General features: G+C 45.1%; 4 protein-coding genes across 4 annotated transcripts in view; 2 read left to right on the plus strand and 2 right to left on the minus strand.

The window, feature by feature from the left end:
- Positions 1-9,675: 9,675 nt before the first annotated feature.
- Positions 9,676-29,885, plus strand: slc4a3 (solute carrier family 4 member 3). The gene is made up of 22 exons (XM_076160533.1): positions 9,676-9,729; positions 13,331-13,517; positions 13,964-14,214; positions 14,721-14,911; positions 15,772-15,998; positions 20,325-20,467; positions 20,560-20,740; positions 20,899-21,034; positions 22,791-22,968; positions 23,969-24,074; positions 24,876-25,060; positions 25,163-25,382; positions 25,501-25,716; positions 25,834-25,982; positions 26,077-26,271; positions 26,360-26,542; positions 27,401-27,490; positions 27,589-27,755; positions 27,851-28,104; positions 28,438-28,607; positions 28,872-29,045; positions 29,632-29,885. The coding sequence occupies exons 1-22, from the start codon at positions 9,676-9,678 to the stop codon at positions 29,707-29,709; spliced, it is 3,735 nt and encodes a 1,244-aa protein (XP_076016648.1). The 3' UTR covers positions 29,710-29,885.
- A 3,266-nt stretch (positions 29,886-33,151) lies between these two features.
- LOC143008674 (receptor activity-modifying protein 1-like) lies at positions 33,152-37,865 on the minus strand. Its single transcript, XM_076160534.1, has 4 exons — positions 37,621-37,865; positions 36,869-36,934; positions 35,993-36,134; positions 33,152-34,788 (listed from the first exon to the last, which is right to left on the minus strand). The coding sequence occupies exons 2-4, from the start codon at positions 36,924-36,926 to the stop codon at positions 34,530-34,532; spliced, it is 459 nt and encodes a 152-aa protein (XP_076016649.1). The 5' UTR covers positions 36,927-36,934; positions 37,621-37,865; the 3' UTR covers positions 33,152-34,529.
- A 3,919-nt stretch (positions 37,866-41,784) lies between these two features.
- igfbp2b (insulin-like growth factor binding protein 2b) lies at positions 41,785-57,920 on the plus strand. The gene is made up of 4 exons (XM_076160526.1): positions 41,785-42,260; positions 48,721-48,869; positions 51,756-51,896; positions 53,575-57,920. The coding sequence occupies exons 1-4, from the start codon at positions 41,900-41,902 to the stop codon at positions 53,731-53,733; spliced, it is 810 nt and encodes a 269-aa protein (XP_076016641.1). The 5' UTR covers positions 41,785-41,899; the 3' UTR covers positions 53,734-57,920.
- A 1,873-nt stretch (positions 57,921-59,793) lies between these two features.
- igfbp5b (insulin-like growth factor binding protein 5b) overlaps positions 59,794-71,270 on the minus strand; it is a 14,726-nt gene continuing 3,249 nt past the window's right edge. The window contains exons 2-4 of the mRNA XM_076160528.1: positions 63,502-63,716; positions 62,912-63,031; positions 59,794-62,824 (exon numbers count right to left, since the gene is read on the minus strand). Of these exons, the coding sequence (XP_076016643.1) occupies positions 62,690-62,824; positions 62,912-63,031; positions 63,502-63,716 (470 nt within the window). The 3' untranslated portion in view covers positions 59,794-62,689. The remainder of the gene's footprint in view (positions 62,825-62,911; positions 63,032-63,501; positions 63,717-71,270) is intronic.

Raw genomic sequence — 71,270 nt, forward strand, 5'->3', positions numbered from 1 at the left:
TGAGCCCCTTTTTCCACTGTGGAGTCTCCACACACACCATATTCCAGTTGGACCCCCACTCTGCTCTGTCTGGAGAGTGGGGGTCTCCACTAACCCATGGTGGAATGTAGCTGTATGATTTATCACTCTGAGGTCTGTGACTCAAAAGGAAAGGAGACGTTTGGTTTCCTTTGGAAAAAGGGCCTCGCTTTTCAGACGTGAGGCATTCGGCAATAAAAGTTACAAAGGAATCTTTCTGTCAACAATTCCATCAAATGAACGAGGCAGAATAGTCAATTAGTTTGTTGTTATTCTATTATTAATCTTTCTAAATCCTGTGTTTGAGGTGGAACACAAGCTGTTCTTCATCCTGCTCTGCTCTAAAGTCATCACCTCAACCTCCCTTGAGTCCAACGACATCATTATCTATTTTGTCTCTGCAACATGCCTGCTGCGTGCCTGCACAGGGAGCCATTAATGTATACAGAAGCCTCGGAGCGGAATGAATTGCCTTCGCTCTGGAGCTGAGTGATGAAGAGGGAAAGCTCACCTGGGGCAGGCGGCCGCTCAGATAGCTGATAGGTGAGTAATGACAACGCTTCACACAGCTATTTATACAACCTGGCCGGGGCCGCGGCTGCTACAGGTGAGAGCGGCCCGTCGCTCTGTTCCATCCTGCCTGCAGTCATCTGTGTGTCTCTCGTCTTGTTTTTATTTAATCGTGCAGTATCGAGGATGCGCTTGGTTCGCTATCCAATTCTTCACCCAGCGCTCCGTCCTCATCGTGTACCGACTCGTACGACGCAGACGAGAGAGAGAGACGCTGAGCGAGCTGCTTTATTATGTATGCAGACAAATGCAGCTCTGCCTGGAGTTTTGCTTTCATGTCAGGGGTTAATGGTGTTAACCTTTCATCAAGCGTCTTCCATTACTTATGTAAGCTCACTGAGGAATCCAGGCTGGATGGGTTTGGATCAGATGTTTCCCTGCACACTTTGTCCTTTAGTTTCTCCTTAGTTGGGATTAACACAGCGAGCAATCCCGCACTTTCACATGAGACCACACAGGGACATTAGGTCCATCCTTTTGGGGGGCGGACAGCAGAGAATATACAGCAGGTAGGAAGCAGTAAATTAAAGTAATAAACTCAGATTTGACCCTCAATCCAAAATATCCCATGCTGAGACTTTTTTCCTCTGTGAAAGAGACAAACTGTTTCACTGTGTATCACCTCAGTTTGCTCTCCAGTGCTTCAGTGAGTCATGTTGTGTTGTCCTCCGTATCCTGCCAGGAATAATATCATATTTTTATATTCATGAGGTTCATTCTGTTGCTCGACACCGTTTGGCTTTCAGTGCTCTTTCATCAGAAAAGTTTCATCCAAACAAGGACAGTTTTAGTACTTTCATGTATTCCTTCTATTGTGTAAAATGCTGACGTCGGGTCTCTCTGCCCCACGGCCTTATGGGAAGGGAGTCTATTTGCTGGGAGATTGATTGACAGGGTTATTTGGGTTTCTCTTACGGGACAAGGCCCCTCCCACCTCTGCCCCCTATGCCCCCCCGCCCCCACCACACACACACACACATTGCCAGGGGCCAGAGGTTTAACCAGATCACTAACCAGAGAGAGAGAGAGAGAGAGAGAGAGAGAGAGAGAGAGAGAGAGAGAGAGAGAGAGAGTCTGATTGTGAGTAAATGAATGAAGTGCTGATGCAATCTAGTACGTCTTATTTACTTCCATACTTCTTTTCAAAGTTTTCACAGTGAAAACTTCTGGAAAGTAAGAGAGGTCACGCATGCATTAGAGGAGGATCTATGGAGAGTGAAGAAGGAAGCTCCCCCTGCTCGCCGATGACCTCAGCGCTCTGATCTGTTCCCCACATCAGCTTGGAAAAGGCTGAGCTAATTACCCCTGTTTCCTGTGGAGGGGGGTAGAGAGGGGGTCTACGCCGCGCTAGTCTGCGCCAACTACTTTGCGGTGAAGCATGAGCCAGTCTGCACCCCCGCCGAGCCGCATTTAACTGCTGAGTCACGTTCCCTGGAGAGGCTGCTGGAATGAGAGAACACAGGGTTAAACACGTAGCAGGACCCTCAGTGCTGCTGGATCGCCTGGGAGTGTTTCTGTGGACGAGGTTTCATGCGTGGGACCCTGGGAAGTCCAGTCCAGAGGGTCCAGAGAGTCCAGAGACACTGTACACTCCCACTCCAGCCAAACACCACCTCCTCCTGTCCAAAACATGTATCAGATAAAGGCGTAACACTAAAACACGTCCCCTCCTCTTCTCTGACTCGACTTCCTCAGATAACAGCAATTACAAACAATTCAAATCCAAAAGTTTGCGGACGCTGTGAAGAGAAGCTCCTAGTTGTGTGTGTGGGTGTTCAGACGGATCAGATAGGAGTGTGTGGTAGGCTGTGGTCTGCGTGGGGGCACTCTGACACTGTTTACTCAGGTCCTCTCCGGCTGCAGGCCACGTTTCCCTCTGTGTGTGTGGACTCGTCTGGGTTTGTGTTTACGCAGGAGTCGAGCCCTTTCACGCTGCCAACCCTATAAAGTCTGACAACATGCCGAGGACGCCTTGATGTACGGTCACATGTGGCAGGAGGTTACACTTTAAAGCAGCAACCAGTGTTTTCACATCAGGGTCCTTTACAATTTTGGGTTCACTCATTAAATGCGATGAGGTCAACAAATTTACATGTAGAATATGTTCCTGTATGTTTTTATTGAGGCCGTGTTTTGACTGGACAAAGTAGAACAGGCCTCATAGCGACTACAGCTCAAATCGACTCATTTTCACTCAGTGTGCACAGTGATGCTGCAGCCAGGGAATGCAGAAGCGGATCGGTGTGTTTCTCGCACTTTAAAACAATGCAAATGTTCATGAAAGAAAGCAGGAACATGTAACTCTGTGTAATCCGTCTCCCTTAAGGACGTTCCTCCTCAGATCTCAGTGTAAACGCACTCTGAGTAACTTACTTACACGAGACATTAGCAGTCAAACTGTTCCCTTTTAGATATAAGCTCTGTTTAAGCAGCGTCCCACGGGGGCACGAGCTTCATCATCTGCACATTTGCAATCCCTCTCTCTGCCAACTTTCCTTCAAAATGTCTGCTTTGGCTTCGCCGTACGCCATTTTCTAACACAGGCATGTACTGGCACTGCTCTCTGCAGCGCAACATCGGGCTCAACGCGCTGCACTGTTCCACTTGCATTATTAAATGGTGGGGCAAATGTGTTGATCTTGACCCTGCTTGCTTTCTTTCCTTCCTTCTCTCCTTCTCTCTTTCCTTCTTTGCCCCATAAGGAACAATTCAAGTTTGATTCAATTGCTGACATGCTGTTAAATGCCAAAATAGACATAAGAACACGGAGAGATGACAGAGAGGCACAATATGGCAGCCGGGAGGGAGGGAAGTAGTGACTCTGCTATCAGGCACGACATCTGCAGGCAGGATAAGTCCACATCCTCTATCAAATACCAGCGGAGAGAGGCGGATTAGCCTTTTCTTCAAGATTAAACTCTAAACTGACATGCACGGCATTTAGATTCTCCCTGCCAGCTCCAGGTTTGACTGTGACTCTCATAACTCTGCCTCGTTAGCAGAGCAGGATCCTCAGAAGCCCTCAGCAGCTGTTCATTTCATAGCTCATTGTTTTGCTCTCCTCGTATCCTGTTACGCTTTGGATAAACAAAGATGGCCGATTCCTGGAGCGAATAGCAATAATTAAAAAACTCAATCACAGGAGAAGACGAGGCATTTTCATAAAGTAAGCATGAATCTGCCACTGTGTTTGTTTGTGCCGCGACAATTACAGGCATGGATTCTCACATTTACTCTGCATTTGTTTCAGGAAAACAAGCGGAGGTGAATGAACGGCTGCTATCCTTGGAAGTGTTGCTTCCCCGGTGAGAGACCTGTAATCACTGTACACACACACACACACACACACACAGCCGTGCCCCTGGGCCTCTAGACCCCAGCCTGCAGGTACAGCCCAGGCCAAATGAAACATCCTGGAAGTGAAGGTAAGGGCACCTGAGGAAACATGTCTGAGGTCACATCGGGAGACGGCTCGAGTAAAGAGATTTGATCCGTTTGAATGCAGAAACTCCATCGTTCTGTGGAATGAATCAGTGTTGTTCTGTATGTGGGACTGAGCTGAAGCGTTTGCAGAGCAGAGCAGAGTCTGACCCTGTTCTCTCTCGCTCTGGCTCGAAGCTCCGCCCACGTCTGTCTTGTTTGACACTGGTAATAATATTCTGATGGTGTTGTAAAACTGATGGCGTGGCACAAAGAGAAGATAAGATCTGAAGAAAAAATTTGAAATCTGCCTCACCAGCGAGAGGAATGAGGTCAGAGCAGTGAAGCTGAACACAGAGGAGCAGAGGGTGAGGGAGTTTACCACATTTTCTCTGTTATAATAAGTATTCCTCTCAGTGTAAACAGTTTCTCCTGCCTGGTCCTGCTACATTAAAATGTGTGTAACCCCAACACACACCTCAAAACCCACTCCTCATCATTTTGCTTTCATATCACCATTTAAAGTCGACTAGTTTATCCTAAATATTCATGTTATTTGTACATCACCATTGGCTTTACATGACTTTTCACAGCTCACTGCACATCAAGGACATAAATCTGAAGGATGGCACGCTTCTGTTGTATACTTGGAGTCATGGCGCCATCTAGTGTCCACAAAGCCTAACAGCATTCACATCTGTGTGTCTGCAAATCCACGTACAGCTCCTCCTCCTCATGTTTTATTGCGTTCATTCTGTTTTCTATTCAGCTCGGTCTTGGACGTGGCTGTGAAATGTAATAAACCCAAATGTCAAAAGTCACTGCTCGACATTTTACACACAAGAAAAGCTGCAACCAATAAACTCCTCCACTCGTCTGGTGGCCTTTCCTCCTTTCATTTCCCTTTCAGACGATGTCCTGCTGTTGTTTTTCTGATTTTTATCTGCTCCAGCTTCATTTTCTTGCTAATCCATCTTCTTTCAACACAAATTGTCTCGTTTCCTTTGATTGTTTGAAGTTCTTCATTTGTTATTTTGGTGAACCATCCTATTCTTGAAATGGATCCTGCAGCTTTGTAGGAGGAGACTTGGCGACCTTTGCAATCATGACAAAGCTGCATCATCACTGCACAGAGAATCTGGAGCTTTTAGTTTGCTTTGTTCGGTTTTGTCAGTGTTTCTTGTCTTGTTTGCTAGTGGGGCTTAGGCCTAAAAAACAAAAACATCCCGGTGCTGCTTTCATCATGTTGTACACGTTTCACCACAGTTCTGTGTTGGCAACGCTTTGGAACTTGTTTGGATCTCTGCTGGAATGTAAAACAAGGATCTGTGGGTTTTAACAGTGCTCCGCTGCACCACACCAGTTTATGAGGATGAAGCTGTAGGAGTGTGACGGCTTTAAGAGTGAAACTGAAAACCCCAGATCCATACAAACTAACCAAAGGGACAAACAAAAACACAGCAGGGTAAGTTTCACAGATGTAATGTAATAGACACATTAATCTGATAGTGACCCCACACTTGACCACTTAAATAAAGAAATACTATCAACAAAGTGAAGGAACAAAACTGGGGTAATGACGTAATCTCTCTTGAAGTTCTCTCAGGGTCTCAAGCTCAGTGTGCAGTGCAGTGCTACATCTCTGTTAGTTTGACGCTACAGTGATGTTTACAATGCACTGCCCCACAAACCAGTAAATGCAATAACCCTTTAGTCCAGTAGAGGGCGGAAATGCGTTTTGACCTGGATTTTGAGGTAATCAACCCAAGTAGGGATCAGTTTTATTTTGTGTTTTCAATAGTGTTGTATTTAGTACTAGTTTAACTTTATTAATGCAGCTTTAAATCGTGACTTGTAAATAAAAAGTACTACTGGCATTGGTTACCGAGTAATTAGTTCAACTATTGTCGTATTGTTATTATTATTACTGTTGTTGTAAATGTTAACCATATTAGTTATATTGTGTTGTTGTTGTCGTTGTTGTTGCTGCTGCTGCTGTTGTTGTTGTCGTCCATCCATCAGCGGCTCCAGATGGGCAGGTTGTCCTCCACAGTCACGTGGTCAGCGCGAGCATCCTTTGCAGAATCTCCTTGCCTCGCGCGTCTTCACTTGGTTAACGGCGTGGACCCGCGCGCGGCTGCCGCCTCGTGTAACGCAGCGTCGCCTCGAGCTTCTTCCCCCCTGCTGCGCTGCTCTCTGAAATCACAGGTAAGCACGCGAATACGGGTGGAAATGACTCGAATACGGGACGCAGAAGTGTGTGTGTGTGCGGAGGGGGGGTGGGGGCGATGTGCGCACTGGCTTCAGATGTTGTGTGTGTGTTTGTATGTGTGTGTGTGTGTATGCCATGCAACAATGACGCGCGCCCATGCAAAGTGTCCATGCATGGCGATCTTGTTAGACCAACATAACAACGCGTTCATTTCCGCGGGCGTCCTTGCAGGTGCGGTCCTCGCCTCGTTGTGTGCAGGTGGAGGAGGCGCTGGCTCCGCTGCTCGCAGTGCGTGATGCGCGTGTGTTGCAGTGTTTCAGAGTAGATTACCTCTGCACCCAAAGCGAGCAAGACCCCCAAAGCGAGTAAAGACCCCCAAAGCTCCCCAGCTTGTCCTCAGTGTACCCGCTGCAAGTCCCACAGACACCAGCTGGAGGTGGATGATGTGGATGCTGCGGCTGATGCGTTCAGGTTCTGTAGTAGTGACACAGCAACTCATGGCGATTTTTTTAGTGGATCTCCCAAAAGCCTGAGCTGCACCCCGACAGAGGGGCGCGTCCCCGGGCTGCTGACAGTGGGGAGCAGACAGCCGCGGTAATGTGACACCGCTCAGCCTCAGTGTGTTATAAAGAAGAGATCACACAGTGGAGAGCAGAGTATTGATTATTGGGTTGCTGTCACATTAGGCCGTGAAGCTGCAAGCCCGGTAACACAGATGTCAATGTCTCACTGGGCTGCGACCCTCTGGAGTCACTACAGCGTCACTGCAGGACAGGAACACACATCTGAATTAACATCTAAATGTGTTCATGGAAAAGGATTGATTGATGAAAGAAATTCTAGAACTTTATCTAAAGGAATATTGAGATACTGAACTCCCAGATTCTTTCAATTTACAAAAAAAAAATCCTGGAAAAAGTCCAAAATATCCCAGAATTTCAGCAAAAATGTAAAAAAAAAAAATACCTGCCTAAAATAATCTAATAAGATAATTTCTTAAAATAGGGAATCATCAATCAACATCATCTTAAAACTCATAATGTAGCAGATCATAAACTAAAAGGAGTTTATGTTTATTAGACTTAATGCAGAAATGTAGGACCTTAAGCCCAGATATTGATCCAAATATTGATCCAGATCTGGCCTATCATAACAAATCAGCTAATATGTAAATGGTAGTTGTGAAGTAACACTGAGTTCTTGTACATTTGCCGTCTAAATGGACGTTCTGCTGATCTGTTACGAGTCATCATTACATTCTTGCGCCTCAGCTTTGACCCTCGCCCTTCTCTCTGTTGAAGCTCATTATTCAGTTTCATGTGCAGCTCTTCAGCGTCACACTGAGAGGTTTGTCCAACTCTGAGCCGCCACTTCTGTGAGTTTACTGCCCACTTGTGTCTAAATATAGATCTATAGATCAGCACGTAGCTCACAGCCGCCGCCGCTCCACACAGAAGCAGAGCGACCGAGCTAATGCAAGTCAACCACGTCTCTGCAGGTGGTCTCAGCCTCTCTGACCGACGGGGGGACAGAGGATGATGAGCACAGATCACACACACATCTCTGTGTTAGAGCTGTGAACACGCTGCATACTGAAGCTTAGCATTGTCACACACACACACACACACACACACAGACACACACAGAGAGGGATTGTGTCTCGGTCTTAAAGTCGTGTCCGTGTTCCTCAGTATGAACTGTGAAACTCTGCAAGATGTCTCAGAGGGATGCCAGGACTCAGTTCTTCAGTTCTTCTGAGTCACGATCCCCTGATTTATGAGTTATTAATCGTGACATAACAAACAATACATCTACAATATTCATTTCTCCACATCTGAGCCAGCATCTGATCCACTGAAGGCCTGATGATCCTGTTTGGGCTCTGGCAGGGTCAGGATGGCACACGTTCTGTCTTCAGGTGTCCATGGAGATGCCGGAGACGCCAGGACACGTTTTTGTTTCCTGCAGATGCTCTGGTTCCTCCCAAAGAGCGACCGCATCCAAGTCACGTGACCTGGACAGTGTAAATCGCCTGAAAGTGAGCGCGAATGAGGCATGAGCTCCTCGCCCGCACGCGGACCTATCGATGTCCGTCGCTCACTCGCACATGTCGGCGTTCAAAGGGCGAGCTCTCTGGTTACACAGCCACTGGGTAGGAAGTAGGCGGGGACATTTGATATCAGCTGGCGAGCGTAGCGGCGATGGAGGAGCCGCCGTGTTTACAGAGGTCAAGTCTGGCCAAGGTCGCTGCTCTCCTCTGGCCATCAATCAGGACGAGACGCTCAGACAGCAGAGGAGAGCGAGGGGGATTCAGAGGTTTCTTATGGTGGAGAGACTGACCAAACACAACAACGCTTATTCCAAACTACAACGCCATACTAGAGAAATATTAAAGTCAAAGCCATTTTCAAAAGCAGACTGAAGAATGATAAACACAACTTCTTTATATGACAAGTTCCCCGGCTTTACTTCAGTGAATTGCACAAACCTCCCTCTCTCTCTCTCTCTCTCTCTCTCTCTCTCTCTCTCTCTCTCTCTCTCTCTCTCTCTCTCTCTCTCTCTCTCCCTCTCTTCCTCTCTCTCTCTCCCCTCTCTCCCTCTCTCTCTCTGCACCACTCTGGTGTCGTGTGCGGCCCCTGCCTGTACTGTAATTCCTCGCTCTTCCTCGCACCCGCAAACAACGGCGGCCTTGTGTCGTTCCCTTGTCTCGGTCTTGGTCGGCCCTCGTGCACAGTCGGGGCTGCGAGCCAACTGTAAGCGCCTGCGATGGAGCGAGTGAGTCAGCTGAGACAGATGTAGGAATGTTTGCCGTGACGGAGGGAACACGGCGGCTCCAGATTGATCAGTGAGATAGTGAGTACGGACCAATATACAGATACTTCACAGATGCATCAGTAGGAGTCGTTTAAAATCCTCCGATAGTTACGCCTTTAACAACATCCTGGTGATAAACAGAGAAGTGATGGATGACGAGGAGCTGCTAGTGATGGAACCGTGTCCTCTTTCTAGAAACTCTCACAGCTTAGCGTGTTTGTTCTGATCTCTCTCTCTCTCTCCCTCTCTCTCCCTCCCTCTCTCTCTCTCTCTCTCTCTCTCTCTCTCTCTCTCTCTCTCCCTCTCTCTCTCTCCCTCTCTCTCTCTCTCTCTCCCTCTCTCTCTCTCTCTCTCTCTCAGGTTATGCCACCCCAAAGGCTTCCTGGATCCCCGGCCGTGAAAGAGAAGGGCTGATCCCCGTCCCCCCCCACCCGAGGGTCCTGCTGCTTTGCCCCCCCGCCCGCCGTCCCTCTCATCCCATCCGCCCCTCCCCCCCTCCCCCTCTCTCCTCATCCTCCAACCTCTGTGGACATTCTCTCCTTCCATACCTACAGTACACACGTCTCCTAGCCCTCTTTGTCTCCAGTCCCCTGCCCCCCCCCACCCTTCCCCGCCCCCCCTCTGGCTGCATCCCTGGCCCCATGGCTACAGGAGGTCATGCCCCTGAGACAGACGTGTTGATCAACCTGCAACAGGTAAGAAAGTCTGTTGTGTTACAGTGCAGAGTTTAAATAGAACAGAGAGGAAGACTTCTCACAGCGTCACATGTTAAAGATGAAGGGCGATGCGTGAAGCACGGTTATGAAACAGGCCGGGAGCTTGTGGGCACAAACTGCGTCCGCATGATGCAGCTGAACGCAGGAGCGCAGCAGAATCAGGTTTGCGGTGCATGTTGGAGTCCTGAGCTGCATCCTGGCAACATCCCGCATTACTCAGCTCCACATCTTCACACCAGGCAGCTGCCAGAGCGCCGCTGCCAGAGCGCCGCGCCAGAGCGCCGCGCCAGGGGCGACGGTGAGCCCGTTGCTATGCCGAAAAACAAATGAACGTCTCTCTTAAATGTGCCGTCTGCTCGTCCAAATTCTGCCTTTCCTCCAGCTGGATCCTGTCGTTCAGGAAGCGAGCATGTGGTCGCCGCCGCCGCCGCCCCGAACAGCTTGAGTATCACCGACGTCAACATCACAGTGACGTTTGCTGACAATAAGCAACCTGATTCCTGCCTGATTTAATGAAACAATTTGCCGCGGGGGGTTAATATGCAGTTTGATCCTCCTCATATGGAAAGAGAGGAGCTCTGAATTGTTTCCCCTCAGTGGGATGAGTCACACACATGGCTGATTGCGTTGTAGCTGTTATTCATGTGAAACAGATGAGTGTGTGTGTGTGGCTCTGGCGGGGAATTAGTCCTGCCAATTAAGGAGGTGATGTGTGTGTGCTGAGTGCAGACATCTCCACAGTGGACACACACGTACACACACACACTTACATTAATGCCATTTCTGACCCATAATTAGTCGTTCAGTATTTGCTGCACTTTGTCCTTTAAGATTCAGAGGGAAAGAGAGAGTGTGTGTGTGCGTGTGTGTGTTCTGAGGTCTGAGTGTGTAATTAAACCCAAACCCCTCTGGCCAGCTTCACCACAGTAACATCAGCCTGCAGCCTGCTTACATCAGCTACAACCATCCAGATACTACAGTGTGTGTGTTTGTTTGTGTGTAGCACATTAAACGTTCTGTACAGTACGAAAGCCGTAACATGCATCAACCATGAATGTGCAGCTGAGATGATGCAGATTCAGTTGCATGCAAATACTTCACATCATCCCTGGAAGTAGCTTCATTGAAGTTAGCTATTAACTATTTTTCGGGGAGGCAGTAGCTCAGTGGGTAGAGCTTCCGCCTGGGAACTGGAGGGTCGCCGGTTCGAGTCCCTGCCAAGGTGCCCCTGAGCAAGGCACTGAACCCTCAATTGCTCCCCCCTCTGCGTAGGGTAGTAATGTAATGTAAGTCGCTTTGGATAAAAGCGTCTGCCAAATGCTCGTAATGTAATTTTATTTAGAGAGCAGCTTAGCTACAGCTTAACTACTTTAAACCATGAGTAGCTTGTAGCTTGAGTAGCTACCATTACACACAGTAGCTTGACTGTAAATTTGCTGTGTCTCTGCATTTGTTGTGAGTTTATGGTTCTGAATGTCATGCAACCACAACATTTACTGCAGGAAGTCAAGCTGCAGGCTGAACGTGTGTGCAGTCACATATTGCACCATGCTTTAGTGTAAATGTGGCGATGACGGTTTGTCTTTCTGAGCTCTTCTGGTCTGCTGCTGAGTGTAATTAGTGCATTAGTGAAGAGGTTTGCTGGGATAGCTGCGTGGATTCAATTTCAGCCCACATTTATTAAAAAGCCGTTTACAGTTTGTTGCGGGTCTTTAAGAGTCAAAGGTCGAACGTGTTTCAGTCTCAGTTTCACTGTGAAGGAATCACTGCATCCCTGCTGCTCCTAATTGAGTTTGTAGGGATCTGTTTATGGTCTGGGAGATGTAGCAGCTTCCTGTAGATAAAGTGAGAGCGATCAGGAAACATCAAGCAACACCATCAGTCTGCCTGGATGAAAACAACGACTGCATAGTTCTTTCTGCCTGAATATTCATGAGAATTTGTCTCGGATCTGAAAATTTTCTGATGCTTCTTCTTCTCCTCTGGTGCTGTTTTTGAATGTGGAGGAGCCTGAAGTCCTCAGCAGTGGACGCTTCACACACACGCTGTCACTCATTCTGGCAGCGGCGCATTCAGCTGTTCTGATAGACGCCCACACACACTGTAAACATGTCCCCTGTCACACAAGCTGCCTCCCTGTCCTGCTCACACATTCGCTCTGATTTATGAATTAATTAATTGTTAAATGTGTTTTGGACTCTCAGCATCGATCGCTGTCACCGCTTGATGCTTTTCCAGCACAAAGCTTCACATTGAGCTCTAAAAATAAATCTCTTTACTCGACAGGACGGCAAACTTAAACTGAGGATAACACTCCAAAATCTGAAGTTTAAAAATAAGAGTGAATATATCTCTGGAATGAATTTTGCAGAATCAAAACAAGCTGATTGAGTGATTAATTACTTAACCAGATGACTAAAGATAAAGTGTGAGTTGGTCTAAACCTGATAGTCCCCCTCTAAACTAACAGATATACAGCAACAAAACACACACACACACACACACACACGCGCACACGCACACATGCACGCGCACTCCCCCGTATTATTCAGCAGCTGATGAATATTTTAATACTCTGCTCCCTGGCTCAGCATTCCACTGAATATGAAATATTGATGCTGCAGTGAAAGTTGTGCGTTTTACGAGAAGAGATGAGGTGGGATTGTTTTACACTAAAGACCCCGGAACAAAAGACACGACCGGGGCCTGTTTCTAATCAACCTACAAACTAGTTTTAGATAAAGCCATTATCACTCTTATTGATGTTCATATTGGTAAGAGGAAGCAGAGGCCAAGGATTCTTATCCAATAGAATGAAGGTTCTGTGGAAATATGAAGCTTTGTTTGGTATTTGAGTGAAGTGAAGGTGGAAAGGTTGAGTTTGTTGTTTACAGATTGTGAACAGTGTGATTACGGTTTCTTTCCAGTGTAAACGATGCTTTTGCGGTTGAATAAAAACTCCACCTTGTGCGTTGTTTGGTCTGCCTCAGGTACTGCAGCTCGGATCATTAAACGCATCCCGTCCCTTTATCCCACTAGTAATTAGGATGTAATGGAGTCGTGGAAAAGAGAAAAGCCAGACCGCAGACCAGCAGCCGGAGTGCTCGCCGTGCCAGCACTGGTCTGAGGTGAAGGAAGCCGCCTGTCCCAGGGATCGAACCAATCAGAGGCAGCGATTGGCCCTGGCAGGTCACTCTCATAGGGCCTTGGCGTCTCCAGGGGGGTTGTGTAGTGCATTAGCGCGGTGTAGCTTAGCACTCTGTTGTATTGATTTCCTGTACACGACTGTGGTGCTTTATGACAGCCTGTCCTACTTAAAGAGCAGGATGTATAGACACTCTCCTTACTGTCATGATGCAGAATTATGATCACATTACAGAATGTGACAAAGGAGTCACATGAAACAGAACTAAGAACAAGTATTTTTAAAGGTAGTAATAGAAGGGAAACCATATTATGAAAAGCAGGAAAAGGAAGGCATTGTCTGTTGCACCAGCAGTGACTCCTACTGGTGAGTCACTACTGGTCAGTCTGCAGCATCTGGCAGGATCACGTTAGACTCATTTCAGTCTTTCTCCAGGTGAAGGTGGAGGTGGAAGATGAGGAGGCACCAGTGGAGGAACAGGACGTAGAGGAGGAGGAGCAGGAGGCGGAGGAGAGCTGGGAGAAAGCTCTGTCTGTGGAGCGCTTCAGGGACATCATCAGCGAGTCGGCCTCCAGTGGCGGGGACAGGATGGGCAGACACTACACGGAGAAAGACTTTGAGTGTAAGACTGCAGAGATGATCAGATTACATCGTCAAGAGAAAACAAACTGCTGGATAGATTTTAATTACCTATCATAGTTTGTATTATTTATTCTAGAACAGACAACTGCTGTTGTCCTTTTCTTTCCTGTATACATATGAGGAGAAGGTCAACTCAGATTACAGCTGGGAGCTTTTGATGTGCTTCTCAATTCTTTCTTCTTAATGTAAAATTTGAAGCTATGAGAATCCTGTGCGTTCTTTTGATGTAAACATCCATGAATTCATCGTTTGTAGAGGAAACCAAGTAAATGTTTTGTTGATTTAGACTGAAACTCTTTGCAGCCCATCATCATCATCATCATCATCAGTAGAGAAGCTCATGACTCAGCATGTGTAACAGCTGTTTAGTTTTATATCCGAGCCGCTGAAGCAATGAGTGACCTTCTCTCTCCTGGTGTCACACAGATCACAGACATACATTCCATCACACACACCACCCGCTGTCCACTCACCTGCCCGCGCCGCAGCGCCTACGCAAGAGGGGGCATAGCGCCGAACGACGCCGCAAAAAGAAGCGGAAGAAAAAAAAGACGTCCCTGCCACCCTCCCAGGTCACGCCCACCATCGAGGAGGTCGACGAGGAAGGGGCGGAGTCCGAGACAGACCGGCAGGGTGCGGCTGCCACGCCCACAGAGTGTCCTGATATCCAGCCAGAGGTAACATAAGACAGAGAGGCTATAGGCCCACACACACACATTCACACACACGAGCTGGTAAGTTTAGAGCAACACAGCGAATAGCAGCGTTTGGCGGCAATAGATGGCAAATTAATACGATTTCCACTAGATGGCAGCAGGGAACACTTATGGTGAGCGGTATGGTGTAATGGACCCTAATTAAACTAAATTCACATTTAGTTTGCAGCACAGGTTTCACCCACACACTGCTATTTGTTGACTCTAGGCTGTATTAAAGGAACTGAACAGTAATTTGTTTATTTCCACTGGGATTCTGGGGCAATCAAATAATCCTCTTTGCTGTTTCACACTCTGGTGTTAAGGTGCCCTTGATGAAGACACCAACTCCACATTAACAACTAATATATAGAGAGAGTAACTGTGTCAGTGAGTGGAGGAGTGAAGCCGCACACGGAGGAAGTGATGGAGTCTGTGAGGACTTTGTGTTTCTCCTGCACTCTTACTGATCTTCCTCTTTCTCTCAGTTTAGTTTGGGGAGCCAAGAGGACTTGGAGGAAGCCCTTCCTCTTCCGTCCTTCCACATGGTAAACGAAGAACAACCGCCGTCAGGGATAGCCACGCCCACTCTGACAAAGAAGGTGGTTCATAACGGGGAAAATGGCGGCGTCACACCCTGCAAGGAGGAAGAGCATGGAGAGGAAGAGGCATGCAAGAGGTAGCAAAATAATAATTAAAAATTATAATTCACACAAAAAACTGGAACATACACATGAAATGACAGTGTTATATGTATTAAGTTAGAATTAAAGAGATGAGAAATTGAGTTCACCACCAAAAACAGGATGAGAGATGATATCCATGCATGATCTAAAGTTCATTGTCCTTTAATGACCTGAGATGAATCCTAGATGTTTAATGATCCATCTGACTAAACATGCAGAACATTGGAATATCAATTATTTGGTAACCTTATGAATAATGTATGCAGTTTGCAGCTGGGAGGTCAGGGACTAGACGGTGATTCAGGGATATTCGTGTCTCTCTCTTTCTGCTCTGTGGGCATCGGCACTGGGTTTCCAATTTTGGGATCTGCCGAGTTTGAAAAACATCCTGCAGTCGTGCAACGTTTCTGCTCCGTTTGAGTGGAGTGATGAGTCAGAGGGCTCAGTGAGGGGAGGCCAGGGCGCCGCAGTGCTATGGGGCCCTCTGTTGGCAGAGAGACAGCAATGCAACCAAAAGGCACAACACACAGAAGGTTTAAAGCAGCAGCAACATGGGGGGAAATCTAAGGTTCAATCAGGCATTTGCTTAATGGTGTTGATAATGTGTAGGCAAACTTTTGTGTTTCTGCACCTCAAAACACAATCTGCTACTGACATGATTCCACTGTTTAGTTATACATTTGTCACTTAGCACAAATATTGCATTAAAAAGAAGTCGTCAACTGACCAAAGCCAGGATTGACCCTCAAACACTGGACGAACGACCCCACATATGCAGGGAGAAACCATTACAAAGCCAGAGGGTAAGGAAGAGCTTTCATCATGTTGAACACCATGATCTGATGTTCCTCAGGTCAGTCGGCGTTCCTCACGGATCCGACCCGTCGGGCGCCGGCGGCTGGTTTCGCAGGAAGCCGGTCCACCATCGCATGGCGGCCGCCCAGCGGAGCAACTACGACCTACGGGAGCGAATCTGCATCGGCAGCATGACCGCCCTGGAGACCGCCATCTATCAGCAGGTGCCCACAGACGAGGCCGAGGCCCAGATGTTGGCCAGCGCTGATCTGGATGACATGAAAAGTAAGAGAAGGGGATCACATGTGCAGAGCAGCAAGTTCTGATTTGCATTTCAAACACTATCTAATTTTGTACCAGAATAATAAAAAGCACACACACACACACACACACACACACACACACACACACACACACACACACACACTCACACACACGTACACACACACACACACACACACACACACACACACACACACACACACACACACACACACACTCACACAGCACAGTACAGCACAGCACAAAACGACAATTCCCCCTAAGTGAAGGTCTGTGATGGTGCCATTTATCCAGCAGCTTTCACAGACAAAGATGACTAAATGCTTCCAAGTCCAATAAATAACAGCACTTAGTGTCTGAGGCGGCATGGCGGCTAAAAATAGCTGCAGATGATCAGGAGTGACTCATTCTGACGCTGCTGCTGCTGTGAAAACACGACCCATGTTGTGTGTCTGTTTTATTTTGGGGGGATAGTCACGTCAGCACTGGGGGAGGTCAGCGGTGAAGTACGGAGGAAGAGGAAGTTGATTGGCTAAATGAGTGAGAGAGAGAGTGATCAAAACAGGGTGAGAGAAGAAGAGTGATCAGTCTTCATCAACACTGTGAGCTGAGCTGAGATGAAATCACTCAAACTGGTACTTAATAATAGATCAGTCAAAGCGTTGCCAGTGTGGGAATTCACCCTACACACCCTCGTGAACTGCTGCATGTATGTTTGTAGATGAGTGTGTGTGTCGCCACAGATCAGGCTCGCTGTCGTGGTAACCGACATGTCACAGATGCAAACGTTTACTGTCTGCTCGTCTGCTAAATGCTCGAGCCTGATTAAGCAATTTGTCCCTTTAGAATGAGAGAGTGTGCTACAGTATCTCTGCCAGGGCGGCTGCAGGGTGATTATGTCATCACGCCGCTCTGATCTCCACCTCTTCTTCACACCGGGGAACTCTGTGGTTATTTGTTAGGTATTATCTGATTACAGGGGCGAGGTCATGACAAGAATACAGAAGAGAGAAGAAGGAAGAGAGCAAGAGCGAAAGAGAGACAGAGGAGAGAGGATAAGAGAGAGCAAGAGAGAGAGAGAGAGAGAGAGAGAGAGAGAGAGAGAGAGAGAGGGATGACGACGAGGCACAGGGTCAGAAACTCTACGCCAGCATCCGGGGGCATTAATTAACGCAGGCTGCAGTCGATTCCCCTTCATCAGTGACCCTGCCTCTGGCTTTTCCTGCTTTTACAGAGCAGAGTAATCATCGACTGTTTAGGAGCCATCTGGAAAACAGGACACACACACACACACACAGGAGTCGCCAACACAAATCGGATTGGCGGCCAGCAGATAGACGACATCGAAGCGTTTCCAATTATGTAATGAAACAATGCCCCTGCATGTTTAAGGGAGGGTCCAGTTAAGATCAGATTAGACTCTAGACCAGTATCGCCGCAACGCTGCAGGACAAGCCTGGTTTCCATGGTGATGGGAAGGGGAAGATTGTTGCTCCCTCCAATGTTTGGCACCATCATGTCTCACAGAACAGAGAGTTGGAGCTTTTCCATCGCACTTATCGCTCTGGCAGCTCTTGACTCGTGTCTCAGTCTCGTATATTTGAAGCGTTTTTAGTTAAAAGCAAGTGAGTTGAAGCGTCGACCTTTGGAGATTGACCTTTATACTTATGCCATACCTCACTTGGGTGGGACAGCGATGGCGGCGATGTGGAAACCAAAGTCATCCAGTTTCCTAAATCGTCGTTTTCCGACAGCAGCAAAGATCAATAAGCTGCGGGCGTCACGTAGGAGGGCTGCACCAACGTTCAGCCAACAAGCGGCTCTCAAAAAGTGGCCCAACCCCTGTCAATACTTCAGTCCAGAGCGGCAGGGACTCATCAGAGGGAGAAGGTCCGACTCTGTCTTTTGTTTGGACTTGAAGGGATTCGATTGTTATAGTTTAGTTTATTGGACTCCTACAAGTTTTTTGCAACATCTAGAAGCTTTGTTTCTAAAGACAGTTCAGTTCTTTGGCGCAACCAGAACCTTACAATCCTCAAAAGCTCTGTGAAGACCGAAGACCTCGGCCTGAAGAGCGATCCCTGGGGAGAGCGACGGCGCTCAAGAGTCGGGATTAGGAACCCTGGATGAGCGGTGTGTCGGCATGGACAGAGGAGGACAGGAGGAGGCACCCACTGTGGAGATGACAGACGTAGAGGGACAGGAGGGACAGGAGGGACATGGGAACTCTAGTACTGAGGACCAATGCGCTGACCACCATGGACCGGAGCATCAGTCCAGCGTCCCCAAAGGTTTGGATACCCCGAAGCAGCAGGAGAATGAGTCTGGGCTCCACGGCACGATGCCCGGCGCCAGCGCTTTGGAAGAGTTTGAAGAATTTGTTTTGGACTTTGATGATTATGACTTGCTGGAGTCGATCCACACGCAAATGGAGACACCAGAGGAAGAGAGCTGTAAGTAAAAGGAGTCCACCAAGAATCCTGGGTCCTAGAAGTCTGAGGGGTAACATCTCATAGTTATTTGGGTTATCTCTCACTTCAGTCAAAAGCTTAAACTGTAGCTGAACAAGCGGCGATCAGCTTCTATCGTTTCCATTGATCGCATGCGTCGCTGCCAGCTTAATTAAGGACAATCTGGCGCTGCGTCGTGGCCTCGTGCAGGGCAGAGCTGGGCTCCGTATCGAGCTTATTGACCGAACGCTCACCCATCCCTGCTGCCGGCTTCCCTATTGATCCGTCCGCCCCCCCCCCCTGTTTGGCTTTGGGTCCGGCCACAGCTCTTCAGTGGAAAAATATCTCAATGACAAACATCTATGGCTGAGATTTATTTATTTTAAAACTCTAACCAGATTTGAGAAACATGTTTGTTTGTGTGTTTATTGGCTCACAGAGAGGAAATGAGACTGATCAGCATCGATACAAAAATGCTGGAGTTGATGCAGGATTCACTCGTACACGGAACAGAATAGAAACTTCCACTTTTCCATCTGCCGCACGTGAATCTAACAGGATGTAGTATCACACAATGTCCTGGCTAAATGGCTCTTAAGTAACCAAAACATGAGGATTTGTCCTAAGAGTTAAACACACAGGTCTGTCCTCAGCTGAAATCGTGGAGACTCATTATGATACCATGTAGTTAATGTTTATTGTAGTTTATGGCAACAGTGGAAGTACATTTGGGACATTTGTGTTCCAGTCGACTCAGGAGTCTGTGCAGGATTGTAACGTGGCATTTAAATGTCACCAGGAGACGCAGATTAAAGGCAGATTAAAGGCTTTGCTGCACAAAGTGACATCAATCTGTTTTTGAGGTATTATACAGATCTAAATCTCTATCATACCTGACAGATCAAATCAATACTACATGGCACAGTTCACTCCCAGTGCGGTTGACCTTTTTTCCGCTTCAAGTCTCAGTTTCTATTTTGTTGTTAACCCAAACCAGTGAGGCCGGATTCATTGCGGTGTCTTTTTGCAGTTTAAAAAGGTTAAATCCTGTTGTTATGTGGAGAGGAATTAATCTGGGATTTCAAAGATGCTCTTATAATTTCATTGTAAATCAGATTCATCCTGCTCAGTCCAGACACAGACAGTCAGACGTCAGTGGATACAGCAGGAGTATTACAGCAGGTATCACAATGACAGGCCAGAGCTCGCCACATCATCATTATTAGTATTAGTATCTGTTATTCTCTGAGTTAATCTAATCCAGGCCACATGTGTTTGATCAACGACCCTGCAGAATAATCAAGAGCACTCACTCAGGCAGGTCCTGTTGCTTTTGCCGAGCCAAGAGCTTCCTCCTCCTCCTCCAACCGACGGAGAGAGGAACACGACAACAAATGCACGTGTGAATCCTCCATTCACACCACATCCCCCCGTTTCCCAGCATGTAAAACATTCATGCATCTCGCTTCCCGTCCCTCCGAGCAGCTCTGCGTACGATTAGTTCCTTTATTTTATCCACAACAGCTGCTGACTGGCTGCTCCTGAGTGTGACACATAGCAGGCAGCCGCTTATCGTCTGTTCACATGCGTATCAGATCACATTCTGCTCGTTGGATTTGTCTCCGATTACCATGATGGAGCTGTTGTGCGGGTGAGCTGCGTTTTCAGTTCAACAAGTGTTAATATCAGTTAGAATCTGGAACAAACAGAGAGCAAATAGTCCAGAAAAGATACAATGTAACAAAAGGTCAAAAAGTCTGAAAGTGACACACACACACACACACACACACAAACACATACACACACACAAACATAAACACAGCTGATTCACAATCTGTATGTTGCATGAATCGACCATTAAAACATGTTTTGTGTTCAGGCCACAGATTCGAAGACAACCCCGGGGTGAGACGCCACCTGGTGAAGAAGTCGTCTCGATGCCAGCTGAGCCGGACGAGCAGCGCCACGCCACTGTCCAGCCTGAAGAAGAAGAAGAGGGCCGCAGATAAGAAGACGCACGAGGTTTGGAGCTTTGCATTTCTGAGACACACGTCCTCAGTGCGTCTAAGTTGGTTTCTATTGCAATTAAAGTGTCCTTGTCATGTCGTCTTCAGTTGTTTGTGGAGCTGAACGAGCTGATTGTGGACAAAGACCATGAGATGCGTTGGAAAGAGCGCGCTCGCTGGATCAAGTTTGAGGAGGATGTGGAGGAGGACACAGAGCGCTGGGGCAAACCTCACGTGGCCTCGCTGTCTTTCCGCAGTTTGCTGGAGCTTCGTCGTACCATCACACACGGTAAACAGGCCACAGCCAGCTCAACGGGGTCAAAGGTTAACTTTTATACGGAGGGAATATAATAATAATTTTCCCCTGATTTATAATCAAGAAGTGCATGCTTATATCTGTGTCGTGTTTGTTTTGGCCCTTCATCTCACGCTCCTCTTCCTCTCCAGGTGCCGTCCTCCTGGACCTGGAGCAGACCACTCTGCCTGGCATTGCCCATCTGGTGGTGGAGACCATGATCATCTCAGATCAGATCAGAGCTGAGGACAGAGCCAGCGTCCTCCGGGCTCTGCTCCTCAAACACAGGTAACCAGGCAACTACATGTTTAAAGAGACGACGTTAGATCGATCAAAGCTGTACATCAATAGATGGGTGTCACTCCTGGCGCCCCTCATTAGCCATCACCCTGCAGTGTTAACAGGAAGCTGAGCAGTAGGGAGAAGAACACGTGACCTTTACGCTCGGCGCCTCATTTGGAGTTTTCCCGTGTTGGTCGACCTCTAAATGTCACTAAAGCACAGATTGTCATATAAAAACTCTGATGCTGGCCTGTCTAATGAGCCAAACCCGTGCCTCTGACCTCTGACCTCTAAATCAAGCCAGAAACCTTTTTTTACCACGGTCAGTACAGGTTTGGTTTGCGTTAACACCAAAGGCCGTATGTGGCAGCGTTCATGTTCCTGTGGTGGAGTGACAGGTTTCTCTTTAACCTCTCACTGAATAACTTATGTAACGTAATGATGATGATGATGATGTTACATAAGAACCTGCACGCTGGCAAATATACACACACTCATCAGTCAGTGCATACGTTACAGTCACACACACTGTAAATGTTTGATTACACTGCAATCAAGGCAGGAAAGTCATTCTGCTCGCTAACAGACCTCAGCTATGTGGATTGTGAATCAGTGTATCCCAGCATGTAAACATCTTAATCGGGGTGTGTCGCCTCCGCGTGCACGTTTCCTCGATGGATGGCAGAGCTCGCCTCCTGCTGTGATTACGCAACGCCTCACGTACACTCAGAGCTGAACAGCTGAATCCACACACACACACAGTGGGATCAGATGCAGGAGAGTTGAGGGTTGGTTTCACAAATAAACGAGCAACTGAGCAGGCAGATCACTGCACGTGTGTGGATGTGATCACAGTCAGAGTGTGCATGCTTATTGATTGGCACATGCCAGCTTAACCGACCTGATACATGTGGCTCAAGGGCACGCTATGGATTTTTACAGTTATATAATGAGAAACTGGGCAGATTGAACCCAATTGAATTTGGTGGAGATGATTTGTAACATTATCCATAGATGGGCACACACACATACACACACACACACACACACACAGAAAGTAGGACGGCCAGCCGACATTCTCCGCATTAAGCCGTCATGCATTCATTTCATCTCTCGCAGCTTTTCCACATCCATTCCCAGCGTGTCCCTGGCTGCCTCCATGGGAAATAAAATCTCATTAGCATCATCACCAGTCTGAGATACCAGATTTACGATCGAGGAGAAGAAGAAATGCACGCAGACACCCTCAGAGATCTGCCCGCCGCCTCCTCATTCTCACATTAACGATGCTCTGGATGCATCAGGGCTTGGAGCGTCACGTCTCCTTCCTTTGTCTCAAGCGCGTCCAGAGCTCGGGACGTGACGCGGCCACATTGGACCGCTCGGGCCTCGTGAATGAGATGATGTCACCATTTGGACCGAGCGGTGATGCGATGAAGCTGTGCTGAAGAATGTGGCTGGCAGTTTAGTGAATAGTTTTGTGTAAGACGGAGAGGAAAACACGTGCGTGTGCATCTCCACTCCCATGAAACACACACACGATCCAAAACCACATGATTGTGTTCGATGGTGAACTACGTCAACGCAAGATGTTCTTGCTTTTGATCAGCTCGGTCTAAATTGCAATGATGTTAAACTTATTGAATGTGGACAAACAGTAGATCTTGTCTCAGGTGGACATGTCTCTGGTGGACATGTCTCTGGTGGACATGTCTCTCCAGCCCTCTGACCTTTTCCCTTCTCGTTCTTTGACGTCTCACAGCCACCCCAGTGACCTGAAGAATCGTTTCCACCGCCACCAATCCTCCAGCAGCCTTCACGGCAGCTTCAACCACAACCACGTCCAGGACACCGCGCTGCCCCCGGTTGCCGAAGAGCCGGAGGAGCAGCCGGACAAAGGGGTGTACGACCCCAAACAAGACGTCTTTGTGAGCTTGTTTGTAAGTTTGCTTTCTTCTTTCAATTCAGACACATGAAGCAGGAAACTAAACAGTGTGTGGCTGTTTCACCTGCATTCTGATTGTGCTTTAAGTGCCGTAGATTATAGAATTATAGAAATAGATAAGTCTAGATAAGGTCTTGCATGGCAGTTGTCCACCTGCTTGGACTTTGAAGCTCGATCTGTCTTCACAAGTTACTGATACCGGCGAGCGTCGACCCCGTAGCTTTGCTAAATTGCTTGCTGAGTTCTTTGAGTTCCTTGCAAAACAGCCCTGCTCAAAGGCACTTTGATCGCCATGGCAACACAGATCTAAGAGAGATAGATGTGGCCGGCGATGGCACGGGGATGCGGTTGAAACAGTTCAGGGCAGCGCAGTAAATACGATTTCGCCGAAGCCAAAATAGCTGATTAAACACATTTGACAGGAGTCCCATAGGATAATTGAACTCAGCTATGTAAATGGCCGCAGATAAAAGCAAAGTCGAGCTGTCTTGTCGGAGATGTGGTTTGCATTAAGTTCTGAGAATCGCCAGTAAGCTTAGATTTAACCGTGATTAGAGCAAATTCCCAACGTGAGGCCCGTGGCTCTCGCATTGTTCTTTGAAACTCTTCGGCATGAGGTCAGAAGTCGCGTAGGTGGCGCTTGAAGTCGGAGAACGCCAGTCGCCTCGTGCCACATGTGTCGAATTATGTTCTTAGTCAGCTTACAGGTGCTCCTAGTTAAAGCTTCTTGATGCATTAACTGTGAAAACTTAATGTTCCCCCTGGCTTAAAATGTTGGCAAATTTAAAACAGCCCATTAAGCAAAATCTCACGTAAAGAGCGAGACGTCCACTTTTGCAATTTAAAACGAATTGCGGGGCGATAGAAGTGAATACTCCAAATCCTAACTCCATTAGCGTTTCCACTATAACTCCTGTGTTTGTGTTGCCGCGGCGTTGTTTCATGTGGAGCAGAACCGTGTTTATGGCTAATGGTTGTGTTGTTTCTGTCCCAAGTATTCTCTTCACCCGCTGCCTCCCGAGACCCATCCGGCCGCCGCCAGGTCCATGAAACTCCTCGCCAAGATCCCCAAAGATGCCGAAGCTGTCATTGTTTTAGTGGGTAAGAGGATTTACAGGAATAGAGAGTAAATGTTATTTCATTTAATGATGAAAGGGAAGAGTTGCTTACTGTCAAGTGCATTTCCACGGCCCTTAATTAGAATAAACTAACTCCACAGTCATGTTGCACCTCCCACCCTGCTGCTGTTAGTGTGGCGGCCTAACACTGAGGGGTTAATGAGGTGCTATCTGCTGCTGCCAACCTCATTCTGATCAGCTTCCTCTTCTCTCTGGAGCGTTTTCATAAAGCTGCTGTTAACGCGCTAATCTTAAAGCAACACTTTGCCGCACCCGCTTCAGTCAGGGCCCACGCGAAGCTCCCGGGCTCTTTGCTATGAAGCCGCAGGGAGCCTGGAGTATTTTTGCATTAACGCTTAACACACAACATATGGAAGTGTTGTTGGTGCAACACACCCACTAAGTTAGGAGCCAGCGAGGGTTTGGCCAGCGCCACGTCGCAACAGGCCAGACGCAACAGGCCGAACACAACTCTGTGCAAGTGTCCCCTTTAATGAAGGTGTAACTATCAGATGAGACATGAACACACCAGGAGCCAACATGATGTCATAGAGTATCTAACTAAACTTAATGTAAAGGGGCTTTTGGTGGCTTTAACATCTCTTTCATGGAGTGTGTCTACTACAGATCTGGGAAGTGAACATCAAATATCAGCAGTGACCTAGTTCAGACTTATTTTTCCTGAAAATCAAAGTAAAACAGGCGCTGTATCACTTTAAGGATGTCTCCTTTACTTCTGTCAAATCTCACACTGTTAAACGCGGCGTGCTTGGTTGTCTGTCAGGCTGCGTGGAGTTCCTGGAGCAGCCAGCCATGGCCTTCGTCAGGCTGAGCGAGGCGGTCCTTCTGGAGTCGGTGCTGGAGGTCCCCGTCCCAGTTCGCTTTATTTTCGTCCTGCTGGGTCCAAGTCAGTCCAATGTGGACTACCACGAGATCGGACGCTCCTTCTCCACTCTCATGTCCGACAAGGTACACTTGTTGCCCATTCGTTCACTATTTAGATCTGATAAGAAGTAATGGAATACCAGCTGCTGTAAAGACGATTGTCTCCTGTGTGATGTTTGACCCTAGAACTTCCACGAGGTGGCCTATTTCGCCGACGACAGACAGGACCTCCTAAACGGAATCAATGAGTTCTTAGACTGCAGCATTGTCATCCCACCGTCGGACGTTGAAGGAAAGGACCTGCTGAAGACGGTGGCCGACTTCCAGAAGCAGATGCTGCGCAAGAGGAAGGAGAGAGAGTTCAAGAGGCATCACTCCATCGCTGGAGTGGAGCAGGATAACAAAGGTAGGAAGGCCACAAAGTCCCTTTGAACTTCCTGTTTATGGCCTAAACCTTTAGTCCTCTTTGATTGTCTTTGATCTGGAGTCCTAGTTTAGTTTTATTTCCTGTAACAACCCTCTAGTGGTGAATCTGGAGGAGGAAGGGGAGGGAGACCAGGAGGTGGACCCTCTAAAGCGCTCAGGGATCCCATTCGGGGGTCTGATCCACGACATCCGACGCCGCTACCCGCATTACGTCAGCGACTTAAAGGACGCCGTGGACATGCAGTGCGTGGCGGCGGTCATCTTCATTTACTTTGCCGCGCTCTCTCCCACTATAACCTTCGGAGGCCTGCTGGGTATGAAGAAATCTTAGCGCCTGGAAAAAATCTCTGATTGTATCATCCGGGGCGACTGTATCATCCGGGGCTGTTCTAACACTGCTGTGGTTTGTCTTTGTTATCGTTTACACACAGGGGAGAAAACAGAAGGCATGATGGGAGTGAGTGAGCTCATCGTCTCGACCGCCACCCTGGGCATCATATTCTCGCTGTTAGCTGGTCAGCCTCTTCTGATCATCGGCTTCTCCGGACCCCTGCTGGTGTTTGAGGAAGCCTACTACAAGGTGCCTCGCCTCACACACAACCTTCACAAGCAGAATGTCAGAAGTCTGGTTTCATCGATTCTCATTTCATTTCTCTCTGTTCTTCTGAACCCAGTTCTGTCAGGCTCAGGGTTTCGAGTACCTCACTGGCCGAGTGTGGATCGGTTTCTGGCTCATCTTCATCGTCCTGATCATCGTGGCGGCGGAGGGAAGCTTCTTGGTCCGCTACATCTCACCTTTTACCCAGGAGATATTCGCCTTCCTCATCTCCTTGATCTTCATTTACGAGACGTTCTCTAAGCTCTTCAAGGTGCCGTAGTTCAACATTGAACATTTATCTGCCTCCTGTATTCACTACATGACAAACGCCATGACAGCCAGTCTCTCTTTGTGTGTAGGTCTTTAGGGAGCACCCACTGATGGCAGTTTACCCCACTGTCCTCGGCGACCTCGACGGCGACAGCGGCCCCGTGCTCAACCAGCCCAACACGGCTCTCCTGTCTCTGGTCCTCATGTTGGGGACGTTCTTTGTCGCTTTCTTCCTCAGGAAGTTCAGAAACAGCCGATTTTTAGGCGGCAAGGTACTTTACTGCATCTACGTCTCGTACAATGTACTTCACCTTTGGTTGTGCACTTTTCTGACTTAGATATTTGTAATGGAGCTAGACAGAAAAACAACATGGCCAGTAAACATGGTGTTTTGGTGTTAAGACACGTCGGGCATCTGTCTATCCTCACATCTACTTATCGGCCTCTAATGAAAGACAGCTGAGAGACGTATGACTTGAATTGAGGGGCAGAAGCAATAATTTCACGCTACCTCTCTTGCGGCTGTCAGAAACCATTCAGGGACAAAGACCAAGTAACTACTTGAAGCAGAAGAATGTGAGGCAGCTTGAGGAAAAGTGGCTACAACAATAATGTCATTTCAAAGATCCTCACAAAGGAACACCTGGAATATGTTGCGCAGCATTGAACCTGATTATAATAACGCATCCAAAGGTGGATTTCCCCTCCAGATGAAATTACAGGATGTCTTTGCTTGCTCGACTTTCAAACGCTCGCCCGATTTGACGTGAAGATGAGAGGGTACACGAGCACAAATGCTTTGCTTTAAGGTTCATCTCTGGCTTTTATAAGGTAAAGTAAAGGTGAGCTAAAGCCTTGTGCCAATCATGTAAATACTAAGTCATAAATATGTTGTCATAACCTCTGCCAGGAACGATTTGTGTTCGCCCGTGTTGGTTTCACTGTTCGTGGTAATCGGCACGGTTACTCGAAAAGTTGAGAACAGATTTTCATGAAAGTTGGTGGGCGGTTTGGACACGATCCAGGGAAGAACCTGTGAAATCATTGCACCAGCTGGCCTGATGGAAGTGACACCTTAAAAGCTTTCTGGTCATTTTAAAAACTTTGATTTCTCTCTTGATCTCTGACAGGCCAGAAGAATCATTGGTGACTTCGGCATCCCCATCTCAATTTTATTTTCCGTACTGGTGGATTACTCCATCCCTGACACTTACACACAGGTAAATAACAAGCAAAAACACCTCCCAACCTTGAATAATGTTATTCACAGCTTTTCGCGGATGTCTGTCCCGTCTTATTCTGTCTTATTCCCTTTCAGAAACTCAATGTGCCGTCGGGCTTTTCGGTCACATCCCCTGAGAAGAGAGGCTGGTTCATCAATCCCTTTGGTGATAAGCAGCCTTTTCCCACCTGGATGATGGGAGCCTCTATCGTACCTGCACTTCTTGTCTTTATCCTCATTTTCATGGAAACTCAGATCACCTCGTATGTACAGCATGATGCCATTAAACACCAAAAAGTTCAGATTTATGATGTATCTACTCTAGATTCATGTGCTTGTTCATCCTCCATCCTCTCAGACTGATCGTCAGCAAGAAGGAGCGTCGGCTGGTCAAAGGCTCGGGCTTCCACTTGGATCTGCTGCTCATCGTCACCCTGGGTGCCATCTGTCCCCTCTTTGGGCTCCCGTGGCTGACCGCGGCCACCGTGCGCTCGGTCACTCATGTCAATGCTCTCACTGTCATGAGCAAGGCCACAGCTCCTGGCGAAAAGCCCATGATCCAGGAGGTGAAGGAGCAGAGGGTCACTGGGCTACTTGTGGCTGTGCTTGTTGGTAAGATAAAATGGGAATATTGTAAATAAATCTGAATTTAAGGTCCTCATGAGGCTTTAACGTCCATACTAGTGTTCATATACTTTCATTGCTATTTTGAAATCTTTCAAACAAATTGCTCCACTTTCACTCTCCCCACACTGCGTAAAAACAGACAGTGTTAGGTGGTTGTGTCTACTTAAGTGTCAGATCCAAAATGTAACTTTCAGGGCCCATAGATTTGTCTTACTGGATGAATTTATTCTGACATCAACCAAAATATTGCTATGTTACTCTATAATGTAAGAGAAAATAACAAAAGCATAGAGTTTCATTATCACAACATTGTTACAGGGATGTCCATCGTGATGACTGACGTGCTCCGCCTCATCCCCCTGGCTGTGCTCTTTGGCATCTTCCTCTACATGGGCATCACTTCTCTGACGGGCATCCAGCTATACGAGCGCATCACGCTCATGGTCACGCCTGCCAAACACCACCCTGACCACATCTACGTCACCAAGGTAACAACATCAACTGGGTAGAAAGATGAAATGTCCCTAAACTGTCCACCTTTAGAAAGTGTAATGTGTTTAAGTAATGGGCTGAAGTGGGAAGAAATGATTAGATACATGTCGATCCACTAGATGGAGCCCAAAACATACACAAGATTCTTCATGCATAGGATCTCCAGCATCTTAACATACTTTGAATGCCTTTGAAGTACCTTTGTCTGCCATGTTGTCTCTGGTCTCTGCTCCCTAACCTTCACCTGTGTGCCACTGCAGGTGAAGACATGGCGCATGAACATGTTCACCATCGTCCAGCTGGGGTGCATCGTGGCTCTGTGGGTGGTAAAGTCCACCGTGGCCTCCCTGGCTTTCCCCTTCGTCCTCATCATGACGGTGCCGCTGCGCCGCCTCATCCTCGCTAGGATTTTCGAGGAACGCGAGCTCCAAGCGGTAGGTTTGGGTTTAGCCGAGACATTCCAGAAATGCCGCAATCATCTGATCCCACATGGCCTCGGGATACATATTTTACAGCAAATTAAACCTTGGTGTATGTTTAGTTTTGCGAATTGCTTACTCGCCTGAAAAACTCCATATAAATTTCACGTTTGAAGTTTCCGATCGTTTCCTGCTCTGTGATCATGGACAGCTGTTTCATTCCAGTCATTATCAAATTACCTGCAAATATTTGGTTTTGTTATGTGTTCTAACCAGAGAAGACAAACAGCTCATCTCAGTGTTTCCTTGGTCAGACACCCTACATTTAAATCACCGCTCTGCCTGAGGCCCAGCACATCTGACATGTCTTACTTTTTTTTGTGAACCAGCTTTGTTCCTAATTTGACCAACATTTATTGTGAGTTTATCTTATGGTTTCAGAAAGTCCTGCCATTCCTAGATGCTAACTGTCTGTAAACATGAAGCTGTGGAAATTAAAACATGAACCAAAACTGAACCTGGCAGAGATTCTCTCCCGACCTTGAATCTGCCTGAACCTGTGAATTAAAAAATGATTTCAGATGATTTTGTCTTTCCACAGCTGGATTGTGACGAGGACTCGCCCAACTTTGATGAGGACGGTCGAGATGAGTACAACGAGATTCATATGCTTGTTTAACAAATTGGACCTGGAAAGACTTGCTCCATCCCTCAGCACTCACCGATTAGAGCAAACCTCCTGTGAAACCTCAGCGTCTGTGGGTAGTGACGACAAACAACTGACACGGTTGTTGTTTTATGTCAGATATATAGCGACATATATAGTTCTAGCTGGGCGATGAGTTCTCAGCTGTATTTACTCTCATTTTCTAAAGAGGTGATCTTTGATGTTCTGTTTTGGTGGCGGTCTTGTGCGGTCAGTAATTAGCCCTGAGCACACCAGCTGAAGTGTGTGACAAGGATGATGAAGATCTGACCTTCTGTTCACACTTTATCCAACCTTTTGTCCTCTTTCCCTTTAATTATTCTACAGGGCTTGGGAATAGTGATGTCACACAGTGAGTGTAGCCATAAAACAACATCTGACATTGAAATTTTGAGCAATGACGTGGTGGTAAAGAGATTCTGCCTGATCAACTGTCACTGCCACTGAGTACAGGAGGAAGTGATGTTCTACAGCTTTCCTACTTGGAAGTAAAGTTGCCAAGGTAACAGACGCACAAGCTGACTTTGGTCTCTGCAGTTTGAAGAAGGAACAAGACATTGACCTAAGTGGAATATATAACAATTATACATGCTCACAATAATTATAAAGATAACAAAAGCTGGAGAAAAGCTTAGTAAGGCTGTGAAGTTAGCTAGCAAGCATGAGATAGCTAATAGATAGCTAATTTCCTTTCTCTCAGTTTTCACAACAACCATTACATTTCAAAATTACTGGAAATAATATGCAGGATGATGTAATGTTGTGGAATACTTAATCAATTCTACTGAGTGGATTCCCAAGCCCTGTAGCTTCTGGGCGTAAGTGCAATGATGACCTCCAGGGCGTTTGAGTTCGGACTGATTTCTGGGCTAAAAGTTGTAAAAAGGGTCAATTTGTCTTCATTTCAGTTAACGCAGAGAAAAAGAGGAAGTCTTTGCTTCTTAAACCTTCATTGATTGATTTAAATCTCCAAACTATAGATTTGGTTTCAGTGTTTTATAGGCTCGAGTGAATTGATCCTGATCCTGAACCTGATGGTAAACAAAGCTAACCCAAATGAAATTCACTGCCGATGTATCTTAGCGGCCTTTTTCCTTTATACTACTGCCTACATTGCCTATGTGTCACCATGATGTGCAAACAAGGAGTTAAGTTGTCCCGATTCCTTCAGTCCTCCTCTTCGTAATGAGCACTTTGACTGAGCTGCTATGCTAGCTCCTGACCTAACATAACTCTAAATGTCTCCCCGTAAAGCCAAAATCCCTCCAGAGACTCTGCAAGCGTCCTCAAGGGACACGACTATACAGTATGTTATGTGCCCAAAATACCACTGATCCCATTTGTGTGACCTTGGATGTATAAACAAACAGCTAAAATGGTCTCAACTTTATTTTTCTACTTCATTTTGTCGATTTATGTTGGGACCTCTGGACTGAGTCGTTAACGTGTCGTCCTCAGTGGTTCAGACACCAAATAGAACTGATAAAAAAACACCGTCCAGGTTGACACATCTACTTTAGAAAGTCCATTTTCTTTTGCCCTTCACAGTGTGGTGTGTTTCTCATTTTCATAGACATCATGAATAATATTTGTTACGCACGTTCGTCTAAAAGCATTGAAACAAAACAAACAATCAAACACTGAGTGACTTATTTTTCACCTGTGTTCAGAGTCACTTTGACATACTGCGGGTGTCAGTTTTCTATTTTTCAAACACACTGTAAAGCCATTTTTACTGCCTTTCAGCCATTAAATGTTAACTTTTTCTGCCACGCAGACCCATCAGTTGTAACTGTACTTTACAATTTAACAAAAACATGATGCCAAAATTTCAGATGGATCTAGACTGTGTGAGACTCTGATCTAGCTGCGATACAATCCTGTATGTACTACACTTCAGTACACATTGAGTAATCTCCTTTTCGCTATGAAATATTTAGCGTATAACATTAGCTTTAAGTCTTTAACAATGCACTAATAAGTCAGTAGTTTACAACAACTGATTAATCAAAACGGAGAACATCCACCTCTGTCCGTAATGCATGAAGGGAGAAAACACAGTGTGGCAGCTGAATTGGTCTCTACAGAGGAAATGTAAGAACTCAGTCATCATGTCTTCTTCTTCACCAGTTCGTTCTGATCCTGCACACAGTCAGTTGGAATATAACAGAACCACAGTTTCTAAAAGTACATACACCTCCCTTACTTACATGTTAAGGGTAAGCAGGCCTAGTTTACCGTCTGGTATTGTCTCTAATAACCATGTCCTACATTATGAGCCATGCAAGAACTCTGTCTCAGGGGAAACTGACCTTTGATCTGTAAATATTGCTTCCCAACCTTAGTTTGTTGCCTCTTTTGTGTACATAAAGTGGTCATGGCAATTCTGTGCTTGTTTTCACTGAATGCAAGGTAAAAGTTTGGCCTGCAGCCCGTCCAAGGGAGAGAAGGAGGTCAAGTGATTAAAATAATTTAATTAATGTACTTAAAGAAAAGAAATTTGTCCTCTTAGCTCTCTAAATGAAATCCAGAGAAAAGACATTTAATATTTACTGCTGATTTTCCCATTGTGTTTTTATGACTACACTTGAAAATACACTTTGATATGAGTTATGTAACTGCTGTAGCCTAAACATGCGCTTTAATTTGGTACTAAATGGCAGTTTTGTGCGTGCGTGCGTGTGTGCGTGTGTGTGTGTGTGTACTTTGTGTTAGAGTGCTGAGGCCTAACAGATCCACGTGTGCTTGTTATGACAAGAATTAGTGTGTATGAGTATGTGAGAAGCTGTGTAGCCAAGAGAGAACAGGCAAGCGAACACAACCTTTCAGTACTTAAATTAGAAAAAACAACAGGAAATGAAGTTATTATTTTAGATAATAAAAGCTACGCTGCTGCCTCTTGGTCCAGTCTGGGCGTTGGGCATTGGAACACGCAAGATGAAAAGAAAAATAATTTGCTGAGCCTCAAAAGCCACATTTTGGACTTCACCACATTTCGGCACCTAATGCCACCGTGGTTGCAGGACAGACCACCCACCCAAATTTAGTACTTGGCTCTGTTATTTTTTAACGCTTTTTTTCAAGTTTCTTTACTTAAGTCAAGGTATGCAAGAATCTGGAAGTTCAGGCACATGAATAGTGTATTATGCTGAAACATAGAGCCACTTATGAACCATACATCAGATATGTGTACAGTATGAGTAAATCACTTCTATGCTTTTCTTTAATCCATAAGAGAAAACATTCAGATTCTTGAAGAGCAAAAGCAGCAGAATGCTAGTGAAAAGCATTTCTTTGATTCCAGGTGAATGCCATTTATTTACTGTTTACCAAATGATCCTGCTGGTAATCTCCAGTGTTGTAAAAGAGGTACTATCCTTTATAACTCTTGTTCTGCACTGTCTGGAACCACCTCTATTGTTGATTTGTCATTTAATGTCAAAGTCTCTCAAAACACAAACAGCTTTTGTGAGGTAGATGATGTATGGTATCACCTTGCATTTCAAATTCTCAAGTCATCCTTTCAACACATTTACTGCATTGTTAAAACTGTATTTGACATTTTTTACCCAGTAGAGGGCAGACAGTTACTCCAAGCCATGATTTATCAACTTATCAAGGTCTACAGACTACTGTGTTTGAAATCGGTTGCCAACTTACACAGAGCAACATGAGCATCCCATAGGTGTGTATTCAACTGCATTGTATCTTGGCTTGGTTCATCAACTCGTGAGAAAATATCTGGCTCTGGTTTGTTGCTAGATGTTCGATTGTCTTTACTTGGCTCTTCACCATCTCATGCTGGGTGGATTCAATCAGTTAAAGAGGGTTGGTGAGAGCTGAAGAGACTAGCAGATAGACTGTCAAACTGAAGCAGGAAGCAGTAAAAGCTAAATAGAACTACAGACTCCCTTGTTGATTCTCAGTGGGATTGAAAGGACAAGGCAACCCTTTGATGGTCGTCAGTCAGAGTAGTTTGATTCGATGTTGATATTAAATATTTCACGTAATGGAGCTTTAAGTTGTGTTACTGATACACAGCAGGTCTGCACAGGTCCTTATATGTGTACCAATGTAATACTGATCCTGAGGTTCTGTGGATACTTGGATAGAAGCTCCGTCTTACTCTTGCTGTAAAAATGTTTTCACACAACTGTAAAACATTATTTTTTTGGTCTGAAATAAATATTTATTATGTGTTTGAAATATATTCAGAATCATTCTTCTTTGTCGCATACAACAATGACAGTACAATGTAGAATTTTCAAGTGTCGTATAAATGCTTGGAATGAAATCAGTGTGAGTCACTTACTGTATATACAATAGGTCATCTGTATGGTTTTGTTTTTGTCTACTTGCTGTAGGTGCCGGATGGGTGAGGTTTGATATATATGACAAAATAATGAGTTCCAGAACATTCGGACCTTCACAGCAAAGCATTCACACAGTCAATTACAATTTTCTGTGTCTACATCATGTATGTGATATGTGTAATGCATGTTGACGTACCAAACCCAACTTTCATACACAGGCATTATGAGACGCACATGCAGGGAGGAAACCATGGCTGGCGCAGTGTTTGCCCTCTAAGAAAGACTGCATATCAATCAGTCATGTGGTGCAGTGGTTCCTCCATGGCCAGAGGATTGTAAAAGTACTTCCTTAAATATGTGTGGTTCATTCCTAGACAAAACACGTACCGTATACTATATGACTTTTTTACTGGCCTTAACATTGGAGTTGTATGTGGGGGTGTGTGTGTGTACATTACATTACAAAATCAACTTAACTCTTTAAAGTCCCAAAGAGCTGGGCATCTCTGTATTCCAGGTGGTGAGATAAACACACAGAGCCGGCAGGAGCAGTGTGAAGATGATGCAGGGTGATATTATGGCGATGAGAGTGATCAGCGGGGGGTCTGTGATCAGTCCACACAGAGAAAAGTACGTCTCGTGAACCTGGAGGAAGATTTCGTCCAACTGAAACCCTGTACCCTTACAGAACGACGCCATGGCCCAGTCGTCCACACAGTGCTTCAGCTTGTCGTAGAAACTGCAGAGGAAGAGCGCGAGGCAAAGCAAAGTTAGGTGGATCCAAAAGGGTCCAACACCCCTGAGAGATCACTTAGTGAAAGAGTACAAATGTAAGGGCTGATATATTCAGACAGGGTTACAATAATTTAATTTAATTGGATTTAGAGATTGAATTTGTATTGTGGTGGTGGCGCTGTATCTGTCTGGGGAGTGGGCAGCAGTGGCTGGCATTGTGTTTCAGCCACATCTGCGTCTTATTGTCAACTAAACATGAACATATTTGTTTCTTGCAGTGAAGCTGGAGGCCTGTGGCTCCCAGAACATCTAAATCCTGTTACAGTGGTTGCACATATGGAGGCTACAGGTGTTGTATAGACCCATTAACTGAAGAAATGTTGTAATGTGATTAACAAAACCCTCTGTTTCTGTAGTCTGAGAATTGCCCAGTGGGATGCATTCAGGGGTGAAGTGAAGCGAAACCGGAACAAAGAAGGAAATGAACCCTCATCCAACTAAACCACCCTTAGAACCAGACTGTGTTGATGTTGGAAGATGATGCAGTGCAGACTTCATTCAATCAACACTGACAGAACAATCATTATGACGATCAAGTGAGTAAGACACAAGTAAGTTCAAACTCAATGAGTGAAGAAGGCAGTGAACCAGAGCTAAGTGACGCCATCTCTCACTTGCGTAATATGGATTATTTCAGCCATGATTAAATAGATGCTTATTCTAAAGTACAGCAAGAGGTAAAGTCTGCACAAACAACTGGTGTCTGGAAATAGGAGCACAGCAGCAACAACAGTCCAGTAGGTTTTCATTAAAATATGACTAATTAGCTGAAACCTTGACCAGCACTAATGCAGCCAGTAGACAGTAAAGTATGTGACTTTCCCATGACTAAAGGTCATATATCTTTGCTGAAAAGGGCATAAAATGTGTGTAATGTGCCACATTATCCAGCTTTCCCTTGTGTTTTCACTCACTGCTCTCCACGATGTCATGGTGAGCTCAGGGACAACTTTCCGACACACACGTGAGCCAAGGCTCAAAGAGCGGCCGTTAACACACGCTTGTGGGTGCAGTGGAACATACACAGGTTAGGGAGGCAGTGTTTAGCATTACCTAGGCAGATTACATCGTCCTGTTGTAAAAATCTGAGATCCATGTGGCGTCATACAAAGGTTTTCACAATCATACATATATTACAAAGGTATCACCATTTCACAGTGGGCCAGGGGCATCTGTCCAGGTAGCCGTTTGCCTCCATGCTCTTGTTGAAGTCTGGTAGGCAGAGGTTGTGAACGTGGCTATCGAACATGTGCTGGTCACATGATGGAACAGGATTTCTGTGAGCCAACCCTGCAGTAAACACATGTAAACAGTCCATTTTTCTCCTTGGATCCTTGAAGGAATTACAAAGCATTAAGTCTAGTTCATGTTCATTAAGTTGCTAATACAGCGTGTTCCCATTCTAACGTCATAGAAAAAGCATAATTTTGTCCCATGCAAGTCTGTAATTTAGATGAGGATGACTGAACTCTCCGAGGGCCTTTCCAGCTGCAACCCTGGTCCAGATAGCTTCATTTAGTACATTAGTGCTCATGTATTAATGCTAGAACTGGAAACATGTGCCAGTTGAATTCATCCTTCTCATATCAGTCAGTTTCACTTAAATGTGTAACATGCAGCACTGCCTTAAACCTACAGACCAGGGCTTTGTTGGAGGGAATCTTAAAGAGACAGTACCTAAAATGATCTGTGTTTGGTCAGTGTGCACAGTGCTGCTGTAGAAAGCGATAGCAGAAGTGGAGCAATGTATTTAAGCATATTAAAGCTTTGCAGAGGCATCGGGAGGCAGTGGCTCAGTGGGTACAGCTTCCACTTGGGAACCAGAGGGTTGCCGGTTCGAGCCCCTGCCGAGGCGCCCCTGAGCAAGGCACCGAACCCTCAATTGCTCCCCCCTCTGCGAAGGGTGGTAATGTAATGTAAGTCGCTTTGGATAAAAGCGTCTGCCAAATGATCGTAATGTAATGCATCAACAAATGAAAAGAAGAAAGCACGACAACAACAATACAGAAATCATTTTTCCTTACCTGTGCACAAACAGGTAAGTCCCAGCAGGTATGCAACCCATGTGACTTGCTTCTCCATCTGTTAAACTAAAGAATAAGTACACAAGTTATGATTTCAGCTCCACTATGTCAGGCCTGTGTACAGACATTGAAGCGATGGAGAAAATGCTGTCGTCCAAATGGAACTCCTCAAACTCTGACAGTCCTTTCAGCCCATTTGATCTCATTCACAGTCCAAATAAGGTTTGGTCTAATTCCCAAAGGTCCCCAAAACAACATTGATTCTAAATATTAATGCTGCATTATTCAAAATGTCAGTTCGCATTAAGCAGCAAGATGTCCGGCTTGAATCTAACCACATATTTTGACCGGCGCACTAAAAATAATAAGCTCTGCATGAGAGACTTCACGGCCATCTGCTTCCTGGAAGTTCCCTCAAATTAATGAATTTATCTCATGGGAGCCAGGCGCTGAAAAACAGATGTTAGTATGGTGTGTAGTGAGAGGAGGCAGAGTGTGCTCTTCTTTTATAATTGCGTGCATGTAATCTGTGTATGAAACATAAACAGTATGGGATGCTAATTAGACAAGTTTGTTATTGTACATGTCCGTGTGAAGAATTCAAAATGAAATCAAAATGAATGAATCAAACAGATGGACTTTTTTTCATTCTGTTCGCTGAGGGAAAAGGAGGCATTGTTGTTATTGTGCAGAAAACATACTTAAAAAACATATAAAACATTCAAACTCCACAAAGATAAAAACACACATACCGTATCTTTTCTGGTTGATCTCTGAAATATCGTTCTTCCCTCGTTCTCTCCTGAACACAACTTGGGTGAGGAGATGCTTCACTCTACCAGTGAACCAACAACAGCAGCATGCGAGCGCAGCACAACCCAAGAAGCCCCACTGGTTATCTGGTCCAGTTTTCTTATCTGTGGGACTGAGACCCTAATTGAGTTGCGCAACGTATCAGCGGTGGCCAGCCTGCTTCCTTTCCCAGACTGAGCCTGGCTGTTCCCATGCTTCCCCTTCTAACCCGTGGCATGTTCCACACACACACACGGCCCCCGCAAGAGACATGAAGCAAGAGGCCTCTGAGTCACAGTGTCAGCATAGCCGTATTCGGACAAGGTTATGTGATTTAAAGTGTTGTTTTTTGGTGGTGAGGTACATTGTATTCCTAAACTCTCATCCCAGCATGCATTGTGAAAAGCAGAGGGAACTCCACAAATAGCCTGCCAGTCACATTGCAGGGCCAAGGTGGAGCAGGCACACAGACATACGGGTTCACTGCAGTTTGCAATTCACCTGATGTGCATTAAAACGGAGCGTGGGAGGATGACAGAGCTCCCAGAGGAACACACTGGCGCTCCATCTACAGCACGCATTAGGAAACTACAGCCTTAATGATTTGTGTAGAAATACAAGCAAATAAACAAATAATGATGACAGAAATTAATTTGCAGCATGATTAATGGAACTGAATGTCCCAATTTGTGACCAGTTTGAAATGTTAGTGCCTATAATTTGATTTGAACAGAAATAATACACATCTACGGTATCCTCAATGTAGCATAGTTCCCAAACACACACATTTATGTACCATAGCTGTTTTCAAATACAGCCCTTGCTTGTCCCTATAACGATAATGCAACATTTAATATGTCTTTGCTAGATTTAAATGAATCATTTCTCTCATTTCTCTCTTAAGGTCACGCAAATTCATCTGGCAGCAGTTTTCCCTTAGCTTCTCAGATAAAGACAGTTCCGCCTTTGAGCTCTAAAAATACTTCATGTTCCCATTCTTAATCATTTCTCTTATAATAAATCATTTAACTATAAAGGATCACTTCACTAAGCTCTTGTAGCGTTTATGACGTCAGAATTGTCACAAATATCGTCCTCTTTCCCTCTTCTGATATGATTTATACTCGCGACTGAACGGTGGAAAATGTGAGCACATGTGCGCGGTATTCCATTTGTCTGGACTAACTGGCTCTTTGAAAGATGGATCTTTCATGAGCCCAGTTAGAATATCTCTCAGCACCCTACCATAGGTGTAAAATTAAACGTTTCAACAATGTTCAACTATTGCCCATTCATCTGGAGTTGCTAAGCAACACGTACACATAATATAATCATAATCTATTTGTGAGAGAAGAAACATTCAGGAGCGGTCATAAGAAAACATTTCCATTTGCCTTAATTGAAGGCATAACACAGTAAGCAACAGAGCAAACAGTAAAGGCGGCAGATAGTCACGCTTTGGTGAATGCATGTGCTGTTTGGACAGAGCCGCTCCTTTAAGGGAACGGAAAACGCTCCCTCAGGTGGGAACAAGAGCGCAGCATTTTTCTTAAAAAGCAGGAGGAGAAACCTTAAATCATCACCTTGGTCTCCCAAGTCAAGATGGAGTTTAAAAGCTATAATGACCCTGAAATTAACCTCCTGCCTGTGTGTTCACATACTTCTTCATTATGTTGGTATTCCAGTTCTGTATAGTCTTTTTTCTTTTTGGCAAAGGAGCTTTACCCATAATGGACGTAGCTTGAATAAATTACTGTCACACATCCCCATTTGTACAATCCAGCAGCAGCAGCAGCAGAGCATTCTCATTTATTATACGCCTCTCTGGAATGTGCAGTTGTGATTGGTCAGCCGTGACATTCTAGGGTCAATTATCAATCTAAATGGCGAGCGCTGAATATGAGAGCGGAGCTGTCATCGCTGTCTGCAGAGCTACTTTCTGTGACCATGCCAAGACTTATTGCATTGCCCTCTTGTCTTCACCCGACAAGAAGAGGTATCGGGTTTTCAAACTGAAAAGCAACAAGACGTCAACATCAACATAAACATCTCCACAGACGTCCAGCTCACTATGCTGCATTTCATCATTCATGGAAGTGTACAATCTAACTTTAGCACAGAAATTCAGGAAAAGGACTATATTCATCAGCGTAATACATATAAAACTAATGTACTGTGTGAGAATTTGAATATATGTAATGTAATATATTTGGATACTCATGTGGAAAACCCAGCTGACTCAAAGAGTTCAAGCGTGAGCCCTAATATACAATCATACATACACATATCTGTCTCCCATCAATATGTCAGTGAAACATACGTGATATACGGTGTAGGTGGGCAGCTGTCAAGGAGATTTGAGAGTTACAGTTAGCGTCTGAAGTAGAAGAAGAATTACTTTGTTCTTGGAATCATTTTGTCAGAGACTTTTTGAAATGTAACTGTAGATATTTCATTTTTGGAGTGACAGTTAGGATTCAGGCTTTCATTTGAAGTTGTTTTTCCACGTCTTGTTTGCATCAGTCTTCTATGATGACAAAAAAAAAGAAAAAGTACTATGCTTTTCTTTCCCCCATAGGTCCTTCAGAGAAGCTTGTTTTGTGTTCGTGTGGCAGCATAAAGCAATGTGAGGAAAGATGGCTCTGACAGACATTACTTCATACTCGCAGGCCATCTATGTTACATGGCAAGCGGCGCTGACATCACGCCGGGGCCTGGAAACCCAAGCAAGGGTCACTCACATAGGAGGAAATAACTCCAGGGTAATGAACGAGAAGTTTCCTGTTAGTACACAGACTGGGTAAGGTGCAGCACACGCTTCATCATATGACCCTGTGTTATTCTATCCTTACATCATTCATCATTATGTAATCAGTCGTGCCCTCCTGCTCCTCATGAGGTATGGCCACGATATCCTGACACTCTGTTTTTTGTTTTCTATATGAAATACAAATAACACTTGCTGTTCCTGGTAAGCTTCCTTCCTAGTAAGCTAGCCAGCTAGCCAGTTGCTACGTAGCCTTATCGTTTACATCCACCGCCGGTCAATGTAACATTAGCAGACATTTTCGCCCAGAAAAACTGCCCTCAAAAACATCGCTCTCGAAAAATCAACCTATGATTCAGTTTATAAAGCAGAAACAGTCTCGACTAGTCTTGCCATAATTGCTAGCTAGCTTGTAAGACCTTCCATTACAAAACCATACGTGAAAGTATATATAGCAACCAAAATTTGCGGCTGCTTAGACTTTGTATGAATTTGGAAAATAACAAAGAGGTCCTTGTAATGTACAGTATGTATGCTGTTGTGGTAAACCGAGCAGAGGCCATTCAAAATGTAAACTGGTTTCTTGTATTGTGCACAAGGGAAAATCCTAAGCTTCTCTGGCATTCTTAGCGAGGCCGCAGTTGTAATTGACGACAAATGAGGAATTATAAAGTAAATAAAAACAATCTTCTAAGTCACTAAGGTAAACTGGAAAAGAGGGGAATCAGGAAAACAAAGAAACAGCAAGAATGAGGTCAACTGGCCTGTCTGTCACAACTGTCCCACTGTGTGTCAGTGCTGGGTTCATAGTCCACCCTGTCTCGGCTCGGCTTTTTCCAGGTACAGAGCACAATTTTTTTTCTGCAGCCGTGGGGCCAAATAATTGGGACACGGCGTACACAGAAACAGAGAGAGAGAGAGAGCAGTTTTGGGCCCCCGGGCCTCAACTTTAAATGAGTGCCGGCTGACGTGCAGCAAAATGAAAGACTCCCGTCACAAACACTCGCCGCTGCCTTTTATATTCCCCAGGAAATATCTGTTTGTCTACTGTTTGCTTTTGACTTTAAATAATCATGTGTAACGCTGTGCACGAGCCACAAACTGCATCCTGAGTCTGTTGTGTTTGTGTTTGCTATTTTCAGCCGTGTAACACAAACAAGACTGTTACATTGATGTAATACTGTACTTGTATTTGTGCACAGTTTGTAATCCCATGGGCGAACCTCCTTAAGTAGTTAATGGGTTTCCCCTGCATTTGGCAACGTTTATAGACTTTGATGGTTGGAATGATAGGCTCTGTTGTTTTGTGTATCCTGTCAGCCAGTAATATGACAGTACGTAGGACCCTGTCAATGCCATCAGAGTGTTTACTCACACAGTTGACTGTCAGAGGACCCTGAGATTCATGCTGTTATCTTCCAGGGGGTCGCTTAGTTTTCCACTCGCCTCTAATAAACTAAGCCAACGACACAATGCTTATATTCTTCACCTGTGGGTTGCTCTTTGCGTATGTCGCCTTACCCGGAATCTTACTCGGAGATTTGGCTTTCCGATGCCCAAGTTGTGATGCAGAGAGTTCGGATGCTTGTCCAAAAGTCACAACGTGTGAGGCAATGGTGAGGGAGCCGGGCTGCGGCTGCTGTCCAGTGTGTGCCAGGCTGGAGGGGGAGCTGTGCGGGGTCTACACACCGAGGTGCTCCAGCGGCCTGAGGTGCTACCCAAGCACAGGGGTTGATTTACCCTTACAACAGCTCATCCGGGGTTTGGGACGGTGCGGACAAAAGGTGGACTTGGATGACGTAGTGAGAGATCAGGATCAGCAGGATACAAATGGTGAGTGATTTGAGGAGCAGTAGAATGCATTGATGGGAAGGAGGTTAAGTGTGTGAGGGTTGCAGTTCAAGGGGTCCTCGATTGGCTCCCATGGTCTGTACTGTATTACTTTAAACTTTCTATTACAGTTCTGTAACTCCACAATGACACTAAATGGTTGTGTTTATAGTAGCTTCCTCTCTCTGCAGCCTTTTTGATCAACTACAGCTGCTCACAAATGTCTTTTCCAAGGGTCAAAGGGTCTTTAAGTGTGGCCCTTCAAATTGGCCTGAAGCAACTCTACGGAACACAAAGAGTATCAAGATGAAAAAATGTAATCACCAATGATGTGAGTTATATGAAAGATTGTGTTGTGTCAGACTTGAAACAACGTCTTGACTGTCTCTGAGGCATTATTATTCTTAACTTCAACTCCAGCCCTCGTCTCTGGTAAACATCACCAAAGGGCTTTTGGAGCATCAATGGTTGGATCGTCTCTGGTGTGCAGCCGCATGAACTTCTTGAAACCTTCCTGCATTTTGAGGATTGCAACATTGACAACTTTTTACCACTTTCACGGAAATTACTCGAAATGTTCCCCCGCGGCTAAAACCCAATCAGCGACTCTGGCTTTGTGCTGACAGAGGCATGGTATTAAAACCGTCAAAACAAATAAACTCGAGCTTTGGCTGTGCAGTTAACTACATCACAATGAAGCAAATTCACAGATTTCTTCGAGTCGATTCTTAGAAAAGGCTACAACTACAGCAAACAGTATGATCGATAACTACCCAAGAAAAACAACCCCAAATCCTGCAGTGGTAGCAGGAATATTCAGGCTTTGCTTTCCCACATTACAGTTATTAGGGACAAAGGGTCACTATTGATTCCACAAAATGAATGTTGACATATTCGACGTATTTGGCAGGCAGTGGCAGGCCCACATCTGTGAAGGCAAATAAGCAGAATCCCTCCAATGAACTCCTAACCATCGTCTAACCCTCAAATACTCAATGCTATCCTGCTGTGTGTGTCATTTTGATGTAGATTATGGTTTTAAATTATGACTGAATGTTTTTAAACCATAGCCATCTATGCATTCAGGTCAGCAAGTGGCTTAAATTGTTCTGTCGTCTGTGTATAGAGTCAGAAAAAGGGACTATCATACTGCATCTTTTCTCTTGCGAAATATTTGGTTCAATTTTCAAGGCACGTCTCAGAATAGTGCGGGAAAAGATGCAGATCTCCATGGCAACACCGTCCTTCAGGTGCAATCTAATTACTCTGATTTGCCGACAATATTTCCAGACAATAAAAGACTGAGCACAGTTGAATTTGGTCTGCTGGAACCTCTATTTGTTTTCTAAGAGTTTTAGTAACCACAGGGTTAGATTTTGGCAGCGGAGGGTAGTAAAAACAAACCAACTCCAGTCCCTGAAACTTTAGCTAAGCTAGATGGACTTTGTTGTGATTTACCGTCTTTGGTGTTCATACCAGTTAGAACACATGAAGGAATAGCTGAAAATGAGCATCAGTTGAGACTGCGGTTTGCCCTCAGTTCAATGTGTTATGCTTGGATTTCCAACCATGTGTAACTACAGGCTATCGAATGTCAACATCTGTCTCCTTTGTATCCATAAAACTGCACATTTTGGGGTTGTTTCCTGTCGTCGGTTCAGATTACATTCTCACTCTGGAGGAATCACACTGCTGTTAACTTGAAAGAGGACAGAGACTTGCATGTTGATTGTGCACTTTCAGGCGTTCTACTGTGGTTCGTTAGTGTGATCTTGAATCGAAATGGCGCAATTACAACCCGTCTGAACCAAAGTAAACAGAACACGGCGCCAATAAAATACTTTACCTGGCGTGAACTTAATCTTCCTTTGCAATTTGGACATGACGGTGAGCTTTTGTATCATCCTCCGATTTGTGACAATTATACCAATACTGATTATCATACACACATTGTTAAACTCCCGTTGTGGAGCCTTATCATTCTAAAAATGTGACACCTTCTTCATTGTTTCTACTTAAACCATTGCTTGTTGTTGAATTGGACTTACAGTTTATTATGTCACACTACCCGGTGAAATCAAACATGCTGGCATTGGTCGTTAGTGTCATTACTCATGTGACCAGGCATGTTCTGTTCATTTCAGGAGTGATCTGAACACACACACTCGTCTATTTGTCTACTGTTCATTGAGCCATGTTGTGACCTGGATTATGGCCCTTTGACGTAAACAATATTGTGTCAACTAACTTTGTGCAATCAAATACTTGGGCTTCACTGCCCATGGATTAGAGAGATACATGGCCTGTGTACTTTATATTAGTGACAAACCTGTCAATCAAAATGGAAGGTAAACTTTGAGACCATTGAGATGTTCTGAGAATATAAAGATTAGTTTTATGAGATTTATCTGCCATTGATGTGCACATTTCCTCTGGAAGTTAGGGGTCGTATTTATTCTATTATATTCTAGTCTTTCATTACCAAAGGCAAAGGAACAGAAATGGAAAGCATTACTTGAGTGCAATTGAAATCATATTTGACGTGATTTAAATGGTAACCCTATGGGAGCTGTTGTGCAGAGTTCAGATGTGCACATGTTGCGTACCTTGCTCAAGGGCAAATCAGCACTGCTGTGTTGAGTTGCTCCATCAGCTGTGCAGACCACCAGTCAGCCAACCACTGGCAAACCTCTCTGGCAAGAATCATACAACTGCTCCATCGAATCATCTCTGTCTTTTCATCGTATAGTCACTCATATTTGAGTCTTCCTCTCTGTTCTTTTGCGTTGCCTGGACTCAGAATGCCCTCAGTGCCCTGAAGGTGATCAGGTGCTCAGACTTGCCCCCTCTCTGGTCTTTAATTACCCCACGTAGATGCGTGTGCACCATGCGTGTGTGTTTGGGTGTGTGTGTGTGCAGTGCATGTGCAAAGGAGAGGGTGAAGCAGAAACACATCACCTTGGATGGGAAGTGAACTTCATGTTAATACCTGTAATTCTGAGAAGACTCGAGGTGTGAATAGGAAGCACTTACTGCTTTATGCCTCATCCATTTACAGTTCATCACAACACTGTTTTTACTACCTATTCACACACACACACACACACACACACACACACACTTATAACTTAAACACTTATACATCTATATACAGAAATATACGGTGTAAATCTGAGATGATTTGTTCTGTCAGCAGGTGTTGATGAGCAATTGATTGATGATTTTGTTTAATCGAAAAGTTTGCAATAATAATGTACGTTGACCTTCACTCTAACTTATTCTCTTTCAAGTCTGACAATTGCCAACAGTTTCCCCTTTGGACTACAAAGGCAACGTCATTTAGCCGGGATGACACACATGGTCGCATGGAAACGGCAACTTCAAGAGTTGAAAGAACAAGCTAACCGTAAAAGGTTTGTGGGGGATCTCTGGCGAGACAAAACCTTCGTCATTATTCAATTTCTTTTTGTCTATCTGCCAGCTGCGGAGTGTTTGAAGTGGTTTATCCCTGAGAGGAACCATTTACACTGACAATAGTTTGAAGTAGGGCCACTTTCTTAGCCGTGGAAGCACATGTGAGCCTGAGACACAGCTCCAGTGTGTACGATAACACTGCAAATACATTAATGCTAAGCAACTCTGGAAAGACATTACTCATTCAGTGCTATGAGAGCACTGTGAAAGCATTGCTCAATGGCAATACCCAATGCCAATACTCCCAACAGCTCGAGACAGGTAGTTTCTATGGCACTGAAGACAGAATCAACAAAACTGCATTTAGATGACAGCTGCTGGCTGAAGACGTGTTTTTCTTCCTCGGGAAAATGCTGTCATGCGCTCCTATAGTGTCTATAGAAGACTGGGACAGGGAGACATCCAGATCGAGCTGTGTGAGAGAAATATGTGGGGTTTTTTAATGTAAATGTGAAGCTTTGAGTGATCCCTTCTCTATATGAGCGCTTCAGTCCCATTATTGTGTTCTATCTCTGCCCAGGTCACAACAAGCAGTTAATTCTTAATATGCTTTCCATATTGTAAAGAATCCTACTGTAATTGTGTTTAATTGAATCGTGTCCTGCTTCTGTGAACGTCTTGAGTTAAACTTCTGAGCTTGTGAGCTCAGCAGGACATCGGAAGTTATGACTTTCAATCATCATTAACATGCCGCAGTGAAAGGTAGATGATTCTCTCCAGTTATGGTCTTGTTTGTGGCCACACTAACTGCCTGTGGGCTGTGTGTGTGTGTGTGTACATGTGTGTGTGTTAGGCAATTCAATTAACGAAACCAGAAGGCAGTCAGAGAGTGCATGCCTACACCAAGGCCGAGTAGTCCTGCAGTTATGACTCAATCTCTGTCATGATACACAACAGGTTATTGACAAGAACATGATTCTCATTATTATTATTACACAAGCATGAATGTTACTCTAACTGAAGCAGAGAAGGGCACCAGACGACCGAATCACCTTTGGATGTGGGTACACAGTCAACCTTTCATTGACATGGCAACATTTGGCAGTATATCATTAAAAAACTTTGTGGGTGCTCCAAAAACAGCGAGTAGTGCTTGTGTTTAATACTTAAAATGAAGATACACGACCTCAGCTTCATTGGATCCTGCTGGGGTTGTCTCTGCCTTTGTGTTTCCTCCAGCTTGCGTTGGCCAGATGGAACAACGGCGACGGGTCGCTGCGTATTAAACTACATGAAAATAGTTAAGGCTGGCAACTTCAAACGTCTGAGTCAGAGCCTGAATCCACATTACGTCAAAGCACTCATGGGGACACGTTTGGGTACTCAGTCTCTTATTGAGCACTTAAATTGTATTTTCTTTAACTAAAAGGAAATATATTCCAGTTGGATGAGATGAAGAATTTTGTTTGGATTACAAGAACTTGTGTGATCCAAACAAAAGGGGAGAGTGGCACAAAAGGTCTTTATATTATTCAAAGATAAGTTATTAGTGTGTGTTAACCCACTTCTAACTGTAACTCTCTCCCTGCTGCAGCACCATGTGCACACTTAGTGAAAACTGGCAATTTTAGCTGTTGTTTACGGCCATTCAAGGTCTCTTTAGGTCTTTAGGTCTCTCCCTGCCTCCCATAAAGCCTCGCCCTGCTCTGACTGACCAGACGCATGCAGTCAGATGTCATCAGATAGTTGATGCTTGTATCTCACTGCTCACAAATCATATCTGGAAGGCTGAGTATGACTTGTTGTTGGTATTGATTGATTGATTTAAAGCGTTCACATCCAAGAATGTACTAACAACTGATTTCACACCTGGCAGAGTGTGCAGCCACACGTACAGTAGCCGTGAAGCCCGGGGGGGGCCTTTCCCTCCCAGGCCTGATTTACAACCACACAGCTCTGCTTCTGTTTTCACAGCCCTAATTACAGATACGAGTGAAGCTACACACACACACACACACACAGACAGACACACACAGAGACAGACAGAGAGCCATTCGTTGGTAGTTCAGGTAACAAAATAATCATTAGTCAGCACAATGAGCAGTCCTCAGACATGCTTTCTCACCAGTATAGATAAATCACTCATCACTTCTGTCTCAATTGAACGTCTCAGATAATCACACTGTGCCTGCCATGATAAAGGTGGATGTGATGTTTTCATACAGTCGTTACTCGTGGATCTCTGTCTCTGTGCTTCAGTGTCTGGTATGAATTGAAGTTATTAAAGTATTGGTTTTTTTTTTCATCTCTGACAAATGATGTACATGCATGGGAGCACACACACACACACACACACACACACACACACACACACACACACACACACACACACACACTGAGTGACCCCGCTGCTCTCCAGACCATCTTTAATGGGCTGGATGTGAGACTTTGCCATTTCCCAGAATAGATCTTAGCGCTATGCCTGTGCTGTCGCCATTGTAATTACAGTCATGACAATCCCTGACTGTCCAGTGTAGAATTGTCACATAGGGGACACAGGATGCCTTCAGGACGCAGGATGTCTTTGTCTTCTAATTCCAGGATTAAGCTGACGAGCCTGTTATTAGAAAAAAATGTTGAGTTTTAATAGAAGCTTGTGGTTAAATAGCTGAATGTGTGTACTGTGAGTACTCCAGGGAAGTATGTGTGTGTCATCTGTCCATTCATGTGTACAAGACAGAAGAGCAGATTCAAAGGCATAACAGCGCAACAATACACACACTTTTACACACACACACACACACACACACACACACACACAGTGGCCCTGCAAAGTGTCTCTAGACTCAAACAAGATATGTAGTGTATTTACAGCATGTAAATATTTTGTGATATCCATCTATTCTAAGTTCATGAACATGTGGAAGGGTTTTCCCTCTAAAGGTGTTAAGAGCCTTAATGTTCTCTTGAGCATCGTTCTCTTAGCTGCTGAGACAGCTTTATGTGTTCATGTGCATTTATCTGTTGTTTCTTTGCTTGTTTGTTGTAGAGGTGCACAGGACTGAAGAGCCAACGAAGAAACCCATAGAGTCTTGGTTATGGCCAAAGGGGAACGCAATGAAACAACACCAGAATGAGCGCAAAACCAAGATGAAGACACAGCAACAAGAGGACACACGAACCCAGAGAGGGTCTCAGGTCAGAACCATTTACTAGCAGAGAGTGAAGAGTTGGGTTAGATGTCCAGGGACGGTTGTGAAAAGCAAAATCAAAAAGGGGAACAATGAGAGAACTGGCAACTCATTATGAAAAGGTCGCCTTGCAGTTGATGCAGAACTAGTTTGGACCAAGTTCACACCCCAGAATGTGTGCAGGTTCAGACGTGGACCACTTTATCAAAGGGATGATTTTTTGTGTTTGTCCGCTACCAAATTTCCTATGTCTGGACTCGCTCAAAGGAATTGCACCGCGGGGAAAAGTGCACCCGAATACGATTCAACCATATCAAACCATGAAGGTATATTCATTACTCTGAGGTGTCATATTTCTGAAATGATAGGGGACACGGGGGACTCTTTATGTCTTTATTATAAACCGAACATACATCACTTTCTTCTGTTTAAACAACTTGTGACCTCAGTATCTTCAGGCTCTATATGACATTTTGGTTGCAAATGAGAGAACATAAACGTCGTCAGTGAAAGATGCTTAATGGTCCTGCAGGGTTATTTTTATATGTTTCAAATTTACGAGTGCAATAATTTCAAATGAAGAGTTCATCTAGATAGAGTGGAAAAACATTAAGGCTCTCTATCTCCAAACGGATTCTGGCGGCAGATAGAACCTCAGAACACCAAGGTCATAAAACTACAGCACAATCTCATATCTGGGGCTTTTTTTTCTAGCTTGCGTATTAAGTGGTTCCCCTCCTCCTCCTCACGGCAGCGTCCCAACTGGTATCTGCCCTGTGTTGTTTTCCTGTTTTCCTTGTGAATGATAGAATGCAGTGAAACGCATTAAAAGCAAGCAACGACAACAGGCTGGCAGGGACGACAGCTCAGTCTGGTACAGTAGTGCCCTCCTCTGGGCACTGTTCCACTCAAACAAACACACACACACACACACACACACACACACACACACACACACACACACGCACATACACACGCACTCTCCGGTGCCAAAACCGACTTCATTTAGTGAGGATACAACAACAAAGTATTGAAGGATAAATGTAGTGGAGAATTGATGTAATTAGTGTCTCTGAATGTGACGTTTGTGTAATGCAATAACTGTTCAAATACACTTTGCCTTATGAAGATGTTCATCTGTGCTACTTAACGGCAAAGTGGTATTGTTTAGCTGTCCACAGTGGAATGTGTGTTGGCAGGCTCATCCAGCCTATAGAACGCAGCCCCATTCACTCAACGTTTCACAGTTTAACTGCAGCGACACATAACCATCAAAACAGTTCTTGGAAAAACTCTTAATAGGATGACGTACAAACACACATATTCTTTCTATGCGATGCAAATGAGCTTGGTCTGTGGAAGGGAGGCCCATACATGTCTCACTTTGGGGTGGGGAGGGGGTGGGACAATGATATGCACGCTCACATTTTCTCCCTCATTTAACTCACTCTCTTGCAGCAAAACAAAAAAGCACAAGTGAGAGGGTGCAAAACAATTGTGGAGACCATTAGAGGCAACAAAAGAGAGAGAATGCTGCTTAAAGGAGCTGTGCAGCTGGGAGGGGACGGGGGACGGGGGGACGGGGTGCATCAGGCGGCTCTGTGTCAAGCGTGGATGTGGGTCCGCGTGCCTCCCGTTCATTGGATTTCCTGCTCCGAAAAGGAAAATCCGATAATTACAACAACAAATGAGACCTGCTTCATTACATGTTGTTAGTTAGTTTACCTCGTGTTTTCACCCAGAAAAACCCAGCAGTAAAAAATGTGAAATTGGAACCACTGTACTAAACTATAGATAAATATAATAATAATACTAAATAATATACTATATTATATTGTTACTAAATATATTGTTAAATGTCCAATGTCAAGATTATTAAAGCAAAAATACAGAAATTTGAGCCAAACTGTCAGATATTCACTTTATTTTCTGAGGGGGCCAATAAAAGGAGATTTCAATGAGTTCATTGTCTGATTTTTGTTGAGATTTACATTGTTTTGTTTTTTTTAATCTGATGAACAGGCGTTACACAGAGCGATGTGTTTCGTTGTTTGTGGTCACAGGAGGTTGAAAGTGCCTGCAGGCGTCTACTGTCAGAGCTGACAAATGACCTGCATGCACCAAGCTGAGGAAGAGGACATACAGGACATATCTGCAGAGCTATCCTTACAGTTATTTATTGTATAATACTGTATATGTATATGAAAAGCTTTAATTGGAGCTGTAGTGTGAGGTGGCAGAGAGAGAGAGAGAGAGAGAGAGAGAGAGAAAGAGAGAGAGGGGCATTTTTCATCCATATGTTCAGATGTCTGATAAGGTTCATGGCACAGCTCACTGTACCTCCTCCTGTCCTTCCCTCACATCTTTAGCCAGCTAATCATAAGACTGGACCTCTTTGATCCCACATCCAACCTGACACACTGGCTCTGTGTGTGTGTGTGTGTGTGTGTGTGTGTGTGTGTGTGTGTGTGTGTGTGTGTGTGTGTGTGTGTGTGTGTGTGGCCAGTTGCCGGTGGCCCCCTACAGAGTTGAGCAGTTTCGGCACTCTCTGTCCACTCCTGAGACGCATCAATTATACTTCTGGCTGTACTTTCTACTTTTACTTTACTGCAGCCCATAAAGATGTTTGCTATAAATGTGTGTGCTCGTGACAGTTTAACAGGATGCATAGGAGTGTTTTATTCCTCCATTCTTTCTCCCCGACAGAGAGCATTCCTTGGCTTCAAACTTGACTCAAGCTTTAACCTTTATTATCACATCGTCGTAAATGTAACTGACTTGAAAATTACGTTTGTTTTTCCCTGTAAGTCCACTTCTGCTCTGATACGTGTGAGGCCATCACAGCCATCGTGAGCGTTAACGTTGTAAATTGTCTCCGATGTCGTCCTTTCAGAGTGCGTGTCAGCAGGAGCTGGACAAAGTCTTAGAGGAGATCTCCAAAATGACAGCGGAGGATAACAGAGGCCCGCTAGAGGATCTGTATGAACTCAAGTTTCCAAACTGTGACAGATTTGGACAATACAACGTCAAACAGGTGAGACATGTGGTCTTGTACCCTGACACGCTATTACATTACAGTCTTTGGATATACACAAATATAACTTGTCTGATTTGGTTCCTGATATTTTGTACTAGAAGAAAGATTCTCTCCTCCCCTACATAAATTTACCCATAATTCATTATTCATCTTCGGGCACAGACCTGCTGCTGCACGGGTTGAACGAGTGGCGCGCGTCATACCTTCAGGCCACACCCTAATCAGTGATGTCACAGCAGGTGCTTTCCCTCAGCTGTCAAAGGGAACACACCTGCGCTGACATCACTGCCTAAGCTTTGGCCAGAGCTGTGACATGATTAAAAGTTCTGGACTCACAGAGAGCAGAGCAGAAGCAGTTTTCTGCCACTTGTGATTCATTGATTTGTCCTAAGACTTCACTCTCAACATCTGCAGGTGGCCGCTTGAATTATTGTCATCAAAGACTTTCATCTGCCATCAGAATCAATAACACATTTTGACTGAACTCTCCAACTGCATCTCTTTTGGTTTCTCTTCCCTCCTCTGTTTTCCCTGTTTCTGAATCACACACTCTCTCACACACTCTGTCTTTGTCTCAATCTCTGTAACACACGCACACACACACACACACAAACACTAGCACATATCGTCATTCGCAGGCCGACACATGCACATGTACTGGCAAAATAATATAACCACCCCCACACCCACTCTGCACACAGCTCCCCTCCTCCTCACACACACCCTGCACATGCACACATACAGTACACACACGCCTAAATGCATGGGGAGATGTTGTCATCGCGACAGGCTTCGGAGCTCAAGGTTACAAGGCAGTAAAACAGTTTGGCGTCGCTCATGGGAAGACTTTTGTGAAGCGACGGGAAGGAACCGCGCTTCCGGTTTGGGGGGCTCGAATTTGAATTCTGCTCATCCGTAGCGATGGGACGGAGAAGAGGACAAACAAGGTCACATATCCAGTGTTTTCTTATGAGGATAGTAGAGCAGAAAAGGAGATTTGAATAGGCGCCACGGTTCCTAAAGCAGGGCTCTCAACCACTCAGCCAATTTTCATCACTGGTCACAAACAACAGCATTGTTCTTGACCGGAGTTCCCAGGGACGAACACTGTACCTCCTCAACACTTTGGCTCCCTTTTGGAGTCGTCCCTCCTTGTCGCGGGGGTAATTACTGTAACTGTCACTTTTTTTGTTCTTTCTCATCGAAGGAAGAAAAAAACATGGAAATTCTCTCCCCCCCACCCCTGCATTCTTTTTTTTTTTTTACCGTCCCCTCCTCTGGCCGCCCCGCGTGCACGGCACAAACTGTGTCCACTTCAATTATGACCTCATTTTCAAGGGGGCTGCGGTAGAGGGGGCTCAGCGGGGGGGCCGATCCACTGGCATGCTTTCTGTCTGAGTGTGTGTGTTTATCAACGTGCATGTGTGGCTGCGGGCGGGTGGTGGGTGGAGGCATGACCCGGGGACGGGCTGTTATTGGGTGAGCGCCGTCCCACCCTTGAACTACAGGCCTCGCTCTCATCCATTGGCCTCCCCACGACACACACCACGGTGGCCACGCTTCATTAACGCACCCCCCCCCAACTTCCCACTGTGCATCTTTGCCCCTCCCTCTTCTTTTTCTCCAGTGTTTTCCAACTTGTCATGTTTGTGTTTTTTTGTCCGCCTCTTTCCAGTGCAACATGTCCACCCACGGCCAACGGGGAGAGTGCTGGTGTGTTAACCCCTTAACTGGGGTCCAGATTCCTACAACGCCCAGAGTCAGAGGGGATCCCAATTGTAACCAGTTCCAGGAGGAGCTCAGGGCGATGCCCACTGCGGCGGCCTTTCGTTAAGACAATTCTCCACACTCACTGCAAACGTGGAGAGATGTCATGGTTGGCATTAACCGCTGGGTTTCCTCAAAAGAAATCTGTAAATTTGGGTGCATCCAAGTAACCGCAGATGAAAGCTTGATCTAATTTAATAACAGAAATACATGAAATATAACAACATAAATGCAGAGAAGTGACAAGGTTGTTCAAGGTTAAACCGAGTCAGGCTTTCATTTGTGGGGTAATTTTGACATATTTCGCTTTTTCAGCATTTTGTTTTGGTGTTACACTGTGTTGCCATTACCCCATGCAGCTATTTACAGCAAACAAGCTAACACATGATTAAAAAACAGTTTTCAGGAGAGGATGGAGACCAAAACAGAACTAAAAACAGTGAATATTGAAGCGGTATGTGATAATGATGTTGTGAATCTGCTTCATAGTCGTATGTGTGTCTGTCATGTCATTTGTACGTACTACCCAAAACATGATCAATGCAGCTTTAAATCTTATTTTTATAATTGTATGTACAGACTTGACCTGTTAATGGACTTCCTCTATTAAAATGAGATCATATAGATTTTAGCACTAGTCCAGCTAACTCACCTGAAATGCTCACATCTCTTAGCCTGTATTGTTTGCATTCCTGCATTTATAACCATTGAAAAGTTTCCTCCTCTCTCCAAAGGTACAAGTCTTTCTCTTGAGTTTACTCTTGCCTGACAGTTTTAACTGCTACTGCTACTTCAGCTAACTTCTACCTACTACATTAGCTAGCATGTTCTAGCAAGCTATAACATCAGACGAGAGAGACTTAAATTTATGTTGGACGTTGACATGGATTTTATGGGACCAGGAAGTCCTGCAAATTGTCCTATTGTGAGTAATGGAGAGATTTATGCATTTTCATGTCAACTTACAGCCAGAATAGCCCGGCTAATATCAGCCTAGCCTCTCCGACTGACCGTTTCCATGTAGGTAAACATAGCTAGTGTGTTACTGGATCTCTCCTCTGACATTGTCAGTCAGGGGTTACAAGGTGCTGATGTCTGATTTGATGATATGTTAATCATGGGGCGGGGCTGTCATTAAATTTGATCGGACATGTGCCTCAGTCCGGCGTCCCGATTGTGCAGCTGCTCACCTCCTCACCAATCTCCATATTCATTCAACCTTTCTCTGTGAGCCAACAGGAGGCGCTCCTCTAATCCTTTGACATATCAATGATCCATTTGCACAATCTTTGACACCCTGCGCAACCTTGTTTTTACACAACAAACATCCCGTGGCACTAAAAACAATCCAAGGCCACGAGACTCTTTCATGGAGCATTGCTCTCTTCCGTATGGACCTGTGTGTGTTTGTGTTCATAGATTTCGGTGTATGTGTTTTGTGTGTGTTGCTGGGTTACTAATGAAGTGTTGACATGAGAAGGATTAGGATGATGGGCTCACATTGACAAATGACATTCTAAGTGGGTAAAGGTGTCTATGAATAAACCAACCCAAGACCACAAATTAGGTCACACACACACACATACATGCACACAACATAGTCTAGAGAGATAATCAGCATTTGGCTATGACAGATCGATACAAGATATCTGGCAGAATGTGACACAGGGATGGGGTGGTGATGATGTGTCTGACTTTGTCCAGTATTGCCTCATCGTTACAAGCCGACTGAAATGGTTCTGTCTTCTGTGAATGGAAGTGTTTCTCTATTTCCCCTTTGATGCAAAAACAAACGATCAGTCCCATAAAGCTGTGCTGGGAGTAATGGAGGACCAAATGTGGGGCTGCATCAAATTTCACATTACTGTAATCAGTTGCAGTTGTAAAAACCTCACTCATTAGACTGTTCAAGAAAGTCTAATGAGTGAGGTTTTGACTGAATAATGGTCTCATAACTTTTTAGCCGTGTTCGGAACTAAGTTAGGAACCACTTTACCTAACTATCCAGGAGAGGAATTGTACCTTGTACCTTCCCTGGAGTCGAGTCTGAATGTTGTTTTGTTGATGCTGTGTCAGACAGATATTGATTCATCTACTGTATATAGTCACTTTTGAGGCCCTACTTATTGGTTTAGTATTCGTCTGCTTAATACTGAAAGGTGTTCCAAATGTTCTGCCACCCGTTCTTGACTTTTCTTCACCAGGGAAAAAGAATACTAGAAACACCCCTCAATATAACGGCAGACGTGAAGTTTTCATGCATTATGTGTTGTGTGTTATATTTTATGTCTAAGCGAGGCTGAAATTTAAACACTTGCAAATGTCCCCAAGAGAAAATCACCACTGATTTGTAACCAAAATGATTCAAGACTTGGGTGTAAAGAGAGACGCCTTTGAACTCCTGGCCAAACGTGTATCATATGAGACCATGTCTGACTGCCTTTGGACTTGTAACCTTATACATCAGAGCCAGTTAGCAGAGCAAAAGCAAAAGTGCAATTAATCACCCTGTGCAAAATGTGAGAGCTCCAGCTTTTTCGTAACATGATGGCTTTCCTTCTTTATCGCATTTATGTCTGATTATTGGCGGTACATCAAAAACCTGGCAGGTTGAATGGATCTGTATTGTCCTTGGGTTGGTAGTTTGAGCCTGGCCTGTTCTGTAAACAAAGTTATGCCAACACCTTTTGTTTTGGGTTTAATAGTTCAGACTGTGTGAGCTCTTGCGGGTGCTTTACTAATGGGGAGTGAATGTGAGGATGTTTGTGTGACTGTGGTGGGAATCAGTGTATGTGCGCACAAGCACACATGTGAGTGTGCTGGCATGGAGTCACAGGTCTGATCCCATTTGCAGGCTATCGCAGGTCCCACCAGCCTCCATTATACAGTGCAGTTACTCCCACAGGGTTTCTCTCTCCTTTCTTTCTGAGAAGTTGAAGCTTGATACTGCTCTTTTTTGTCCTCATCCTCAGCAATCATATACGCAGGTTCTGCAAAAGCACACACGTGCACATTCACTAACCCTTACACTATTCCCAAAACCAGTCCCCTACCCATTACCCCATAGGCCAGAGGAACAGTGGTAGGATCCAGATAGATCTCCCTGTGTTAAAGCCAAACCTTTGACCCTGGTTCCCACGACTCTGTTGAGTCAGGGTGGAAGTGTCAGTTTATTTTGATGCATCTCCTTGGCAGTTACAAATGGAGACCTAGAGGGAATGTACAGGCTTAGAACATACAGCCACAGTGACAGAAAGAAAGAAGAGAACTCGAGAGAAACCTTCACACCTGGCTAAGTGTCAGAGCCATGCTACTGACCGGTGGAGCAGGTTTGTGCCACATTCTGCCTCTCCAACAAGCTTGTGGGCTCTGCCCTGAATAGTTAACCAGGTTTCTACTGATGAGGTCTGAAGATCCCAATGGCATAGGTGGTTGCAAGTAGACGTTTTGAGGGAAGGCGGGGTTGAGGTAACATGGGCTGTTTTCAGTTTGAGAAAATTTACATTGAGGGAATTTTGGACCCTGGAAACATAAATACGCTCTCTTTATGCTTTATTGTATGTAAACTGGTAATCACAGTTAGTTTGCTGGAGACACAGTCGTGGTTCGTAGAGTCATTCACGTTGACGAAACCTTCATCTTGGATTCTGGGTCTTAGTCCACCTTTGATGAAAGGGCTCAGATGAAAACTAGCAGACACTTGCCTGACATGGGAGGATTCCACTACTAAGTCATGTGATTTACTCTCAACCAATGTACATTCTTTGAAATCTCCTTTCATCTCCATCCCGGTGATGAAAAGAACCACCATTACCCACTTTAAGCGAGGGCATTATACAACAGCACAAGCAGTGATTTGCAAAGATCCCAATTATGCAGCGTAAAACATCTGCATGCCATTTGTAAGTTTACGTCTTTAAATGCCCCGTCTTTGTTTCCAAAAGTCGCGTCTAATGATACGAGCCACGGGCAATCAAAATGCAACCTGGATTGATTCACAAGAGAGTGAAAGCATCTCCAAAGCCACTGCTTATGATGATACAACACTAATGATTTGATGTAATCACACGTCTGCATACCACACGGTGCAGGCAGGTATATTCAAGCTTTTGGAAGAGTTTAGAGAGTATAAATGCTCTGCACAACAGCTCAGATGGCTTTATGAAGGAACGAGGTGCGTTCTGCATATGTTAGATGTAGCCATCCAAAGTTGTTGGCCTAATTATGTAATAAAAGGGACATAAATGCTTTGAAGTCCTAAGTGCAGTTGTCAGTTTCTTTGAAGGCAAATAGTAATTGTCATGTTCACTGCCTCACAAATCAAATCCTCTACACATGTTTCCTCCTCCCCGAAGTCAAAGTCTGTGCCCGCCCTACCACACACGCACACATACACACACACGCACGCACACTCACACAAACACAGACACACCACAACAACCTTTACAGCCTTGATCTGCATGCTATGCAGGAACTGGTGGGCCCTCCACCCTTTCATGCCCTGCGTCAATCACCCACATCTGGAGTTGGTCAAAGTCCTCAGGTCCCCGGGGAAAAATTTCAGTGCCCCCAAAAGTCCCTTTCTGTCACTTCCTGGAATCCATGTGGAATTAAAGATGACCAGACACCCATCTTCAGAGATCCTTAGATCCTTTAAATCTTTTACTCATACCGCCGTCCCTGCATGAGGAAGATTTGTAAAAACACCAAGTCACAAGCTGAGCTCATTAATTTAGATTTTGCGTGTTTATTGAACTTTGTATAAACATTTTTCAAAAGAGACCTGCAGACCTACAACACCCACATATGACTGCGCCTCCGGTTAATGGGGCACACATGCACTTTCTATACGCATTTCTGCTACTTTGGTCCGTCGAATCCTTGCGGCGTGTGTGTGTACGCACATACAGCATATGTGTACGTGTTTGTTTATGGTCGTAACTCCAGAGAGTCCATTCTATCTTTCAGTGGCGATAAAGGTAACTTTTCCATAACATGATGAAGCCCGCCGCCTCGGGGCTACAAATCTCTTCTTCCCAGTCATTTGAATAGTGAGCTAGTCCCACTGGATTGCATCTCCCTTGAAGTTCAAACTCGTGTTAAATGACTTCCTTGTTCCTGTGCAATCTTTTTGACTATGGTGTTGAAAACCAGGTGACTTGCCCTGGGGCGAGGCTTTATAAAGTCACATCCTGCATGCTGCATAAGATCTTGTGGGCTCGCCTGGGTGTCTCCGTATCTATGTCTCACATGTCGGGGAGGGTTATCAGCTTGCTCTTTGGAGATTAGTCAGCGCTATCGGGAAGATTTTTACTTTAAACACTCGCGGCTGCGTTTCCTGCTTTGAAGTAAGAAATGAACACGGCACCACAGGGCTTAAATGAATACATAACTTTATTTAAATAAATGCTTTGTCATAACAAAAAAAAAGACAAAGGTTAAAAGAGTACATAAATTACAAGTTGAATAAATATTACACAGTGATATTCACTTTAATAATTTGAGATTTTTTGTCTTTTTTCTTGTTTTATGTAGTTCCAAATGCAGACCGTTTTTTGTAGTTATTTCCACCGTCCTCCTGCCACTGATGAGTCGATTTCACAAGCCAGTGAACACCACATTACGACATTACCCAATTGTACTGTCTCGTTACATCAGGAAAGTGTTATGTATTCAGAAAAAAGTTACTGCACTACTGAAATATGAAGTGTGAATATGAGCTTAAACCAAGTAGGAGGGGAGAAGTCTGAGGAGGTGGCGACTGGCAAACAGGCGAACGAAGGGGAACAAAGTCACAGACACGAACACAGAAGAGCTTCTTCCTCCCCCCCGAAACAAACATCTGGAATATTGAAGTATTCACACATTTGATTAATATACACAGTTTCGCATCCCAGATTTTGCAATATTTTTCAACTCACGAGTATTCGTAAGCTTTAGATCAAACTGGAGCTTGATATTGTTCGCCTGTTTGCAGTGCCGCCTTGCCCAGATTCACACTTACGCTCCTTGTAACTGTACTTCTAACTGTATCTACCATTATGCAATTGGTGATCCCATAACAGGGTAAGTGGCTAGGCCCTGATCGCCCATGGCGCTCACTCTTTTCCCTCTCTTTTCCCCGTCGCCATCTTCCTCTCGCATCTGTGCGTTCGGCCATGAGAGCACGTGCCATCACTTGCGTACTGTGTGTGTTACGTTCTATTTTCCCTAAAGGATGTTGCTGTACTGGAGGTCCCAGGCGTGGGCTGCACAGCCCCTGTCAACAAGTACTACCTCAAAGCACCACCTTTACAAGGTAAGCACAGGATAATGCAACGTTTAGCTTTTGTGGCTGTTTTTTTCCCCCACTAACTTCATGATACCACATCGTTGTGAGTCAATATCAATAGTGAATAACTGAAATAAGTGCAAGCTGCTTTTTTCGAAAGTGGTAGTGTGGATTTGGTGTAGGAAGTAGGGCAAGGAGCCTTGATATTATGTTCACAACCAGAAGCCATTTTGGATGCTATTTCCGTTTCTCTCTTGTTGTTGAAATGGCTTCTCTCCTCGAAAAACAGACACCAGCAGCTCGCCTGCACGAGCGGAGAGAAGCAGCCCTCCTGCCCCCGCCACGATTCACCTCCAAACTCTGACATCCTTTGGCTTCCACTCTCTGGCAATCATATACATTGGCAGTCACATGAAAAAGCAATTATCTTAGCTTATTGGTTGTTGAAGGAAGAGAAGAGGGAGGTTTAGCCGACTGCGGTTACACAGCAGCTCCTCACAAATCACTCTTGTCCAGAATTGCCCCGAGGTAAAGGCAAAGATTATAAAGGATTTGCAATGTATTTGTGACACCGTTTACAGGACTTACCACATTCATCGTTCTTCTCTACGTCAGAACTAAATCTAGACCTCTTTATCATCATAACAAGAAGCGGCCCCAGTGGGGGCCATATGAAAAAGGAAATCGCCCCCTACAATATCCATGTCACTTTCACGTCGCCGTTCCAATGTATTTGCATTTAAGAAGGCACTGTGACTTGCACACAGAGAGAGAACAACTAGTTTAAAATGACCCTGTTCAGTAAAACCCTTTTGTTTTGACCGTTCTCCCTTTCAGATTCAAGAAAAATGATTTCCCAACACGTGCGTGTATTGATTAAAGGAGCATTTTAGAGGTTGGAGAAGCGTGTAAGCAGAGGGTTACAAAAGGGTTAGCTTTACTGACTGTCCTGTAGTCACATGAGTCCGGTTCGTCCTCCTAACACTCTACAACCACCTACTCAAATTGTTTACAGGCTACATTTTTTTTTCCAAGCACCGATACGCTGCCGTCATACTTTGTTTCTACAGGAAATAAAAACAACATTCAATAACTATACTTAAAGTAAGGTAATACACCACAATAACAATGTACTAGCAGTACTGAGGGGAAACCACTTAGTAAAGGAACATGGCTCAAAAGTGGGCAGTCTACTTCACTGAAGGCAAAGAAAACAGCACAAACAAAACCATACAAAACTACACTTCACACAACTGAATCAGAGAAGCAACTGGCCTGACTGGCACTCCACAACTCAACTCAACATGGAGAGATCCAAGACTAAATATTGATCATGATCGAGTCGCATCTTCCGGTACGTTCACATGCACATTAAAACTTCGATTCGGATCTGAATCGGATGATTTGAAATCCTCCCCAGACTTTTGTATTGGGAATCGCAATGCAAGATCTCCCACCAACTGTCGCTTACTCGTTTCCTACCATGATATAGGAGCAAATTTGGATGTCTCCAGGCCTGGATGACAGGATTTTCATGAAAGCAGAAACCCTGAGTCGAAGTATGAGACCTAAATAAACAAGCGTAATTTAGTAGATCATTTAAACGATCTTGCACTACATCCTCTCGTTAGCCGATTAAGCAACGAGTTGTGTTATATTCAGCGAACGAGGAACATCCGAGTACGTAAGACTGAAATCGGAGTTTAGTGTGCATGTAAACGTGTGCCCGTCGTCATTTCACCAGTAGAGTCAGCGCCCTCTGAGCTCTGTGTCGTCCTGAATGGCAGTGTCTGTTCAAGTAGGCACAGTTGGCATATCAGGCTAGCTACATTGTCCAAGAGCCACTTTCGTAGGTTCATCTGTAACGATCTGCTTACGCTTTTTGCTTTCCCAAACTCTCGCTGTCTGGAGACGTACGCTGTTACCCAAGACCACTTCAAAGCGCTAGCCATATTTCTTTTGAGTGTGTGTGTGTGTGAGCGGAAAAACAAAGAAACGGAAAGAGAAGGGACATTCTTTAGAAATAGGCTCACGCCGTCATACGCCGACACAGACTCACACGCAAACGGACATTTGTACTGAACACACACATAAGCGTGCGAGCACACACACACATTCATGCACACGTTAATTTGTGAAATTACACATAACTAATCAGACTCCCCTACTCACAAGTGCTCTGACAGAACCACATACCCAGATAGAGTCAACTGTTACAGCATTTCCCTATCGCTTGTTCCTTTTGTTTCTATTGGAAAACAATTGTGCGAAAACCAAATTATTCAGCCAATCTTCAGTTCCACAGTGGCGTCATTCAGATTCGAAAGCCCACAATGTCAGTTTGGAGTGGATGTGCCTTGTTTTGCGTTAACGTTACGTGATGAGAGTGTTGTGCTGAGACTCACACCCCTCCCCCTCCCCCCCTCAAGCCTCTATAAAAATATATCCTGCGTGTATATATTTTCACAGCCAGGGGGCGCCGCTCGTGCGAGGAGCCTGGAGAGCCCGGGGGTAGAAATCTTCCGCTCGTTTGGAGATGAGTGCTTGGTCAACAACAGAAAAGAAAAAAAAATGACAGGTGTCTTTTTTCAGCCTGTTCTTTTGTTTGGATGCTCTTTTTTTTTTTTCTTGAAGTGAATGGAGGGCGGGGCGTACGGATGTGACGGGGAGAGGAGACGTGGGCCCTGGGACATGTGGTGGTTAGAGGATAAGGGGTGTGGGGCGTGAGGGTGGTACACAGTTCTTCCCCTGTTCACTCATTGTTGTTGCTGTTCTCCAGGTCTTTACACTGAATGTCCCCGCCGCTGTAATCTGTGCCGGGCAGCTGCACGCCGTACTTGTCCACGCACCAGCAGATTCCCCGTTTGCGACCACGGGAGGGCTTGCACTGTTGGACGACACAGACGGAGCAGAAAGGTTTAGCGGAAGCCCGAGAGGAGATCGTTTACATTACAGCCGTGATTGCGAATCTCACCTGCTTGCGCTTGAAGAATCCCTTTCTGTCACAGTTGGGAAGGTAGAGAGACAGAGCCATGACACGAGACGTGTCCTTCATTCCCTGAATGATTCCGTCCAGTTTTCTCCTGCAAGGACCCTTTGAGGACGAAAAAGAAAGAGTTACAATCCAGCAAAGTTGACCTCAAATACAATACTGAATGTAAAGATTCACCGGTTGTTTTTGTCAAAATCAAGCCACTGACATTGTTTTTGTGTTAAGTTGCAGCTTTCTGGTTATATTTGTGTTGTTGCAAGGTCCATAGGCCTTCAAATGTCTCTTCTTAGCTTTTAGAGGCTTTTCCATTAGAGGCTTTTCCAGGTTTCCATAAGTGTCCATTCAACAGCCTACAGACTTGGTAAGTGAATGCCAAATATCTTAAAATTGCTTTAAAATGAACATCAGTGACCTAGTTTTGAAATAAATGACCTGAAACTGAACATTGAATATATTAAGACTTTAGCTCTTTGGATAATGTTAGAACTAAGTTACTATTGCCACTAGATGGCGACAATTTGTACGACTTCAAGTAAATGGCAAAAAATCAGAGTCACGCTTTGACTACTTACAAATTCTGGCTCATGCTTGTCGATGGGCAGAGGGGAGTAGTCCATGGTGGCGCCCATGGAGCGCTGTTTGCCGAGCTTCCTCTTCTCTTCCTTGCGCATCGCGTGGACCTTCTTACTGTTCACAATGTCTTTGGGAAGAAGTGGCACTTTAGCCGGCGGCAGTTCCTCTGTAATCTCTGTGGTTATGGCGTCGTCGTGTTCTCGGGACTCACGATCTGCGAATACGTAAAACATGATTCATTAGTATCACACTTATACCCTGTGGCCAAACATGAGTTTTATTTGAGGCATGTAAAGCTGAAAAAGTGTCTGCATTGGGCCCTGTGACACGGCGCCCCCTATCAAAGGTTCTGTTAAGCGATTGAAACACAGATTTTGTCTCTAAACTTATCATCTCATCTCAGACTCTACTGCTCCCTTAGTTCAGTACATTTCAGGTGTGAAATTACTCTGATTACACTGTTTACTCTGATTACATTGCTGTGGTAGAAGTGTTTGTTTGTTTTTTAACTCTCTCAGACAGCTAAGGGGTTTAAATTTGATTTCAACAGGAATTTACAAGGCTTCAAAATCATTTGAATCTCAGCTCCACTCTCCATTCCGTTTCTAGACGTAGTTTCAAACTCTCTCCTTGCAGCCATCCCAGTCAAAAAAAAACTAAGATTTTATCAAAATTAAGAATATTTTGCAATCAGTGTAACTACCAAATGGGTCGACTTTTCCACTTTTCTTCAAACACGATAGCAATCAGCATTACAGCAAGAGGAATCCAACTGTCAGTGCACAGAAACCAATATTGGCATTCACCAACCGCATAAAATGTGAACTATTCAGCAGCTTATTATTTTAGTCCTTCAAACAAAAACAATAAAACGCGACACCAGATGCTTTTCCCAGGGTTTCTGCCACCAAATGTTGCTTTCCATTTTGTTTATACAAGAGGGGAGGCAACAGCTGATGAACTCCTACTGCTTAAGTCATCTTTTCTCACCCAACCCCATCCTGCAACCCCCTAAATTCCCAAGTGATGATGTTTACAGAACAATAATGTTTCTTCTGTCTATGCTCACGGTCGTCCAAAATCTAATAACCCGCTTTCGTGTTAGGAAATTTCCAGCTGATCTACAACCGTGAGAACAAGAAAGACACCAGATGTTTCAAATGACTTTAGTCCAACACTCTACAAACACCATCCCCCTCCCAAGACTTTCCCCCTTCACTTCTATCAGTTTAATACACCAATAAACATTAGGACGCACAGTGGCACATATTTGTGAGCATACAGAAAATGGAAAACAGCATCATATGTTACATAACTGCCAAAACTGTCTGGAAAATTATGCCGTGGTATCTAAACAGCTACATTTTAAAATGGAACCGGGGCTCCTGCGTGTGGGAGCTTTACACAGACGTGTCCCACAATGAACTAAATAAAATGTCAAGCTGAGGAAAATCCATTTGCTCAGTGGAGCCATGCTGATGCGTGTACATTTCTGTCACATGCAATGCAGCTCCTCCAGGTAGCTCCACCTCCCCCAGGGGGCACTGCAGCCTCAGGGATCAGAAGGTCCCTCTTGATAGGATAGTCACAGGTTGAGGTCCTTTATCCTTAACCCAGCCCCTCCCCCTCCTATCTGTCAGGCTCAGCCTCTTAAGCCTGGACCCCGAGCCAGAGGTTCTTTGAGGCCACAGAAGAAGCCCTCTGCTCCCCCCCCTTGGCTTAGCTGTACCATAAGGACAGAGTTATTGTGGGGACGTTGCCAGGCCCCAGCTGGCTGAGGCGATGGTGCCAGTGGATGACCCTGGTTATATTTATCTGACAAGGAAACCCGCCGCGGTGCACAGGGCCAGACGCACTGAACCAGAGAGGAATGTTGGCTGAGGAATATACGCCAACTGCTGTCGAAAGACAAATCAACTTTCCTTCCAGTATATATGGAGAAGGAACTGAAGGAATATATTGAAATATAAAAGTCAAAAAAATCCACAAGTTGCCAGCGTACTGCTTGGCCTGTTAGTACACAGCCAGCATAGAGTAAAGCACTGAGACATAACAAGGACGCGAGCTCCCAGGAACCCATGTTCAAAGAGCCTGACACAGCATGAGCGTCTGGAGTCTTTGGGGGTGGGTGGGGGGGTGGGAGGGTGATTACCAGAATCGGGTCTTTGGCTTCTGCGCTGCACTGCCGACTCTTTGAAATTAATCTCACAACTCATGACTTGGCAGGCCTCAGTTTGTGTTTAGATATGTCCTCGTGTCTCCCTGCTCAGACTACGAGACTATAAACTGCTATAAATAAATATGTCAAACAAGCATTCCTATGTACACGATGCCTGTGACCACTGTGGAAAAACTCTTTATTCTTGCTGTACAATCCAACAATTACTCAGGGCGCTTGATTAAAATGCCACATAGTTGGCAATGAAATATGTTGTTGAAAATACCTACTATGTTTTTAAATGCTCATTCTTGTTTGGTGTGTAATGTAGTTTGGGTATAGAAATGACCAGAGGAGGAAAAGTCAAAGGCATGGAACATCAAATGTGTTCACTCCACAAGTCAGTAACTTTGACGAAAATTAGCTTTGTCTGCAGAGAAAAATGTTATAAAAGTGAGCGTAATATAGAAAGACACTTTCATCTACATTTTAGAAATGATCCTCTAGTGTGGAGAGAAGGTACATGAACTGACAAAGTGATACAGTTGATATTGTGCCATCCTGAGCCAACAATGCCAAGCGAAGCCTTTGTGCAGACAATGGTGTCTGTCTCCTTTTCTCTTTCGCCGACAAAATCGCCAAATGCGTCTTTTCTGAAGTGGGCTCTTCAGTACAGCCACAAAAACTCAGTTTTTCCATGCTCAGGGTACCCAGCTTGTAAAGGAGGCTTAGAGGGTCTGTGTTTAACTCCTGAAACTCAGCCAAGACTCTGGACGGGAGCCAAGTGAGCCGAGTCATGTGCAGCTCTTCCATTCAGCTGAGCCCAAAGCTGTGCTGCTATCTCCCTCTCTCCCTCTGCTCCAGCTAAAGATTTCATTAGGACAAGAGGAGGAGAGGAGCCAAAGGAGGTGCACCTGATACTTCTCTGTTTAAAAATTAACATCTGCACACAATTATGCTTCATGAATATCCCAAGTTTCTTACAGGCAGCGGTCCAAACTTGAAAGATAAGCCAACCCTTCTCCGGCTTTTTTCCCCTCTGTGAATATACAGTACAGTAATGCCATTTAGTTAGCAGAGAAGCCTGGACAATGACTTCTCCCACCTCTCATTGGATTTCCCAACATTACACCACATTTGCTATGTCCCTGCCTTTGATTAAACCAGACTCTGCACCGCATCTGAAATTACATCTTTACAACATGTAAGAGAGTTGTGAATGGAGATGCTGTTTAATCTCAACAGGGGGTGGGAGGAGATAATTGCTGGGATAAATGAAGCCAGAGCCACTCTGTCATATAACACATGACATTAGTAAACCATCCCTCAGCCTTAGACTGCCTCTGCTACTTAATATTTGAAAGCGAGGCTGCAGCCTGATAACCCTGGAGTTTCTAGAGCAGAGAGGGAGGTGTGAACAAACCGGGCCCACACTGGAGCTCTGCAAGTCAGAGGGGAAATGATGCAGCAGTGAAAAAAGCCAAGACCTCCAGACCAAAGGACAGGGAGGAAGAAGCGGTCCAAAATTGTCAGCAATGCACTTGAAATGGTGTTTAGCGCACATTTCTCATCTGCGGACTTGTTTGTATTAGCCAATAATATTTGATGATCTGAAGTAATAACACGGGGCAGCCAGCTGCAAGGAACAGTTGAGTACTTTGTGTACCCTGTGCACGTGATTTGACAGTAGCGGCGCACAAAGCCAGGTTACACGGCAAGACTGAGGGACTGACGACAGAAAATGGCTCTGATCCAAGGCAGCTTGCACAGTTAAAAAAAAGCAGCTATGGACTCCACTGAATGTTTCTCTCTTGTAGTGTGGCTGCAAGATAAATTATGCTTTGACCCTTACATCCATTTTTCCTCGATGGAATTTCTGTTGGCCCCATGCACGCTCTCAATCAGCAGCTGAATGTGCAGGAAATAACTCTTCCCTCTGGTATTGTATGCTCGAAGAACATGTTCATTGCATTCAGAATGCTTCCTGCTTATCTGAATGCGAGGTAAAAATAGCAACGAGAACAATTCAAGGATTATACGTTACACAACAGGACTCATGAGGTGATGCAAAGTCGTTCCAAGTGGGGATTGAAGCAGGTAGTAAACTCGTTGACCCGTTTAAAGCGTCTCCGTATCCGCACTCGAGTGCAAATCAATGCTGGATCCAAGCTGAAACCATCATGCAAAAAGTACATTATCGGAGTAATGCGGATGGCTGCTCTACTGTACGTTCCTAATTTTGGTCTGAGGTTTGATCCCACATCTGAGTTTGGGTTTTCAACAAGCCACACGGACGGACGCAACCTCTTTTTGGGTTGCCATCACCGCAACACAATTGCTGGGTGTGACGATATCCAACTCCCGAACGGCGGCAGTGGCTATTTCGGCGAGTGCAGAGAACTCCCCAATGCCCTGTGCAAAGCTAAACTCCAAGCGGGGCGCAAAAGCATAAAGAAAACATCACAGCGGGCACAGGACCAACTTCAACATCAGTCTGAGGTTAACACGCTTTTGTGAGACGGTTTACAGTATCTCGTTTAACAGCAGTACAGTATAACGCTCTGATTCACAGCACTCAGGAATCAGCAGTCAGCCGTCGCAAGGGTTCTGCTTTATATAAATGAGCGGTAATGTGTACATGCTGTGTATATCTATACGCATTCTGATTGACCTAATACGTGTTTCTACTTTAACCCAGGTAGATGCATTAAGGGGGAGAAAGCAGCGACCCGTGGGCCAAATGTGACCCTAGAACAAAACTAAATGTTTCTCGTCAGAACATGAAATGTTCTGTTCTATGGTGACATTAGACCTAAATTTGCTATATTCATAATTGTATACAAAGCCCATATACAGTTGATGGCAAAGACACTGAGTTTTATCATTGCGTCATCTAATAATCAATCCCCCTATGAGGAGACAGACGTGCAAACTGATACGGTATGATATTCTGCACCGTGCACCGGCCTATTCAATAAGTCATTCAGCTGACAGCCAGTGGAGCTCTAAGTCTTGTCTGAAGGTATGAATAACATGCAACAACAAACGTTAGAGTCTTGAAATCTTGATAGAAAAACACAATTTTCGTCTTTTCTTCCGTCCCAACACTTAACCCTGCTATGCTGTCTGGCATTTCTCGGCGGCCTGAAAGTGCAGGAGGCTTCAACTCGCCGTGTCTGCTTCAAAGAGCTCGAGTTTCTGACGAGCGGCCTCCAGTTTCTCCAGCGTATCCATCGCTTACCTCGTTCCTTGCGGTTAAAGTTGACTGAATACATTGACCAAAGATCAACACAGGATATGGGCTGCTATGCACGCTTTGCCCTCTTGGAGAAAATGTAGATCCTTGCCAAGAAGTGCCTGGCGTACAGTGTTACGCGGCAAGAGGTTACTGAGCGACGCATCTTCTCCTTCACGAGCTCATGGAATAAATAGCGCTAGCTGCCAAACACGATCATCTCACACGTCACTTACATAACATCCTAAAGTTAGCCACCTAATGCTGACAGATAAGACAGAGGAAGGCTGGTTTTCATCAATAACTGAGGAAAACAACAAGCGCTGACGTAAGCTAGCTCTCCCAAAGTGCTAAGCATGTACTGCGCAACTCCGTTCTCTTAGCACCGAGGCGGCGTTTGGCTAACAATGTGTGTTTCTCTCCTCCAGGCTTCAGTTTCGCTAAGGGATGCCAAACTTAACGCAGTTACAGCAACAGTTTAAAGACGCGGTGGCCTGGCAGACGAAGGTAAGAGGAAGACTTTTAATACTGTTCCTGAACGCCTTGTATACCTTACTTATCTTTCTAATTTGTGATTTTGACAGGAACGTGTCTCTCATTTGTTTGTTCTAGCTTAAATTTGTAGCCTAGCCTAGCTGTAATTAGTGTGACACTAAAGAATTCAATCATCAATAAAGTTCAATCAAGTTATTCATAAACTACACCCAAAAACCTTCACCAATACACGGCCCTGCTGTCTCCACCAGGCCGGACGGGTCGGACATGATTCAAACTAAGAATCGCCGATGACGCAGTGTCGTTAATTACAAAAGCGCGGGTGAGGAAGCACATTTTTAACACTAAAGCCGTTAAAAGGGAACGAGGAGAGGATCACCTGTCTCATATTCTAGCCTGTGAGCAGCAGCAGGATTTCAGAGGAGGGACTGGAGCCTCCATTGTTTTGCGGCTCTGCGGAAACACGAGAGGCCTATTTCTTTCTTTTTTCTTTTTTTTGGCGCTCATGACAAGGAATTTCAAAGAGTTGGAGGAAGAGAGCGAGGTGATTTCACCCTCTCCAGCCTTTACTAAGCAGAGCTGGCGATGAGATGATAGCGACCCGCGGCGCTGAGATGGGGTCTGATCACACGTCCAGCACCTTAAAGCCCAGCATGTGGCCGTCTCTGCTTCTTCTTCTTCTTCTCCTTCTTCTTCTTCTTCTTTTTGAGTCGCACGCTCTCGATACAGAACGAGGACTGCGGGCGCTGATTCGTTTCACAGCTGTTGCCACTCGCTTGGTGTCAGTGACCAAAATGCTGTGCAAATACCACTGTAAACTTTTATGAGGAGAAATCAGGAAAGTGGGCCAAGAAAAAAAAAAACTCCTTTGCCCGACAGTTTCGGCTCTTATGCAACCAGACAAAACTCGCTTCATATCAATAGTATCCGTGTCATGTCCCAAAACAATAGGCGACACGTTCTTTGCCATTTTTTCCCACTTTTTCTTTAAGTCTTCACACGATATCTTGCCAAAATGACCCTGTAAATTCTCCCTAGCCCCTGCAGGAGATCGGTTGTAGCGATCTAAGCTTTCACTGCGCCATCTCAGAGGTTCAAGGTGAAGGAGATGGAAAGCCAGATACAGTCTTTCCTTTCACACGAGCCCTTCATGAAGCTGTCAAGCAGCTGGTGCCACATGTGACCTGACCCATATCTAACATGGCATGTCTGCAAGTGCACGCAAAGTCCACAGCAGACTATCAAGAATACGTTTGTTGTCATTAACCTAAACGTGGGGCCTAAAGTGAATGAACCTTTCAGCGCGTGGTTTGGTTGTTTAGCCGTGCCAGTGACACTGTGGACGCAGGAGAGGCAGAGGTTAAGTGTCACGTGTAAAAAGAGTTTTTATAAAAGAAAGTGATGACAAGTGAATCCGCGATGCTGAGAAAGGAGAAACCGCCAGCGTGATCGTACCCATGCTAAGTTCCCTGGCAAACGCCGGGCGTCAGAAATCTGCAGCTGCTTGACTCAATGACAAAGAAACCAACGACTTCTAACTGCTGAAAATGTCGCCCCGGCTGAAATAAAACAGAAACGTTGGGAGACTTAAAGTTGTCAGCGGAGGCACCAGATTTGCCGCTGCTGTGCAAATAATGAGGCACATTATTTCTGTCCATGTGCGAGTCCAGCAGTCTGGATTTGGAACCCCTCCCTAATCATCTTTTGTTTCTTGGCAAAGAGCAATCTGTTAAAACATAAGGCTCTTTCAGAAGCGCAAAAGACAGGGGGCCCACGCTGCCATGAAGTCATATCTTTTGGCAAGCGTTCCAGGTTCTGATTCACTTCGAGGGAGCTAAAAAGTCTGAGTGCCCCCCAAAGCACACACCACCTCTTATGCC

Source organism: Genypterus blacodes, unplaced genomic scaffold (assembly GCF_046128005.1).
Source record: "Genypterus blacodes isolate CSIRO-AG114 ecotype Tasmania unplaced genomic scaffold, CSIRO-AGI_Gbla_v1 ptg000106l_1, whole genome shotgun sequence".
Classification (NCBI taxonomy): Eukaryota; Metazoa; Chordata; class Actinopteri; order Ophidiiformes; family Ophidiidae; genus Genypterus; species Genypterus blacodes.

Excerpts from the sequence above, each read along its gene's own strand:
- LOC143008674 (XM_076160534.1), bottom strand. The coding sequence starts at position 36,926 with ATGGAGAAGCAAGTCACATGGGTTGCATACCTGCTGGGACTTACCTGT. Across the intron at positions 36,135-36,868 it reads ACTTACCTGTTTGTGCACAG|GGTTGGCTCACAGAAATCCT; the intron begins GTAAGGAAAAAT and ends TGTTTACTGCAG. Across the intron at positions 34,789-35,992 it reads CCCTGGCCCACTGTGAAATG|TTTCTACGACAAGCTGAAGC; the intron begins GTGATACCTTTG and ends CTTCCTCTGCAG.
- slc4a3 (XM_076160533.1), top strand. The coding sequence starts at position 9,676 with ATGGCTACAGGAGGTCATGCCCCTGAGACAGACGTGTTGATCAACCTG. Across the intron at positions 26,272-26,359 it reads CGTTCTCTAAGCTCTTCAAG|GTCTTTAGGGAGCACCCACT; the intron begins GTGCCGTAGTTC and ends CTTTGTGTGTAG. Across the intron at positions 28,105-28,437 it reads ACTTGTGGCTGTGCTTGTTG|GGATGTCCATCGTGATGACT; the intron begins GTAAGATAAAAT and ends ACATTGTTACAG.
- igfbp2b (XM_076160526.1), top strand. The coding sequence starts at position 41,900 with ATGCTTATATTCTTCACCTGTGGGTTGCTCTTTGCGTATGTCGCCTTA. Across the intron at positions 48,870-51,755 it reads GAACCCAGAGAGGGTCTCAG|AGTGCGTGTCAGCAGGAGCT; the intron begins GTCAGAACCATT and ends TCGTCCTTTCAG. Across the intron at positions 51,897-53,574 it reads GACAATACAACGTCAAACAG|TGCAACATGTCCACCCACGG; the intron begins GTGAGACATGTG and ends GCCTCTTTCCAG.